The 56,841-nt window shown below is 45.1% G+C and overlaps 2 protein-coding genes across 3 annotated transcripts in view; one reads left to right on the plus strand and one right to left on the minus strand.

Moving 5' to 3' along the window:
* Positions 1-917: 917 nt before the first annotated feature.
* On the minus strand, positions 918-22,772 carry BRI3BP (BRI3 binding protein). Its single transcript, XM_077461823.1, has 3 exons — positions 22,524-22,772; positions 14,877-14,979; positions 918-4,241 (listed from the first exon to the last, which is right to left on the minus strand). Exons 1-3 carry the CDS (start codon positions 22,704-22,706, stop codon positions 3,823-3,825), a joined length of 705 nt encoding a protein of 234 aa, XP_077317949.1. The 5' UTR covers positions 22,707-22,772; the 3' UTR covers positions 918-3,822.
* Positions 22,773-42,459: 19,687 nt separating this feature from the next.
* Positions 42,460-56,841, plus strand: part of DHX37 (DEAH-box helicase 37) — a 108,121-nt gene continuing 93,739 nt past the window's right edge. Inside the window, exons 1-3 of one of the 2 annotated variants that reach the window (XM_077461824.1) lie at positions 42,460-42,605; positions 55,088-55,203; positions 55,285-55,451. In XM_077461824.1, coding sequence (XP_077317950.1) covers positions 55,098-55,203; positions 55,285-55,451 — 273 coding nt within the window. In that variant the 5' untranslated portion in view covers positions 42,460-42,605; positions 55,088-55,097. The remainder of the gene's footprint in view (positions 42,606-55,087; positions 55,204-55,284; positions 55,452-56,841) is intronic. The other variant, XM_077461825.1, reaches the window with a different exon arrangement.

A 56,841-nucleotide genomic window follows, 5' to 3' on the forward strand; every position in this document is an offset into this window, starting at 1 on the left:
CCATACAGAGTAGCAGTAATCGTGATCTTCAGACTTTATCCACAGCATTAGTCAGCTAAAACTACATAGAACTGTAGGTCAATAGGACAAGCAGCTTTTATATGGAAGCCACCACACATTTCCACAAGCTCTATAAACCAAACTTGTGAGGGGGGGGGGAAACAACTTTCCATGACATGCATGCAAGAGATTTACTAAACATGGTGCACACAGAATCTGGTGCAGCTGTGCATAGTAACCAATTGCACTTCAGCCTGTTCAGTAAAGCTGGCCATACAAAACTATGTAGTGCAGGCCTGATTACATGCAAAATTGTTTAGGTTTGACCTCATATTATATGGTTTTGATAAATCTAAAAAAGGAGAGTTAAAGGAAATGGTACAATGTATGGCCAGACTCAAACCTTGTACACACAGTACAAAAATCATAAGTGTATTGTTGTTTGACAGGCTGTTGTCCTAGAAGCATTCTTTCAATGGGACTTTAATCTTCCTTTACAACGTTTGCAAAAACACTTTGGGTAGTCAAGGAAAGAAAATTCCAAAAACCATTAGTGTACATACATAAAACGCATCTAATTTATTGCTGCTTATCAAACCCTGAGAAAGATTTAAGCAGCAACAAGTGTTGGTAACATTCAGCTGCTATTATAACCAATTTCAAATTTATAAAACTAAAACAATTCACCACTATATCCTAAACCAGTATATTAAAAAAGGAACAAATACACAGCATAATCTTTTCATAAAAAAATAACAATATTTCTACAAAATGTGGCACAAACAACTAGAGTGGCTACAGCACAGAATTGTCTGTACATGAGATGTATACACTAAATATACACTCAAAAAAAAAAAAAAAAAAAAAAAAAAAAAAAAGTCCACAGCACTGTGTACAAAGCACTTAGCACGAGCGGGAAACCAATAATAAATTTATTTAAAACAGCAAACACCTCCTAATGATTTTAAAAATATTATACCCAACACGTATACATCTAAAAAAAGCACATCAAACTCTTGAATTTACAGAAATCAGACAGATACTGACAGCAGGTTAAAGATACTCTTTAGGCAGTGAGCTGCTTTGACAGATTCACATAATAGTCACTTTTTTTTCTATATTTATCACTTTTAGGGAAATCCCATCCCAGCTGGGTTCAAATAGACTAATTTTGGTACTTAAGGTATAGTAAAACTCTTTAGAACTACTAAAAACCGAGGAGTTTTAGGCAAGAGGTACAAAATATGTTTCTCATAATCTGTTATAAATGCAATGTGTGATGATCTATCCATCTTCATCTACAATTGTTGTATTGCAAAAGAATTTCTCCAACCAAGTGGAAGAATATTCTAGTATTAAATAGAGTTAGAATGGACTGTGAGGGAAGTTTTTATAAGTGACACACTGAAGTAGCTGTATATTTATTAAAAAGGCATCTTTCCTAATGCCCATTCAGACACAAAAATAGATATGGCTGTCATTGCACACAGGTCTTCATTTTTCAATGTATGAAATGTAACAGCTTGTATTGCCTCTAGCAGCCAAATAACTCATTTCAAATGATTTGTTCCCGAGGACAACACGGGCGGCTTTGTTGCAGAATACGTAATAAATGAGGGTGACAGATTTCCAAGTATGGCAAGTAGTTTAACTATATTAATTCATGATATGTATGCAGGGCAGAGATAGAGGACAATCTACGTCACTTTGGCTTGATTAGAACTTATTCAAAAGTGGTTGACAATTTCAATCAGTGACAGATTTGCTAACATGTGAAATCATTTAATGTCAAAATGCAGCCAACACGGATACATCAATGCTGTATAAAATGGACTGCATAGTCCCCAGCATTCTTATGTTTTATAGTGACTTCAGGTCTAACATTACACACCACTGATTTGCATCTCTATTCCTTCCTAATTGGCCTTAACAGGAGGCGTCACATTGCACGGAAACCCATGACCATGAATGACAGTAAATGCTGCGCCTGCGTTACCCACAGAAAGAGGCGCATGCACCTTTTTTTTTTTTTTAGAAAAACGCGGCCCCTAGGAAAATTGCATGGTAATTTTGACCATGCGATTTCCTCACACTGCAATTTTACATGCATGGGGTCGATGCGTTTGGCTGTGGGAATTTCTGCGATTCGTGCACCCATAGGCTTGAACCTAGCCTTAAGCTGGACAATGTGAAAATTTGTTTATTCCAGTTTACACTATGGTAAACCCTTTGCAGAGCTACAACACCATCGTTTGCCTTTTTACTCCCTGCAGCAGTCAGGGGAAACTACTGGTAATCTCTCACTTTTGGAATCTTGTAGAGTTGATCAAACACCATTAAATAAAATTGAATTTAGGCTCAACACACTTCATTCACCATATTACATAATATAGTGGATGAAGTGTGTTGCGCCTGAATATAATTTTATTTAATGGTATCTGATCGATTATAATCCATGGAGCGGGAGCCTTCCACAAGTACATATGATTTATAGACTTGGTAGGATATTGTAAAGTATTTTTTATATAATCTTGTTGAGTTACAAAAAGTTCCGCAAATCCTACTTGGCGAGTCGCTGACCCAGAACATACATGTTAAGGTGTCTGGTCAAGGGATAAGCACACGCTTCTTCTAGATTGGTGACTCAAAGTCAAAAAAAGATTTGGACGACACTTAATAAAAATAAAATAAAAAAATAAATAAAAAACTCAAACCAAAGTAGCAAAGACGGGCCCCAAAAATGTATATCCTAGCAGGTTCCATTTACAATTCAATTTTGGCTGGCCTTAGCATTTAAGAAACCCTACATTAGGCCTTAATTACAGTACCAGCAAGGAGCTACAATATTGTGCGGTGTAGCAAAATGTAATGTTAAGAAATGTGCAATTTATTTGATTAATGGATGCCTGTACTAAAAGTACAGTTATCCTTTATCAACTTCAAGCTGCTAAGTACAACAACAACATGTGTACTGTACCAACATATATGTTGTACCAAGTAAAACATATGTTTTTAGCTGGGCAATTTTCTGGTTAGGGCCTCATTCACATGGGCGCTGTGACCCATACATTGCGCATTTTGTTTACGCAGCTGATGCCCATGTAACTATGGAGCAGGCAACCCATGTAACGCAACATGGATGCAGCGGCTGTATGGACACTGACATTTGACAGGTGTGCATGGGCACACAAGTGGTTACCGCATGAACAAATGGCCACAGTGCCCATGTCATTGAGGACTTTAAAGTGCATGTAAACTGCATGTTCACATGCATATTAGTTTGGCATAAATGCACGTGAACATGCATTTATGCCAAACTAATGTGAATTTACAGGCATAGAAATGCACAAACTGAAAATAATGTCAACCAAAATAGGAAAAACAAAATGATATTCTATTGTGCATCTACATGCCAAGTAAAATGTGTGTATAAAAGAAGCCTTAGTGCAGCTCATGCGATCAGGTTGGTCCGAGTGACCTTGCGCATGTCATCTGTTTGGGTGGGAAAACAATGAGCCAAATATCACTACCTCAGGACAAAAATCAGACTTACAAAAAAAGTCAGAACAAAAAACAAACTAAGGATTATGAAAATCTTGGTAAACTTTCAGCACTCAGAACCTGTAATACTAACTTTGTTTTATTTAAAGCTAAAAAGCAAAAGGTTTTTTAAAAAATATGGGCACCAAGGTTGTCACCTGGCCAATCAAGTTTACATTATGCATTTTTCTTTGCAATAAATTACTTCAAAGAATTTGTTTCTAAACAGGAGTGGTTTATGTGCTAAAAAGGAGCTGGTGTAGGCTGAGGAACTCATGGAGATCATTGGTCGTTAGCTCTATCCAGACTTTCTATGACCCTTCCAAGACGGATATTTAACAACCTTATTTGGTTGTCCAAGTGATCAATTTTTTCTTCCAGGTTGTTATTACTGTTCCTCCTCCAGTAAAGGCCGACAGGTCCAGTCATGAAATAGATGGCCACGACAAAACATAGAGGCAACATGGCATGCTCCGGTTCTCCTTCATATTTCTGCAGGATATACACACAGGACAGTCCAAAAAGGGAGACTCGAACCAGCCAGAAGAACCGTCCAAAAATCATATGCAGGATGTAGAAGAAAAATCCCAGGAACAGAGAGGCAAACCAGTAAGCCAGAAGAACAGCCACCACCAGCATAAGTGCCCTGGTGGGGTTACTGGCCACCATTGTTGGGCTAAAGTAGTGAGAAAAGTGGGATGCTGGAAAACAAAAATAAGTAAGTGTTAGGTTACATTTTTAAATACTACACACAGAGGACTAGAAATTATTGAAGCTTACATGCCCAGACCAGATTTAGTAGCTTTAGTATACATTGGGTAACTTGACATAACGATATGACCAATTTGCCTACTTAAAGGCCAAGTTTAACTTTAGTAACATGTTACCATGCAACACAGAGGTGCAGGCAGAGAGCTCTAGACAGTGTGCGCAAGAGCCCGACATTGCACCCACAATCCAGCGATTGCGGCTGTGATGCTCTGCAGAGAACCTAGAAAAAAAAAAAAAAATGCAATTTCTGCACACTTCCAGTGTGATCTCAAAGAGCCCTCCTAGTTCTTATTGCAGACTGCAGAATGATTACCCTTCATGTTGTAGAGCTCCAAGAGTGGGTGAGTAGTTTAGCAAGACAACTGGAAGGGTTGACATTCAATCCACATAAATGCTCTGAGCAGGGCTTAAAGCAGTATTAAACCCAAAATGTATTATATTGCAGCCTAGCAATCCTTGGGTGAGGTGGCTGCATCTTTTTTTAGTTTAAGGTTTCCCCCCCCCCCCCCAATCCGTTTTCATCTGGCGATCTGGCCAGTAACACACCTCCTGTATTAACCGGTTCCCGACCAGCGCACGTTGATGTAAGTCGGCAGAATGGCACGGGCAGGCATATTGGCGTACAGGTAGTCCAATCTTTAATGCTGCACTGCCATCGCGCTGCCGGCGTGCTGGTCGGGACCCCCCGTAAGTCCAGTCGCGGGTCCCACGGACTCTATTGCCACGGGCATACCCACGATTGTCTCACGGGGCGGCTGAACGAGGAAATGCCGTTGTAAATAGCATTTCCCCGTTCTGCCTAGCAACTAGTGATGCTGATCTCTGCTCCATTTGATTGGAGAAGAGATCAATGTTCACTAAATTAAAGCCCAGCCCCCAACAGTTAGTAACACACCCCTAGGAACACTTAACCCCTTCACTGCCAGTGTCATTTACACAGCAGCGATTGACAATGGACCCAAAAATGTGTCAAAAATGTCTGATGTGTCCGCAATAATGTCGCAGTCACAAAAAATAAAATAAAAATAAAAATAAAAAAAAAACCTGATCGCCATTACTAATAAAATTTTTTTTAAAAATAATAGCCATAAAACTATCCCCTATTTTGTAAACGCTATAACTTTTGCGCAAACCAATCACTTGAGATTTTTACCAAAAATATGTAGAATACGTATCAGCCTAAATTGAAGGGGGAAAAAAAAAAATGTTATATATTTTTTGGGGGATATTTATTATAACAAAGTAAAAAATGTGTTTTCAAAATTGTCGCTCTATTGTTATTTATAGCGCAAAAAAATAAATAAAACACAGATGTGATCAAATACCACCAAAAGAAAGCTCCATTTGTGGGGGGGAAAAAAATAAATAAATAAAACATTGTTTGGGAGCCATGTCGCACGACCGCGCAATTGTCAGTTAAAGCGACGCAGTGCCGAATCTCAAAAAAGTGGTCTGGTCTTTGACCAGCAAAATGGTCCGGGGCTGAAGTGGTTAAAGTACCCTCACTCTTGCTCAAGGAGCACAGGGGGCAGACATACTGGCTGGATTACTAGATAAAGATATAAGAAAGCCTAAAAGTTTTTTATTTATTTTTTGCCTTGACATACACTAAGATTTGTGCTTAGTGTCACCAAAATGAAATAGGTAATTTAAAGGCTTCAAGAAAGCTACTTAGGGTTTGGTGAAAGCTTTTCAAATGTTTTATAAAAGCTTGTTGTATACTGTGCTCTCTTAACCACTTGCAGACCGGACCATTTTGCTGGTCAAAGACCAGACCACTTTTTGCGATTCGGCACTGCGTCGCTTTAACTGACAATTGTGCGGTCGTGCGACGTGGCTCCCAAACAAAATTGACATCCTTTTTTTCCCACAAATAGAGCTTTCTTTTGGTGGTGTTTGATCACCCCTGCCGTTTTTATTTTTTGCGCTATAAACAATAGAGCGACAATTTTGAAAAAAAAAAAAAACAAATTTTTTACTTTTTGTTATAATAAATATCCCCCAAAAATATATAAAAAAACATTTTTTCCCCTCAGTTTAGGCCGATACGCATTCTTCTACATTTTTTTTTTTACCAAAAATATCGCAATAAGCGATTGATTGGTTTGCGCAAAAGTTATAGCGTTTACAAAATAGGGATAGTTTTATAGCATTTTTATTATTTTTTTTTTTACTAGTAATGGCGGCGATCAGCGATTTTTATTGTGACTGACATTGTGGGGGACCCATCGGACATTTTTGGGACCATTGTCATTTATACAGTAATCACTGCTATATAAATGCAGTGATTCCTGTGTAAATGACACTGGCAGTGAAAGGGTTAACCAGTGGGTGGCAGTGTAGGGTTTAAGTGTTCCTAGGGGTGTGTTACTAACTGGGGGGGGGGGGGGGGGGGGTGGGTTGGGCTTTCATTTAGTGAACACTGATCTCTGCTCCAATCACATGGAGCAGAGATCAGCGTCACTAGTTGCTAGGCAGAATGGAGAAATGTTGTTTACACAGCATTTCCTCCATTCGGCCGCTCCGTGAGACGACCGGACTCACGGGGGTCCCGACCAGCGCGGGAGCGCGCCGCCGCGCTCCCGATGGCAGGGCGGCATTGAATATTGGACGTACCTGTACGCCAATATGCCTGCCCGTGCCATTCTGTTGACTTACATCGTCGTGCGCTGGTCGGGAAGTGGTTAAAGGCTGAAGTCCAATTGTACATGTTCTTCAGATGCCCATACAGTAGAGCTGCACAATTAATCGTCAAGAATCATTAATCGCGATCTTAACTAATGTGTTTCACAATTATTTCTATGCAAAGAATTCTCTCTGCTCTTCTGCAGCCACAGCCTTCAAAAGAAAGAAAAACTGGGCAGTCTGCCAAGAATCAAAACATTCTTTATCAGTTGAACTTAAGTAGAAACATTGTAACAATTTGTCAATGGAATAGACTAAGTGAAAAAAGTTTAACCACTTAAACACCTTTTTCTGACATTTGTTGGGTTTCAAATTAATCTTTGTTTTTGCTAGAAAATTACTTAGAAACCCAAAACATTATATATATATTTTATTTTAGTAGACACCCTAAAGCAGCCTCTCAACCTTTTCAACACAGAGGAACCTTTGAAAATAGTTCTCCGTTCTAGGGGAACCCCTGCTAAAAATTTTAAAACTACAACTCGTGATACAATAGTGTGATGGTCAGTGGGAAGAATGGGCCTTGTAAGGAGGCAATTCTTCCCAGATAGCTAAAAATATCAATGGTGTCAGTGGGAACGTATCAGAGACAGAAATAGCCCAATGCTGAAGGAAACCCTAGCAACTTTTGGAGGAAACTTGGTTGAGAATCACTGACGTAGAGAATAAAATAGTGGTTGTTGCAGTTATTTTATGTTGCACTGTATTTACGCAGCAGTCTTTCAAATGCAATTTTTTTCTGAAAAAATTACTTTAACTACTTTAGCTCCAGAAGAAATTTACCCCCTTCCTGACCAGAGCACTTTCTGCGATTCGGCATTGCGTCGCTTTAACTGACAATTGTGCAGTTGTGCGACGTGGCTCCCAAACAAAACTGACAACCTTTTTTTCCCCCCACAAATACAGCTTTCTTATGGTGATAATTGATCACCTCTGTGGTTTTTATTATTTGCGCTATAAACAACACACAACAATTTTGAAAAATATTATAAACTGAGGAGTACACACACACACACACACACTCCTCAGTTTAGGCCTATGCGTATTCTACATATTTTTTTGTGGGGGGACCCATTTGCAATAAGCGATTGATTGGTTTGCGCTAAAAATGTAGTTTTTAAATGGTGGCGATCAGCAATTTTTTTTTATCGTGACTGCGACATTATGGCAGACACATTGGATATTTTTTTTTTTTTAACACGTTTTTGGGACCATTGTCATTTATACAGCAATCAATGCACGGATTCCTGTGTGAATGACACTGGCAGCAAAGGGGTTAACCACTAGGTGGCAGTGTAGGGGTTAAGTGTGTCCTGGGGCGTGTTTCTAACTGTGGGGGGGCGTGGCTGTGTGTGACAAGTCACAGATCTCTGCTCTAATCACACCATCTCCCCGTTCTTCCTCCCCGTGAGGCGGTCGCAATAGAGTCTGTGGGACCCGCAACCCAACTCACGCACGCGCTGGCCGCCTCTTAAAAAGGGCAACATACAGGTACGCGATTCTGCCTGTACGAGCCCTTCTGCCGATGTATAGCACTGTGAGGCGGCAAGTGGTTTCTGAATTTTAAAAAAATAAAACTAACCAGTAAAGTTAGCCTTTGTATAATGAGAAAGATTTTACACTGCGAGAATTGCAATCTTTCTTCTAACCAAAAATTCTCATTTTTGGCTAGAATTGTACAACTCTACCATACAGTAACTAATCCTTATCAATTGGAATCTTACTTGATACTACTACTTGCTTCAAGGAATTCACTCACAGGCAGTAATTTTAAGCACTTCAGACCCTTTGAAGGTGCCCATGAGGTAGATTCACCCTCTCCATTTATCTTGGTGACTGATTGCAGAGAGTGAAAGTAAATCCCAGATGAGCTGTCCCAGGAACAGGAGTAGCGCCCTCCCCCCCCGATTGAGCACTAGCTCTGGTGACAACCAGGTACTTCCCTCAATTTAAAGGGATTTCATCTGACTTCCTGTTGAGGCTATAAAAGGGGAAAAAAAAAAAAAATAAATAAAAAAAAAAAAAAGAAGGAGAAAACCCCCCCTATGGAACAAAGATGACAAAAAAGTTTTGGCTTTAGCTCTACTTTAAAGGTCAGGCAGATATTTCACATTCAATCAATTCCGAGGAGACATCTGTCTATGACCAGCCACACTACACTTTTCTGCACATAATGGCCATAATATTAAAGTGGAACTTAACATCAGTCACTGAATTTTACCTATTAGGTAAGCCTATAAGTAGTATAAATATCTCCTAAAACATGCACCATTTAGGAGATATTTACGGTACACGCAGCCAGTGACATCAGTGGCGCATGCGCTCTAAAGGAACGTCCACCCGTGCTGTTCCCTCAGAGCCCAGTGACCAGCGGGAATGACATCATTGTGGCTCCTGCTAGTCACAGAGCTTGAGTCCTCGAATCCGGAAGCAAGATGGGTTAAGATGGAAGCGGCCTCCAGCTGACATTTTGGCATGGGAAGGCTTTGTTTTAAGGCAAGTTTAACATAATGTGTTAGTATGTGAAGCATACTAGCACATTATGGCTTTACTTTGCGGTGAAAAAAAAAAAAAAAAAAAAAAAAGTCCAGCGGTGTACAACTGCTTTAAACCTTCAGGCTGGTATAATAAAGAAACATTGTAATACAACAAATAATTTCCTTTAAATGTACAAAAACCACAAATTTAAAAATGACATCCTGGGACAGTAATTTCCCTCATTGTGGAGGGACTCAGTTCCTGCTGTGGCTATGGGACAGAAAGGAAATCTAGCCAATGGGACACAGGTGGCAAAGGGCCATAAATGCAGATGTCTTGCCTCCCAGCTCTGCTCAGAAAGATGGATGGGTAAGATGCAATTCACCTGAAAAAAAATAGGATTTTTTGTACTCACCGTAAAATCCTTTTCTCTGTAATTCATTGACCGACACAGCTCCTCTTAGCCATTGGGTTTTTAGCCATACAACTAATGCCTAGTATTCTACTAGTGATAACACAACACTCAGAACTTAGTTCCGCCCAGGGGGTGGTCCCTTGGGCTACAACCCTCCACCCTGCCATGCAGTCATCAGTACGTCAATCAGTATAACGTAAAGAAAAAAAAAAAAAAATAAAAAAATAAAAAAAAGGGAAGGAGGGGCAGGTGATGTGTCGGTCAGTGAATTACAGAGAAAAGGATTTTAAGGCAAGTACAAAAAAAAAAAAAAAAAAAAAAAACTAATTTTCCCTTACATTCACCGACTGACACAGCTCCTCTCTTATCCATTGGAACGTCCCCAAGCAGTGCCAAACGAGGGGGGGGGGGGGGGAACCCCAGCATAAAAAACGTCAACCACCATGGCAAGTGGGAACTAGTGAATTTTTTTTTTTTTTGGTGGGTAAAGAGCGTGGAAAAAAAAAAAAAAAAAAAAAAAAAAAAAAAACACACCACAAAAACCAGGGCATCCTCAACAGGAGTTCTTACCCAAAACTGCAGAAGTAATGCAACAGTGCATTAACTTAACAGTACTGTGTTTTTAACGAAAAAACAGGAAATCTATATTGCAACTATACAGTCGCCTGCAAAACTTTGCGGCCAAAAACAGGCATCAGCTGATGCACCGGCGTCTACTTTGTAGAACTTGGTAAACGCGTGGACAGATGACCAAGTCGCCGCTTTACACACCCGAGAAACAGACATCGGCCAAGGCTGAAATTTGCCCCTTGATGGTGCTTAATGCCAATTTCTGTTCTACTCCTTGCTTAAGAAACAGCAGGATCCTGGATATAGAAAAGGAGTGTTGATGCCATCCTTTCTCCTCACACAGACATAGGCCTTCCAGGTACGATGGTATATCTTCCGGGAACACTTTTGTGCTCTCAACATAGTTGGGATCACCGAGTCTGACAGACCCCGGTTCCTCAACACCTGGCTCTTAATAGCCATGCCGTTAAAGCAGGACGGAGTATCGGACCGTGAGACAGAAGGTCCTCTCGCAACAGCAGTCGCCAGGGAGCATCTGCCAGAGGCACCAGGCCTGCGTACCAAGGACGCTGAGGCCAATCTGGGGCAACCAGTATCACTGGTATCCCCTCGGCTTCCACTCTGCGAAGCAGATGAGGTAACAGTTTCAGTGGCGGAAAGGCGTAGATCAGCTGGTACTGTTCCCACGGAGCCACCAGCGCGTCCGACGCGTCTGCCCACAGATCTCTTGTCCTAGACACAAATCTTGGCACCTTCTGATTGAGACGGGAGGCCAGCAGATACATGTCTGGTGTGCCCCACCTCAGGTACAGTAACCTGAATATCTCTGGATGCAACGCCCATTCTCCTGGGTCCAGCATCTGGCGACTCAGATAGTCCGCCTGCCAGTTCTCCACTCCCGGGATGCAAATGGCCGACAGGGCCGGTACATGTCGCTCTGCCCACTGAAGTATGTGAGCAACCTCCTGTGCAGTGGCTGAGCTTCTTGTGCCCCCTTGGTGATTGACATAGGCCACCGCAGTGGCGTTGTCCAACTGGATCCTGATCGGATGCCCTTGCAGTCTCATCGACCGTGTGGAGAGGCACAGCCTGATCGAGCAGATTGATCATCAACTTGGATTCTTTCGGCAACCAGAGGCTGAATCACCGGGGACCTCAACCACCATATCAGTGAGTCTGACTGACTGGCTCACCTGGATCCGTCGATCCAGGGACAACTGAGATTTGTCCCATTTTGTCAAATTCTCCTGATGCAGGACTCGTGTGGAACTGGGCATACGGCACTGCCTCGAAGGAGGCTACCATGGGGCCAAGTACTCCCATGCAAAAGCGCAGCGACGACCACTTGCGGTTCATCTGCAGTTTTACCGCGGATCTGAGAGTCTGCAGTTTGTCTGGAGGGAGAAAAACTCTTGCTTCCCTGGAGTCCAGCAGCAAGCCTAGGTACTCCAGACACTGGGTCAGTACCATCACCGACTTTTAGGTTCAACAGCCACCCAAATTCTTGCAGGGTCCGCATGGCGATTGCCACATCCTCCTCTAATTCTGAGGCGAAAGATGCCCTCAGGAGGAGATAGTCTAGGTATCCTTCGATCGCGATCCCACTGTGCCGTAGCAAACGCCAAAACTGGAGCCAATACTTGGTAAAGACCCAGACCAAAAAAGGGAAGAGCAACAAACTGGTATTGGGTTTCCCTGATTGCAAACCGCAGAAATTTGATGCAGAAGGCATATGGGTTTGTGCAAGTACGCATCCTGGATATCTAAGGACACCAGGGAGTCCCCGTGATAGAGTGCAGCGACTACTGAGTGAACCGATTCCATTCTGAACCTAAAGGCATGGGTACTCTTACCGCCAGTGGCATTTTTAATAATGTCATCCAAAGAGACGGTCACCAAGGAAGGGAAGATCTGTCAGGGCTTTTTTGGATGCCTGGTCAGCAGACCAGCATTTTAGCCAAATCAGGTGCCTCAGCACCACAGCTGACACTGAACCCTGGACAACAGAGGAAGAGTATCCAGGGCCGCGTCACAAAACGTACCCAAGGCCTTGCACTAGTTGGTCTGCCAGTTCCACACAGACTGTTTTTCCCACTCAGTCAGTGTCTGCGACACAAGTGCGGATGCCAGTACTGGTCGCACGGCTGACCCCACAAGCGTAAACAGGGACTGAGCCACTGCCTCAGCCTTGCTGTCTGTGGGATCTTTGAATGCAGGAGTCCCTTCAACTGGGATCGTGGTTACTTTATTTAACCTGGATACTGGGGGGTCCATGACCGGAGGAGCCGACCACTTCTTGAGAAGGTTCTCCTCAAAAGGGTAACGCACCGCCATGTATTTGGGGACCGAAAAGGTCGACCCCATTCCTTGTAAATGAACTTGTCAAAATAAGTCAGATATGGGAACACCTTTGGCTTGCAGGACCCAAAAGGGACCGGTACATCAGCAGAGGGATCCCCTGGCTCCTGAATCTTCAGTGTATAACGCACAGCTGTGATAAGTGCTCTAACAAGAGCTTTGTCGCATCCGGACAGGGACTCATCCTCACTGTCCGAACGGTCCTGGTCAGCGTCGTCAGACAAGACAGAGCAAGGGTCACCAGCCTCAGCAGGAGCCGAGTCTGCGTCAGAGCTCTCCCCAGAGGACAGGGGGGGCACCGAGGCCACTTTAGTGCACCTTTCTTCCCATGCACCGCTTCCATCTTGGCAACGAACGAATTGAGGACCGCCATCAGGGTGTCCATGGGCACTGCGCAGTACGCAGGTGACCCAGTTGCAATTGCCTGGATTTCGGGAGAAGAAACACCAGTTTCTGAAGCCATACTGACCCTACCCTGTCTGCCACCTGAAGGGGACTTAGGACAGCGACAGTCCCACCCTCCTTGCTGCCGCTGGCTGAGGGGCTTTTTCTCGCCGGACTCACCACCCTGAGGAGTTCTGCGCTGTCCCACAAGTAGTGCCTGTAGTCCGAGTGCTCCCAAGTGCAGAGGAAACCAAAGCTGTGTCGGTGGCAGCCCACAGAAATAGCGCCAAACCGCTCTAGAAAATGTGCTCGAGCTTCAAGAAAAATGGCCACCCAGCGACCAGTATAAAGACAGAAAACACAGGGAAAATGTCAGAGCACATGAGTCATGCTGCTGCAAGAGAACACTGAAAATGTGTTCAGGCTTCCAGAAAATGGCTGCCAGTGTCCTGAAAAGGAGATCACTGGGAAAATGGTCGCTGAAGCCCAGGAAGGCACGCTGCCCTTGCCCACACCTAAAATGGCTGCCAGCAGCTCCATGAGGTACCGGAACAAAGTGATGAAAGAGAACACAGCGCCACACCAAACAGCCGAACCTCACAGGCACCTTCCAGGGGCATAACACACAGGACACCACTAGAGCCAGCCCCCCCATGCCAGGTGACAGCCCACCAGATAGCCCCTGTATATGCACACATACACCGCTCAGCAGTCACATGCAGCATCCCCCCAGTGGAAGGGGGGGGGGGGGGAAGGAAGATAGGGACAGGAAGAGAAGAGAGGGAGGTGAGGGACCCCCAGAATCGACCTCCCAGGGAATGCCCAGCTGCTCAACCCCACTGAGGCAGGGAGAGCTGTACTTACTAGTCCTGAGGAGCTGGGAGACATTCCATTGCAGAACCACTCACTTATCAGTACAGGGTGGCTGCTGGCCTCGGTCCACTGACGCAGACATCAGTAGCCCGGTCATATGTGGACCCCAGGGCATAAAAGCTCACCAACCACCTCTGAAGCTGAGGTTTTGTTGTGGCCTGCCGAGCGCGTAGCTGCGGCCTGCACATGCTCGATGCCCGGACTGGGGAGACTACAAGGATAAGGGTATCCAGCCTGTCACCCAGCCGGCTGTTGATAGCAGATCACAGGATCATCTTGCGCAAAAAGACAAGCTTCTGCATAAAAAAAAAAAAAAAAAAAAAAAAAAAAAGCACGGACCGATGGGCCCGCAGGGTTCCTAGGTCCTTCTTCACTAGGCAAAATAAAACTGATGACTGCGTGGCAGGGTGGAGGGTTGTAGCCCAAGGGACGACCCCCTGGGCGGAACTAAGAGTTCTGAGTGTTGTGTTACAACTAATGCCTAGTATTCTCCTAGTGATAAGGCTAACAACCTAATGGCTAAGAGAGGAGCTGTGTCGGTCGGTGAATATAAGAGAAAGCACCTAGCATGCGAAATGCATGAGGGTTGCCCTCTTTAAAGCCTGATCGAAGGGAAGAGTGCTTGAACACAACCTTTCCTGATAATGTCAACTACGCCGTTTCTACAGCAGTAGATTTACTTTTAGGCAGCAGTAATGGAACGCTTTCAGTCCATCAGGGCAGGACAAAATGTTGCAATAATATTTGACACCTTATCTACAGAATGTTAATGATGCTTACAGGCATGCATCACATAACTCACCATCAATTCCCAGTACATCAAGTAAGTCTGTCCATATTCTCCATAACGTGTCCACCAAAACATCTACTCCATACACAAATCTCTCGGTTAATCGCGAAAAGAACTATTAGAAGAAAAGAGAAAGTAGTTAGTAGCTTGACCAAGGCATAAAAGATCTAATGACCCATGAGTGTATGGCCCATAACCGACGTAAGGCTGAATTTGTTGCATAGATCAAATGGTATGGTTCCTGAACAATTAAAGTATCATGCTCCTCATATTGCTAAATCAGGATGGTCAGATTTAAAGGCATTGTAAAGGCAAAAGTTTTTTTTTTTTTATCTAATTGCAGATAAAAAAAAAAAGTGTGCAGCAGCCTCCCCAGCACCCCCCAATCATATACCTGAGCCCCTTCTCTTGGCAGCAATGTCCACACGTGTCTTAGCCAATCAGGAGGTGTGTCTGGGACAGCTGAGACACAGTAGCGGTGCCATTTGCTCCCATAGCTGTCAATCAAAATCAGTCAGCCAATCAGGGGAGAGAGGGGGAGGGACTGGGTATAGGCTCCATGTCTGAATGGATACATGGAGCTGACTCGGCTTGGGCGACCCTGTCGCAAGGTGCACTCACCTGGGGGGGTTGGGGGAAGAGCCAGGAGAGCAGAAGAGGGGCCTGAGAAGGGGAGGATCTTGATTGCCCTGTGCAAATCCACTGCACAGAGGTGGCAAGTATAATGTGTTTTTTTTGGGGGTTTTTTTAAATAACAAAGGGAAGACGACTTTACAAACACTTTAGTGTCCTTAGTCTAGGCACAGGTTCACTTTAAAGTGCAATTCCAATCAAAACCTAAGGGTAAACCTACTCCCAAACCCAATGGGATTCAGAAGTATAGGCATCTTTTCTTTTACAGAATAGATAATATATTCTTAGAATGAGGGTGGGAGTAGGTTTAGGATTGGTTAGGGTATGCCTGGAATTCAACTTTAATTTTTTTTAACTATTCCTAACAAGCAGCAAAACATTAGTCATCACTGACCTTTCTAGCTGTGACTAAAGCCAGTTTCAAGTACCTGATGTTTGACTGATGGGCTGCCAAGTTTCTGTTTCTACTAAAAATTAAGGGGAAATCTGTGATTGTAGTGCCTGTTATAAGGAAATTAATCTTCAACACTTCATAACACCTGCAGCTACAGATATGTGCACATGCCCAAGTAACATTTTAACACGGCCATCTAGTTAGAAACATGGGCTTCACCAATATGGTGGCATCAGCTCAGGCTCCACAAGGATAGCTTTGGGAGTGTAGTGCAGCCGCAGTATTACACCATCAAGCGTAACATTTCCAACACCTTATGGGCAATGCCAAATACCTGTGTCGACATTCTGAAGGCTAAATGTCATGAAGTTAGACTTATGACCTATATGTGCCAGGAATTTGAGTTGAAAGCCTGGTCAAAATGGTCTGAATAAAAACTTAATGCAGTATTTTTTACTTTACTTTAAAGTGGGAGTAAACTTCAATCTAGGGCTGAAAGAAATAATCGATTAATCGACAACTAATCGATTATGAAATTAATGGATTACTATTTTCATAATCGATTAATCGGCCAGTAACAAAATGGGGTTAAAGTTAATGAGTCTGATGATAATTTACCAGATTGCCCCTTTAAAAGTATATCTCCCCTCTAATGGTCTATACAGTACATCTCCCCTCTAATAGTCTATACAGTACATCTCTCCACTAATATATACAGTATTTCTCTTCTGTCTGTTATTCTCAGAGTGGATTAGATATTTTGCTCCCTAACCATATAGTTATTTATATTTACCACTGCATATAGAGATAAAGAATAAATTGCCTTTTTTTAAAACTTTACATATTAACTAAATTATACACCAGGGCTTGACAAATTTGCTTGGAATCTAGGAGCCAGCTTAAAAAGTTAGGAGCCAGGTCGGTAACGGCGATCCGGACCTGTCCCTGGCCTGACATGGAGACGAGTGAGGGGAAGATAGCGCCGCAGCCCCCCCCTTTTTTTTCCTCAATTAATAATATATATATATATATATATATGGCAAAAGGCGCCAGATGACGCCCGCAATCACTTCCTTCTCTTCACTTTGGGAAGGAAATGGGCGGGCAGTGAAAAACAGGCAGGGGAGCTTCACTCAATTAGGAATTAGCATTATTGGAATAGGGTGTAATTTCTACATCCACCACAAGATGACGCCAGACTACCGAAAGATTTTAGAAGGCCGCAAAGCCGCGGCCTCAAATACTGGCCGGCGCGGCCCGATGCAATTGTGCGGCGGAGTTCGGGGTCCAAATGGAGACGGGATACCCCAGCAGCGTTGCCCCAGTCGCCAGGACACGAATTCTAGGCGCAAATGCGACCAGGCGCCCGGGGTTTGTCGAGCCCTGTTATACACCACACTTTTTTTAAGGTTATTAACCGATTAATCGAAACAATAATCGGTCAACTAATCGATTAGGAAAATAATCGTTAGTTGCAGCCCTACTTCAATCCCTGACTTAAATATAGGTAGTGTAAATATCTCCTAAACGTGCACCATTTAGGAGATTTTTACTATACATGCAGCCAGGGACATCGTGTATTCTGAAGGAATGGCCACCCAGGTGGGTTTAGGAGATATTTAGTTAGTACAGGCAAGTCATTATCGGCTTACCTGTAGGTATAAATAAAAAGGAAGACTTAACTTCCTCTTTAAGCAAATGAATTAGAAAAAAAAAGTTCATGTGGATACAAGGCTATATGGCACAATATGAACTGTGAAGACAAATACAATTATAAATAACGGTCAATAAAACATTAAAAGGTTTCCGAAAAGGTGTCATTTGCTGAAGTCTGATGGTCTGAATTATGAGAACATTGGGTGGTTAGAGATCTACCTATATTTGTTTATTACTCTGGACAACTGATTGCGCAATTTGACGGAGCCACCAAATCACACACATGCATGTTTATTTTCTTTACAAAAATTTAAGAGGTAATGATCACCATTTCCTTAAAATGGATTGTAAACCCCATTGATGAAATGGGCACATATCTGCAGTGTTATCTCTCTTCAACGCCCATGTCCCATAGCTGTCTCTTGCTCCATTCTTCTGTTATCAGCCTGATAACTCCTGTCAAGTTCTCCATCACATATGATAAAAGCAGCAGGAGTTTTGTGTTGGGGAGGATGCTATAAATAGATTAGCAGAGCCCTGAATATTTAACAAACAGAGCTCTAAGTCTACCTATGAGGAAAGGTGGTGTGTGCCTTTCCTCCAAACGGCTGTCTTGGCTGCATGCCCAGGCTTCACTGCAGTGTTAAAGCGGTTGTAAACCCTTACAAACCACTTTGACCTACAGGTAAGCCTAGATTATGGCTTACCTGTAGGTCCAAGAAATATCTCCTAAACCTACACAGTTTAGGAGATATTTGCCGAAAGACAGGCACCGCTGTCTAAGGCGCATGCGCTGTAGATAGCAGCACGCATGGGCACTGAGTGTGCCGCAGTTAACGGCGATATGCCGCGAGTGCCGACTCCCGTGGACATAAGCGACATCATTGCGGCTCTGACGAATGACAGCGCCGGAGCAGCGAGACCCACCAAGAAGATGATGGAGGCTCCGGACTACAGGGGACAGCGGTGACTTCGCTGTCTCCTGTGTCAGGTAAGTGACACATAATGGACTACTATGCGATGCATAGTAGTCCATTATGCTTTACCTTTGCAGGGAATCAAAGAGGAAGTAAACTCATCAGGGTTTACTTCCTCTTTAACCAGGAAGAGAAAATCTCCTAAACACAATGTGCACTTTCTAAACAGTATATAAATATGAAGACAGAAGATATACATGTAGGGAGATCTGTTTCATCTCAGTATCATCTGAATCTGTTTACTCCACTGGGTATATGTGAGGGTTTACATCCACTTTAAGAGAAATTCTCAGACATGTCTGAATGTGTTTGACACACACACACACACACACACGTTTTAGTCCTGGTTCACATTGATGCGATTTCACATGTCAAATTGTATGCCAAATTTCCAAAAGCAGTACTGTACTACTTTTGGCGATTTTGGGTGAGATTTCCATTGACATCTGCGTAGACACCCACACAGATGTCTCTGAAATCGCCCACAAATTTGGGGTTGACATGTGGAAATTAAATCCTGCAAGTTCAGATGAACTCGCACAATCTCATTCCTGCTGTCAGTGTGAACCTGGGCTTAATGATGTAAAATTTGGTCATCTTGGATCAGATTAAGAAATTTCTGCATATTTCTATTCTTTTCTACTTCTGACCACAAGAGGGAGAGATGTATAACTGAAACGCCAAGCTGATTTTTCTGTAACAAAGATAAAAATAACCCCAAAAACCACACACGTTTTAAGAGAATTTTTTTTAGCAAGATTTTGATTAGATATTCAACTACAATATATGCGAGTCATCAGAAAACGAAACAGAATAATTTAGAAGGTACAGATTGAAATAAGAAAAAATGTACAGATCTTCTGTTACACCACTGCATAACTGTTTCAAAGTATGTTCTTTTAATCAGCACATAAAAAGAGCAGAGTAAACAAGAGATGTCCATTGAATGGTGTGATGTGTTTAGGTAAAGTGGCAAGGTCTAGGGGGTCATCTGTAGGACTGAAGAAAAGAGAAGAACCAAGAGCTAGAGTACAGAAAGGAAATTGCTGAAAGCGCGAGGCAAGGGGAAGTACAGGAGGAAGGAAGAACGGACTTTTACTTGGGGGTGGAGAGAGCATTGCTGGCCTGCAATAGACAAGATAAAAATGAATTGTCACCATCTACAGTATGTCTAAAGGCCACAGTATTTCTGTTATGAATTCAGGCGCTCCATGGATCCTCATATGATAGATAAAAAGGGCAGTCTCCAGGGACAAAGATAATAAGACTGACTTGTTGGTAAATCTTCTAGAAAGAAGACCAAAATAGGTTGATGAGCCTACAAGACCACCAGATATACAACACGGCCCTCACCTCCTGCATTGGTCAGACACAGAAGGGTTGATTTACTAAAATTGGAGAACACTTTTTCAGTTAAAAGCTGAACTCCATCTTTGGATACACTTTAGGCCCCTTTCACATGGACACCTCTGCCAAGCAGAATGCACTTACTCAGCGGGGGATCTCTCTGCTGATCCCGACTGAGTAGGCAGATGACAGGTCCGTGTCCACTCCACTATGCAGAGCCAGCACGGACACAGTCCCGCTCTCGTCTATGGGGCAATCAGATGGAGACAGACTGCCTGTTTCCATCCGATCCATCGCACAGCTGGGGAATAGGACAACCATCAGTCTGTGGTGGACAGGATCAGATCAGATTGCTGCGTGGGTCACTGGACATGTGTCCGCTGTCATCTGCTGCTCCATAAAAGTGACTGGAGGTCCGATCAGATCCACCTATAAAACCGACAGGTGGGCCTGATCAAACAGCCCATGTGAAAGAGGCCTTACATAGTTTGTTAGGGTTAAGCTGGCCCAGATGAACCAAGTCCCTTGCAAACATGTGAGGCCACTGGACGTCCAGTATAAAAATGCATATAGTTCACCACATACAGCATATCGCACTGTGTTTGAGCCAAGACTTGCATTCTCATACTCAAAACACTATCACAGCGGCGCCGAGTCAGAGAGGTGGGCTGATAGTGTCACAAATCTCTGACTGAGCCAATCAGAAGGAGCTTTGTATTTTTAAAACACATTGCTTTCTCTGAAATTGAAACCGATTAGATAGACTATTGTGTTCTGGGTAGTATCATCTTGAACCGAGAGCACTGGGCGGTAATGCTGTATGTAGCCTCAGCTACATACAATTTGAACCGCACATCCAGCAGCCTCACATGTTTTTGAGGGACAACGTTTGTTTGGGCCAAGCTGGCTTTAGCCACTCCAAAACTCTACAAAGCCTACATGCTCCAGCTGAGTTTGTATTAATATTCTGAGAAACCAAAACATTTTTCTCTAAACTAAGTGTAGGCAAGCACCCAGTGCATACAACAAAGATATTTATGCCTAGAACTACAGGTAATAAAAAGGGAGAAATATTTAGATAACCACAGCAAGTCTCCTTGGTTTGGCCTGTATTGTTTATTTGCAATTGGAAAAAAAAAAAAAAAAAAAAAAAAAAAAATAGTATTTGAAAACTTGATTTGACCCAAATTAATATCCCTTTTAAATGGCATAAAGATAGAGTGAGAATAGGAAGAAAGGAGTTGCAAAGTTGAGAATGATTTGCCACAAACCATTTTCTTCTAATCCTAGCTTAGTTTAAGCTTTAAGCTAATTTTGTTTTTATTATATTAAAAGAACAGTATAACATTTTCAGCCAGACTGGGCACAAATTACCTTATTGCAATATATATATATATATATATATTTCTCATATGCAATTGTGACAAGTCTCATTATAATTGAACGCCATTACAATATTACATTTCCTTCTCAATCCGCATTGCTTTAATTTTTCTGTAAAATGCAATATAGCAGCCTGTGTGGCAAAATACTCCCAGAGGGAGATAACTTCTAAAAGGAATGTAGACCCTGCCGGAACAGTGAAAAGGAATAAAGTGGCAATTTATTGAGCCAGCTGCGCGGTGGGGAAAGACCAAGCCACGAGTTTAGGAACTTTTGCCTTTTTTTCACCTAAAAACTGAACTCCATAAAATCCTGTGTATCAATGTACACAGTCTTTTACCAGAGTTTAGGAGCTGCTGCTGTAAGCGGAGCTTCAACCTCCCTGAATTAGGAAGAATCTCATTCAGGATAGAAGTGTTTTGATCGATGGCTGTGGGAAAGCTTTTGTGTTTTTCGGCAATCAACGTAGGCAGGGGGTACATGAAGCCTTAGGCTAGGCTCACGCTGCTGCTGAACGCAGCTCGCAGCAGGGGTCCGACACATCCATGAATCAGGGCCAAATTTTTGCCTGAATTTGGCCCTGAAACTGAGCCACAGACGCACAAGACTCCTGTGCAAGTCGCTCAACAGCCGCAATGGACATATGTGAACCAGCCCCATAGAGAGATGGTCAAAATCTCCTATCATGCACTAGTGTAAATCCAACCTTAGGAGTTTACTCCCCAGGTCATCTTTGCTCCAGTAGTCTTTTACTACATCCCCAGTCTATCTTCTGTAGTGAGAGTCTTCCAAGCACCCCGGTTGCCGCTCTACAGTCTGATTTTTATATTTATATATATATATATATATATATACATAGATATATATATACATAGATATAGATATATATATATATACACATACACACATATACACACACACACACACACACATACATATATATATATATATACATATATATATATATACACACACACATACACATACATACACACACACACACACACACACACACACACACACACACACACACACACACACACCTGTATTGAGATCGAGCATAGTATCTATGGAAGTTGATGTAGATTGCACGGTGATTACAGCATGCACACCTCCTGTGTTACAATGTATTGCATGAAGGAGATGAGAGGAGGAAGGAAGGCCACCATAGCGATACATTGTGTAGGATCTGGGTTATGTAGGAGGGATGGGGATGATGGAGCCATGTGCAGAGCACCCCCGCCCCCCCTCCCGGTCCCATCCACCCACCTTCTGCACGGCTCTGACGTTCTCCTCCCCGAACACATTGCTCATGGTCTGGTAGAAGCCGGTGGCCGCCTTGCGGAACGAGTTGTTCTGCTTGTCGTGTCCCCGGTGGTTCCGGGTGGCCTGAGCGCTCAGAGCCCCGGATAGGAGCAGCATTAGGGTGAGGAGACAAGGTAGGCGAGCCATGTTCACCGACACAAGACGTCTTCCAGTCTGTATAAGGCTCCTCCTCCGTCACCGGAAGACCCGCCCCCTATTACCCTCCTCCTACCGGGGACATTGTCATATTGGGCTCCACAGCCATTCACTCATCGCCTTATATAATCCCCTCTCTCTGTACACGCCACATTGTGTGTATCACCGACCGTCACGCCTCAGGAGATGGAAGCATTTCTCCTTGGCCTCATTCACACAAGGTGTATTACAGTGTATGGTTCTATGAGGGTCCTATTCATCTGTGTACAGTCACAGGATAGGCGTTCCATACATCTCCATGTATACAGTCCTATTCATGTCAGTTGCGATGCAATGGCTGCATGGACACGGTCTTCTCCTAATATGACATCCAAGGGGGTGCGTGTCCATGGACTCACACAGTCTGCTCCTAATTTGACATCCATGAAGGTGCGTGTCCGTGGACTCACGCGGTCTGCTCCTAATATGACATCCAAGGGGGTGTGTGTCCGTGGACTCACACAGTCTGCTCCTAATTTGACATCCATGAGGGTGCGTGTCCGTGGACTCACGCGGTCTGCTCCTAATATGACATCCAAGGGGGTGCGTGTCCGTGGACTCACGCGGTCTGCTCCTAATATGACATCCAAGGGGGTGCGTGTCCATGGACTCACACAGTCTGCTCCTAATTTGACATCCATGAGGGTGCGTGTCCGTGGACTCACGCGGTCTGCTCCTAATATGACATCCAAGGGGGTGCGTGTCCGTGGACTCACGCGGTCTGCTCCTAATATGACATCCAAGGGGGTGCGTGTCCGTGGACTCACACAGTCTGCTCCTAATATGACATCCATGGGGGTGCGTGTCCGTGGACTCACGCGGTCTGCTCCTAATATGACATCCAAGGGGGTGCGTGTCCGTGGACTCACGCGGTCTGCTCCTAATATGACATCCAAGGGGGTGCGTGTCCGTGGACTCACGCGGTCTGCTCCTAATTTGACATCCATGGGGGTGCGTGTCCGTGGACTCATGCAGTCTGCTCCTAATATGACATCCAAGGGGGTGCGTGTCCGTGGACTCACACGGTCTGCTCCTAATATGACATCCATGGGGGTGTGTGTCCGTGGACTCACGCGGTCTGCTCCTAATATGACATCCATGGGGGTGCGTGTCCGTGGACTCACGCGGTCTGCTCCTAATATGACATCCATGGGGGTGTGTGTCCGTGGACTCACGCGGTCTGTTCCTAATATGACATCCATGGGGCGGTGCGTGTCCGTGGACTCACACAGTCTGCTCCTAATTTGACATCCATGGGGGTGCGTGTCTGTGGACTCACGTGGTCTGCTCCTAATATGACATCCAAGGGGGTGCGTGTCCGTGGACTCACGCGGTCTGCTCCTAATATGACATCCATGGGGGTGCGTGTCCGTGGACTCACGCGGTCTGCTCCTAATATGACATCCATGGGGGTGCGTGTCTGTGGACTCACGCGGTCTGCTCCTAATATGACATCCATGGGGGTGCGTGTCCGTGGACTCACACAGTCTGCTCCTAATTTGACATCCATGGGGGTGCGTGTCCGTGGACTCACGCGGTCTGCTCCTAATATGACATCCAAGGGGGTGCGTGTCCGTGGACTCACGCGGTCTGCTCCTAATATGACATCCATGGGGGTGTGTGTCCGTGGACTCACGCGGTCTGCTCCTAATATGACATCCATGGGGGTGCGTGTCCGTGGACTCACGCGGTCTGCTCCTAATATGACATCCATGGGGGTGTGTGTCCTTGGACTCACGCGGTCTGCTCCTAATATGACATCCATGGGGCGGTGCGTGTCCGTGGACTCACACAGTCTGCTCCTAATTTGACATCCATGGGGGTGCGTGTCCATGGACTCACGCGGTCTGCTCCTAATATGACATCCATGTGGGTGTGTGTCCGTGGACTCACGCAGTCTGCTCCTAATATGACATCCATGGGGGTGTGCGTCCGTGGACTCACGCAGTCTGCTCCTAATATGACATCCATGGGGGGTGCATGTCCGTGGAACCACACGGTCTTCTCCTAATATGACATCCATGGGGGTGCGTGTCCGTGGACTCGCGCAGTCTGCTCCTAATATGACATCCATGGGGGTGCGTGTCCGTGGACTCACGTGGTCTGCTCCTAATATGACATCCAAGGGGGTGCGTGTCCGTGGACTCACGCGGTCTGCTCCTTGCACCGCATCTTTGCCCCCTCATCCCACAACCCCCCATCACCCATCTCAAATCCCCTCACTCCGCATATGCTCTTAGCACAATTCCGTGCACCAAAAAAAAATCCCCCTTCCAAGCACAAATCCTCACCCCTCAAATTTCCCCTCCAAGCACAAATCTTCACCCGTCAAATTTCCCCTCCGAGCACAAATCCTCACCCCTCAAATTTCCCCACTGAGCACAAATCTTAACCCCCCAAATTTCCCCTCTGAGCACAAATCCTCACCCCTCAAATTTCCCCTCTGAGCACAAATCCTCACCCCTCAAATTTCCCCACCGAGCACAAATCCTCACCCCTCAAATTTCCCCACTGAGCACAAATCCTCACCCCTCAAGTTTCCCCACCGAGCACAAATCTTCTCCCCTCAAATTTTCTCTCCGAGCACAAATCCTCACCCATCAAATTTCCCCTCCGAACACAAATCCTCACCCCTCAAATTTCCCCTCCAAGCACAAATCTTCACCCCTCAAATTTCTCCTCCGAGCACAAACCCTCACCCATCAAATTTCCCCTCCGAACACAAATCCTCACCCCTCAAATTTCCCCTCCAAGCACAAATCTTCACCCCTCAAATTTCCCCTCCGAGCACAAACCCTCACCCATCAAATTTCCCCTCCGAGCACAAATCCTCACCCATCAAATTTCCCCTCCGAATACAAATCCTCACCCCTCAAATTTCCCCTCCAAGCACAAATCATCACCCCTCAAATTTCTCCTCAGAGCACAAACCCTCACCCAGCAAATTTCCCCTCCAAGCACAAATCCTCACCCATCAAATTTCCCCTCCGAGCACAAATCTTCACCCCTCAAATTTCACCTCCGAGCACAAACCCTCAACCATCAAATTTCCCCTCCGAGCACAAATCCTCACCCATCAAATTTCCCCCCGAGCACAAATCCTCACCCATAAAATTTCCCCTCCGAGCACAAATCCTCACCCCTCAAATTTCCCCTCCAAATAAAGTGGCCGGTGAGTGTACATTACACTTTTGTTTTTGGGTCTATTACCACCACCCTTAACACCAGCCATTTGGATATACTGTACATCTTTCTTACATAGGTTAGTCAGCATAGGTGTTAGGAGAGGGAGGGGACAATTTTAAGATTAGTTAGGTTTAGCCTGGAATTCCACTTTAACCGATTCCACCCCGGAAGATTTGGCTGTTCAATGACAGGTCATTTTTTGCAATATGGCACTGTGTCGCTTTAACTGACAATTGCGCGGTTGTGCGACGCTGTACCCAAACAAAATTGACGTCCTTTTTTCTCACAAATAAAGCTGTCTTTTGGTGGTATTTGATCGCCTCTGCAGTTTTTATTTTTTGCGCTATAAACAAAAGAAGAGCGACACAATCTCTTTTACTTTTTGCTATAGTAAATATCCAACATTTTTTATCAAAAAAACAAATGTTTTGCTCGGTTTAGGCCGATATGTATTCCTCTACATATTTTTGGTAAAAAAATCACAATAGGTGTATATTGATTGGTTTATATAGCGTCTACAAAATAGGGGATAGATTTATGGAATTTTTATTATTATTTTTTTTACTAGCAATGGCGGCGATCTGTCATTTTTATAGGGACTGCGACGTTATGGCGGACAGATCGAACACTTTTGAAAACATTGACAATTATACAGTGATCAGTGCTATAAAAATGCACTGATTATTGTGAAAATGTCACTAGGAGGGAAGGGGTTAACACTAGGGGCGATCAAGTGAATAACTGTGTGTTCTAAAGGTGTGTCCTAACTGTAGGGGGATGGGACTGACTAGGAGGAGAGAGAGATCGGTGTTCATACATAGTATCAACACACGATCTGTCTCCTCTCCCCTGAAAGAACCGGGATCTGTGTGTTTACACACACAGATCCCAGTTCTCGCTGTGTCAAGAGCGATCTCGGGAGTCCGCTGGTCATCATGCCCACCAGGCACTCACATTGGGGTCGGGCACACGCTGCGGGCAAGCGCAACTAGTGGCCAAAAGGCCAAGCGACATAAGATAACATAGTTTTGCCCAACCGTGCCATTCTGTCGCAGTAAAACTGCGGCAGCTGGTCGGCAAGCAGTTAAAGTGTCAGCTTGCCCATGATTTTAAATGCAAGAAAAACATATGTAGCAGTGCTAAAAATAAATAAATAAATAAATATAAAGTGCAAATTGATAAATTCGCACATCGTGATTGGACACGGCTGATCACGTGGTAAAGAGCCTCCATCAGAGGCTCTTTACCGAGATTGGTGTAGCGGTGTGTCTGACAGACACACCGCTGATTGCGGCCATGCGTGCGTGCCGCCTGGCCATCATCTGGCAGGCGAGAGAGGTTAAAGTGGAATATCACTGTAATGTAATCCCCGTCACGCTCTCCACCTTATCTAATCAAAGAATGCTTTCCATTCATGCATAGCATTCTCTGAAAGGCATCCATGCCAAGTGGCTGACCTCCTGTGTTCACAATGCAGCAGGCCAATTGCTCAGCACAGGACTTAGGTGTCCATTTATGAAGCAGTGATCAGTGGAGATCCAGAGGATCGCCGCTGATCACAGCCCATAAACAGTTTATAAACCAGAGATAATCAGGGGGAAAAGTGTTTGAACTTGTTCTCCCGCCGATTATCTCCACACACTGAGAATCCTCATAGACTGACACAGTAACGGCCAGTTTATGAAGCTGGGATCTCAACGCTTCACTGGCGATCTGTGTCAGAATTCACACTCCCCGATTCAGCAGCTCAGAGGTGGAGAATTGGGGCATGAAGAGAGAATATGGGGGGATCTGAGGAGGAAAGAGGAAGATAATTAACTTCCTTATGCCTCGTTCAGACCCCCCCAACACTGTAACCATATCCCCCTGTCATATTTATGTGTATACACATATTATATATATATATATATATATATATAATGTGTATATGTGTATATATATATATATATATATTGTAAGGGATCTTCCCGGGGTAGGGTGAGTTTGGACACAGTTCACATCAGACTTGGAATTTATAAAGCAGACCTTGGCGTTTATTCGTGGAACAAACAGTCCAACAAACAAAATATACAGCAACACCGTGCTTCTTGTGTATAACAGGAACAAAATAATAACAAAACAAAACAACCTAGCCCGGCTGGGCGCTTACTAACAGGTTCTTCTCACCTATCTGACACTTATTAACACAGCGTCTTTCGCCTGGATATCGCAGGGTGGGTTTTAGCTCCAGCAGTGGCTGTGCTTGCAGCTTCCTCCAACACACAGACTGTTCGTTTCCCTGGCTGAGAGCAATCACCTACAGGCCCAACAGAGCCTTTACCTTCCCAGGCTAATTAGGATCAAAGCTCACCTGATCCAAAACCCAGAACTGGATCGGGGGGTGTGGAATGACAGGTCCCTCTACCAAACCTACCTGCCATTCCATATAAACCCAGGCCCGGCAAGATTAAATAACAACTCAGCAGCATATCGCTGCTGAGAAACTGATCCATCCTGGACTTACCATCTCACACTGTGTAGCAACCTAAATGAGATGTACACCCCCTCGATCACTTCTCCCGTGACATGTCTACATATCCCCCCCCTCTTTTTCAGACCGGAGGGCTGAGCCTTTTGTCCCCACAGACAACTTACCCTCGACAATGCATCAGCATTTGCCTGTAATTTCCCTGGCCTGTGTTCCACAGTGAAATTAAAGTTTTGTAGGGACAGAAACCATCTAGTCACTCTTGCATTTCTCTCCTTGTTTAACTTCATCCATGTTAGGGGGGCATGGTCTGTCACCAACTTGAATGTCCTGCCTAGCAAGTAATACTTTAAAGATTCTAGGGCCCACTTCACTGCCAAACATTCTCGCTCCACAATGGCATAATTTTTCTCGGCCGGGGTTAGTTTTCTACTCAAGTACGTCACCGGATGCTCCTCACCATTCACTACTTGTGAGAGTACTGCACCTAAGCCTGTGTTAGAGGCATCTGTCTGGACCAGAAATTCTCGCCTGAAATCGGGGGTGACTAACACAGGTGGTTGGCACAAGGCAGACTTAAGGCTTTGGAAAGCCTTCTCGGCCTCTGGGGTCCACGTGACCATTGCTGTCTTTCCGCCCTTTGTCAAGTCAGTTAGTGGAGCAGCAACTGAGGCAAAGTTCGGCACAAATCTACGGTAATAACCCGTAATACCCAGGAAAGCTCTAACCTGTTTCCTTGTCAGGGGTCTAGGCCAATTCTGTATTGCCTCAATTTTATTTAGCTGTGGCCTAACCAATCCTCTTCCAACAATGTAGCCCAGATATTTGGCCTCTTCTAGGGCTAGAGCACACTTCTCGGCATTTATGGTCAACCCTGCATCACTTATGGCATCCAACACGGCCTGTACCTTACAGAGGTGACTTTCCCAATCAGGGCTAAAAATGACCACATCATCGAGGTAGGCGGCTGAGTAATCACGATGTGGTCGCAGAATCAAGTCCATCAACCTCTGGAAAGTTGCAGGCGCCCCATGTAACCCGAATGGCATCACTACATACTGGAATAGCCCATCAGGGGTGGAGAATGCAGTTTTCTCTTTAGCCTCACCAGAAAGTGGAATCTGCCAGTAGCCCTTTGTGAGATCGAGGGTGGTTATGTACCTGGCGTTACCCAACTTCTCAATCAACTCATCTACCCTGGGCATAGGATAAGCATCGAACTTGGAGACCTCATTCAACTTTCTGAAATCGTTACAGAACCTCCAAGTTCCATTGGGCTTTGGGATTAGCACAATCGGGCTGGACCATTCACTCTGTGACACCTCAATTACCCCCAGATCAAGCATACGTTTTACCTCGGCAGACACGGCTTTCCTACGTGCCTCCGGTATCCTATAGGGCTTAAGGTTTACTCTGCTTCTAGGCTCAGTTTCAATGTGATGATGGATGAGGTGTGTACGCCCTGGGAGGTCAGAGAATTTGTTTTTGTTTTTCTGTAAAAATTCCTGAGCCTCCTGTTTCTGTGACACTGATAGAGTATCACTTACCTTGACTGGAGGGATTGGTTGTGACAAATTATTAACAGTATTTGTCGCCACCAAGGATTCCCTGTCTTTCCAGGGCTTGATCAAGTTTATGTGATAAACTTGGAAAGGCTTCCTTCTACCTGGTTGGTGCACCTTGTAGTTCACCTCACTGATCTTTTCAACAATTTCATAGGGACCTTGCCACTTCGCCAAGAATTTACTCTCAACAGTGGGGACTAGTATAAGGACCCTATCGCCTGGGTTAAATGTCCTGATTCTTGCGGACCGGTTGTAAATTCTACTTTGGGCCTCTTGAGCTCTCTGGAGGTGTTCCCTTACCAGGGGCATTACAGTGGCTATACGGTCCTGCATTTGTGCTACATGCTCAATAACACTCTTGTATGGGGTGGACTCATTCTCCCATGTCTCTTTTGCAATGTCCAGTAGACCCCTAGGGTGACGGCCATAGACCAACTCGAATGGTGAGAACCCTGTGGACGCTTGGGGCACTTCCCTAATAGCAAACATGAGGTAGGGTAATAAATGATCCCAGTCACGACCATCTTTTGCCACCACTTTCTTCAACATATGTTTCAAAGTTTTATTAAATCTCTCCACCAATCCGTCCGTCTGGGGGTGGTATACAGAGGTACGGATGTGTGAGACTTTAAATAGTTTACATAATTCCTTCATCAGTTTTGACATAAATGGCGTGCCTTGGTCAGTTAGGATTTCTTTGGGGATCCCAGTCCTAGAGAACATATAAAACAACTCACGTGCAATTGTTTTAGATGCAGTGTTTCTTAAGGGTACAGCCTCAGGATAGCGGGTCGCATAATCCAGGACTACCAAAATATACTGGTGTCCTCTAGCTGACTTTACCACGGGACCCACTAAATCCATGGCAATACGCTCAAAAGGCACCTCTATAATAGGGAGCGAAACCAAAGGACTGCGAAAATGTGACACTGGGGCACTAACCTGACATGTGGGGCACGACTCGCAGTATTTTTTAATGTCATCATATATCGCCGGCCAAAAAAACCTCTGGAGAACCCTCTCTCGCGTTTTGTCAGTCCCCAAGTGTCCCCCAAGAACATGGTTATGTGCCATGTCAAGCACCTGACGCCGGTACGGCTTAGGTACCAGAAGCTGTTCCACAATCTCATCCTTAATCTTATTGACTCTATAGAAAAGATCATTAGTCACCGAAAAATGTGGAAATCTTTTTTCAGCATCTGGTTCCTGAGGTACCCCATTCATAACAGCAACCTGCTCTCTCGCATTTTTGAGAGTGGGGTCCTGTAATTGTGCAGCCCCAAAATTATCCCTAGACACCTCTAAGTCTAGTATATTTTGCTCAGTGGGAGGAGCCTCCTCCTCCCCAGCCAGGACCTGCAAAGGAAAACAATCATTTTCATCCTGCATACTTTTATCATTCACAGTGGAAAGGCAACCCCCTTAGAGGTATCCTCACTCCTTTTGGGGATTTTTCTTTTTTCCCAGAGAGCCCAGAATAATGGAAAATCGCGCCCCAATATTACATTATGCATGAGGTTTTTAACCACACCCACTTCATATTGTACGGTGCCTTGTTCAGTCCCGACTTTAGCCAGCACTATAGGGTACACTTTTGTATCACCATGTATGCACACAACACTCATATGCTTTTTAGACTCTAAGTCCCCAGCCACCAGGCTAGCATGCACCAAGGTTACGAGGCTTCCCGAATCCATTAACGCCTCAACGGGAAGGTCATTGATGGTAATATTGCAGATTTGCGGTTCAGTCTCTAGTCCAGGAACTGCAGCACAAGATGGTTCCGCAAACAGCGACTGACGCCGGCTAGCGTCACACTCCATGGGTTCAGTGGTAAGAGGGCAATGGGCAGACACGTGTCCCGCCTCATGGCATCTCCAACACTGGATAGGGCCTGGTCTCTTTGGCAAGGAGTCCTTTTCAGAGCCCCTTAGCCACCCGGGACCATCACCAGTCTTTTGTCCCTGAGACACCACTTGAGCCCTTTTCCCTCCATCAGCACCCCTCCACACTCCCCCAATAGATGGAAGTCTCTTACCAGCTGACGGCACAGATCTGGTGCTCCGGGGAGGTGAAGATGCTGCAGGAACATCACGGAGGTAGTCCTCAGTCGCCTGGAACCTCTCCACAAGGTTGACAAGTTCGTTTGCATTCTTAGGATCACCTTGTCCCACCCAGCGTTGCAGGTCAGTAGGAAGCGCTCGGAGGTAGCGATCCATCACGACCTTCTCTAGGATTTGTGCAGGAGTAGAAGTGTCTGGCTCCAACCACTTTCTTGCCAAATGGATTAGGTCATACATCTGGGACCTCGCTGATTTGTCCAGACTGTAGCTCCAGTTGCGTACCCTCCGGGCACGGACTGCAGTAGTAACTCCTAGTCGGGCAAGTATCTCCTCTTTTAGCCGAGTATAGTCCTTAACCTCTTGCTCACTGAGGTCATAGTAGGCCTTTTGAGGTTCACCTGTTAAATAGGGCGCAATTACCTCTGCCCACTCAGCGGCTGGTAACTTCTCTCGCTCAGCCACGCGCTCAAATACTGTTAGATAGGCCTCAACATCGTCCTCAGCAGTCATCTTTTGCAGCGCTTTCTGCACAGTCCTTCTCCCAAAAAAAATCTCTGGAGCGGCTCCCATCACTGTGGGTGGATTAGCAACCATAGGTGCCTCTCGATTTACTATCAGGTGCTCGATAAGTTGTTGTTGGCTTTGGCGCAAAGCTTGCAACTCTTCCTTATGCATCTGCTGTTGTGCCGCCATGAACTGTTCATGTCGTCTATTGGCCTCTGTCTGAGCCTGCTGTTGTTGCAAACTCACTTGCATAAACTGCTTCAGCATCTCCTCCATGTTGCTGGACTGTTCTTGGAGTGTAGTTGCAGCTTTCACCCAAGACATAAGCAGCTGTAGCCAAGTCTGTCCACACCGTTGCCCCTAGCAACCGACTTGCCCGCATTCGAACACCAACTGTAAGGGATCTTCCCGGGGTAGGGTGAGTTTGGACACAGTTCACATCAGACTTGGAATTTATAAAGCAGACCTTGGCGTTTATTCGTGGAACAAACAGTCCAACAAACAAAATATACAGCAACACCGTGCTTCTTGTGTATAACAGGAACAAAATAATAACAAAACAAAACAACCTAGCCCGGCTGGGCGCTTACTAACAGGTTCTTCTCACCTATCTGACACTTATAAACACAGCGTCTTTCGCCTGGATATCGCAGGGTGGGTTTTAGCTCCAGCAGTGGCTGTGCTTGCAGCTTCCTCCAACACACAGACTGTTCATTTCCCTGGCTGAGAGCAATCACCTACAGGCCCAACAGAGCCTTTACCTTCCCAGGCTAATTAGGATCAAAGCTCACCTGATCCAAAACCCAGAACTGGATCGGGGGGTGTGGAATGACAGGTCCCTCTACCAAACCTACCTGCCATTCCATATAAACCCAGGCCCGGCAAGATTAAATAACAACTCAGCAGCATATCGCTGCTGAGAAACTGATCCATCCTGGACTTACCATCTCACACTGTGTAGCAACCTAAGTGAGATGTACACCCCCTCGATCACTTCTCCCGTGACATGTCTACAATATATATATATATATATATATATATATATATATATATATATATATATATATATATATATATATATATATATATATATATATATATATAATGTGTGTGTATATACATGTATATATAATGTCTGTGTGTTTATACATGTATATATTATGTAGGGGGATTCTTTATTTTACTAACATTACTCGCACCGTGTGTCAGTGTATTGAGCTGTGATAATTTATCACTGCTTAATAAATTGACATCTCTGTGTATCGGTGAATTTCTAGTACTGTAATCTCGTAAAGTCTCACGAGATTCCAGTATTAGAGGCCGTTCTCCAGTGTTAGAAGCGTTTGTAGATCACTTCACTCCTCCAAGGGTGAAGCGATCTACTCCGCTTTATAAACTGACATACAAATGAGAAAGATCTCCTCTGTGAATGCCGGAGAATGAAGCAGTGAATAGATTTCACTGCTTCATAAAAGGACACCTAATGCCGCATAAACACGATCAAACAATCGGGTGGAAAAGTCAGGCAAACTCAAGTCCGCCGGACAATCCCCCCCGTGTGTAGCCTCCGAAGGACTTTTTTTACCCGAAAGTACGGCGGACTTAGAAAGTAGTTTTACACTCCAATCTTCCCGCCGGACTTGCATTTCGGCCGTGCGTATGCTAGTCCGCCGTACTTTTGAAATGAACGGACTTTTCCTGCCCGGAGAAAAGTCAGCTCATTTTGACCACGTCTCCAGGCAGGCGGGGCCCGCGAAGGATGCGTCGCTGGCCCCGCCACCTGGTATGGACTTAAAGGGGAACCCCAACGCCGAAAAAAATCGGCGTGGGGGTCCCCCCCAGGTCCACAACAGACCCTTGTCCGAGCACGCTACCCGGCCGGCCAGGAAAGGGGGGGACGAGCGAGCGCCCTCCCCCCTCCTGAGCTGTACCAGGCCACGTGCCCTCAACATGGGGGGGTGCCTTGGGGAAGGGGGGGCTGCTCAGCCCCCCCACCCCAAAGCACCTTGTCCCCATGTTGATGAGGACAAGGGCCTCTTCCCGACAACCCTGGCCGTTGGTTGTCGGGGTCTGCGGGCGGGGGGCTTATCGGAATCCGGGAGCCCCCTTTAATACCGGCGTTGGGGTTCCCCTTTAAGTCCATACCAGGGCCAGCGACGCATCCTTCGCGGGCCCCGCCTACCTGGAGACGCGCTCAAAATGAGCGGACTTTCCTCCGCGTGTGTGGGCGAGTCCGTTCATTTCAAAAGTATGGCGGATAGTCCGGCGGACTTAGTACGCCGTATTAGTCCGCTGAAAAAGTGCCGTGTGTGGACAAGTAGCCCGTTCGGAAAGTCCGGCGGGAAGTCCGCTGGACTAAGTCCGCCGGATAGTCCGCTACGTGTGTACGCGCCATTAGAAACATGTGGAGATCACTGGAGTAGTGGTGATTACTGCAGTGATTTTCAGCTTCCAGGGGCATTGGCCTTGAATGGTAAATGCATAGGTACATCGGTCCAAGCTGGATCAATGTAACTATGTATAATACAGCTATACCTGCAATTCTTCTTTTAAAATACATCTGCAGTGCCAAGTGCTGTAAAACGATATATAATAGACAATAAGACAAGACGTACCTTCAAAATAAATACAGTATATTCTGGATGCAATAGGCTGGGTTCACACTGCTGCGATGCGGGAACGCTGTGAATCCACTGCGGGTTCCCGCATCGCATGTCTCTCGGCGGCAGTTCACACTGCCCTATGCGAACTGCTGGGAGTGTCAGTTAAAAGTTAATGACACCTCCAAATCAGTTTGCATATCGCAATTCGATCTGCAAACTCGGACAGGAATCGGATCGCATGGTGTGAACACCCATGCAATCCGATTCTGCTGCGGACCAAAAAAAGGGTCCTGTACAAGTTTGGGCCGGATGCGATGCGAATCCAGCCATACTATCTGTATGGCTGAAATCGCATCGCACAGAGATCTCATGTGATTTGCACTGCAGTGCGGTGCGAATCACATCCGATCTTGGACATCGCAGCAGTGTGAACCTAGCCTTAATCATAACACAATCCCTCCTCAGCCCCAGGATCTGTATGATGATAGACAAGCAGCATATCCCCAAAATGTCCCGGATTCTGCAAGACTGTCCCAGGGTCCCTCAGATCTCAGTGAAATCCCACACTCTGCTGCCTGTTACATCCGGGTCCGGGAGGTAGAGGCACTGACAGTGTAGCAGTAATATTGGTATCCCATGAAAATCAGTATCCCTTACCGCTACTGCGCATGCGTCGGTTTCAGACACAAGAAACCGAGTGCAGAGCTACTGACGAACAACACCTCTGACTTCTATTAACTCCTCACACACCGATGCATCGGCTGCATTATTATATTAACTCCTCACACGCCGATGCATCGGCTGCATGATGAACACACGTCTGACTTTTATTAACTCCTCACACGCCATTAGCTCCTCACACGCCGATGCATCGGCTACATGATGAACACACATCTGACTTTTATTAATTCCTCACTAGGGATGATCTCAGGTGTGTTCGCATGGAACACATGCAGAGCCCGCCAGGAAGTGGGCGCAGCACCGCGCTAATCACAGGCAGTGAGACATTGCCCCGATGTGCGGCTGCAGAGATCGGGCAATGGCTCACTGCCTGTGGCTCACTAGCTGCATTATTAAGAAACACAGGGGATCGGCTGCATTATGAAGACACACGGGGGGGTCGGCTGCATTATGAAGACACACGGGGGGTTGGCTGCATTATGAAGACACACGGGGGGTTGGCTGCATTATGAAGACACACGGGTGATCGGCTGCATTATGAAGACACACAGGGGGTAGGCTGCATTATGAAGACACATGGGGGGTCGGCTGCATTATGAAGACACATGGGGGGTCGGCTGCATTATGAAGACACGCGGGGGATCAGCTGCATTATGAAGACACACGTGGGGTCGGCTGCATTATGAAGACACACAGGGGGTCGGCTGCATTATGAAGACACACGGAGGATCGGCTGCATTATGAAGACACACGGGGGGTCGGCTGCATTATGAAGACACACGGGGGTCGGCTGCATTATGAAGACACACGGGGGGTCGGCTGCATTATGAAGACACACGGGGGGTCGGTTGCATTATGAAGACACACAGCGGGGAATACGACGAGGGGTATCATCATGGAGGCAGGGGCAATCTGCATATCACGGGGGGGAGGGGCACACGATGGTTGCCACAGGCTGGCTGGATATCAAAGGGGGCCCCAGGCAGGCACAGGCTTTGCTTGCTGGATGTCACGTGGGGGGCACAGGCTGGATGTCACCGGGGGCACACAATGGTTGCATGGCACAGGGGCAACACGATGGTTAACACAGGCTGCCTGGATGTCACAGGGAGGCACAGGCAGTCTGCATTATTAGAGGGGGGGTGGGGTACTGATTTTCATGGCTTGCATTACTAGAGTGGGATACCAATTTTCATGACTTGCATTACTAGAATGGGATACCGATTTTCATGGCCTGCATTACTAGAGTGGGGTACCGATTTTCATGGGCAGCATTACTAGAGTGGGGTACCGATTTTCATGGGCAGCATTACTAGAGTGGGATACCGATTTTCATGGCTTGCATTACTAGAGTGGGGTACCGATTTTCATGGCTTGCATTACTAGAGTTGGATACCGATTTTCATGGCTTGCATTACTAGAGTGGGGTACCGATTTTCATGGCTTGCATTACTAGAGTGGGATACCGATTTTCATGGCTTGCATTACTAGAGTTGGATACCGATTTTCATGGCTTGCATTACTAGAGTGGGATACCGATTTTCATGGCTTGCATTACTAGAGTTGGATACCGATTTTCATGGCTTGCATTACTAGAGTGGGGTACCGATTTTCATGGCTTGCATTACTAGAGAGGGATACCGATTTTCATGGGCAGCATTACTAGAGTGGGGTACCGATTTTCATGGCTTGCATTACTAGAGAGGGATACCGATTTTCATGGGCAGCATTACTAGAGTGGGGTACCGATTTTCATGGGCAGAATTACTAGAGTGGGGTACCGATTTTCATGGGCAGCATTACTAGAGTGGGGTACCGATTTTCATGGGCAGCATTACTAGAGTGGGTTACCGATTTTGATGGGCAGCATTACTAGAGTGGGGTACCGATTTTCATGGCTTGCATTACTAGAATGGGATACCGATTTTCATGGCTTGCATTACTAGAGTGGGGTACCGATTTTCATGGCAGCATTACTAGAGTGGGATACCGATTTTCATGGGCAGCATTACTAGAGTGGGGTACCGATTTTCATGGGCAGAATTACTAGAGTGGGGTACCGATTTTCATGGGCAGCATTACTAGAGTGGGGTACCGATTTTCATGGGCAGCATTACTAGAGTGGGGTACCGATTTTCATGGGCAGCATTACTAGAGTGGGGTACCGATTTTCATGGCTTGCATTACTAGAGTGGGATACCGATTTTCATGGCTTGCATTACTAGAGTGGGGTACCGATTTTCATGGGCAGCATTACTAGAGTGGGATACTGATTTTCATGGCCTGCATTACTAGAGTGGGGTACCGATTTTCATGGGCAGCATTACTAGAGTGGGATACCGATTTTCATGGCCTGCATTACTAGAGTGGGGTACCGATTTTCATGGGCAGCATTACTAGAGTGGGATACCGATTTTCATGGCTTGCATTACTAGAGTGGGGTATCGATTTTCATGGGCAACCTTACTAGAGTGGGATACCGATTTTAATGGCCTGCATTACTAGAGTGGGATACCGATTTTCATGGCTTGCATTACTAGAGTTGGATACCGATTTTCATGGCTTGCATTACTAGAGTGGGGTACCGATTTTCATGGCTTGCATTACTAGAGTGGGATACCGATTTTCATGGCTTGCATTACTAGAGTTGGATACCGATTTTCATGGCTTGCATTACTAGAGTTGGATACCGATTTTCATGGCTTGCATTACTAGAGTGGGGTACCGATTTTCATGGCTTGCATTACTAGAGAGGGATACCGATTTTCATGGGCAGCATTACTAGAGTGGGGTACCGATTTTCATGGCTTGCATTACTAGAGAGGGATACCGATTTTCATGGGCAGCATTACTAGAGTGGGGTACCGATTTTCATGGGCAGAATTACTAGAGTGGGGTACCGATTTTCATGGGCAGCATTACTAGAGTGGGGTACCGATTTTCATGGCCTGCATTACTAGAGTGGGTTACCGATTTTCATGGGCAGCATTACTAGAGTGGGGTACCGATTTTCATGGCTTGCATTACTAGAATGGGATACCGATTTTCATGGCTTGCATTACTAGAGTGGGGTACCGATTTTCATGGCAGCATTACTAGAGTGGGATACCGATTTTCATGGGCAGCATTACTAGAGTGGGGTACCGATTTTCATGGGCAGAATTACTAGAGTGGGGTACCGATTTTCATGGGCAGCATTACTAGAGTGGGGTACCGATTTTCATGGGCAGCATTACTAGAGTGGGGTACCGATTTTCATGGGCAGCATTACTAGAGTGGGGTACCGATTTTCATGGCTTGCATTACTAGAGTGGGATACCGATTTTCATGGCTTGCATTACTAGAGTGGGATACCGATTTTCATGGCTTGCATTACTAGAGTGGGATACCGATTTTCATGGCTTGCATTACTAGAGTGGGGTACCGATTTTCATGGGCAGCATTACTAGAGTGGGATACCGATTTTCATGGCCTGTATTACTAGAGTGGGGTACCGATTTTCATGGGCAGCATTACTAGAGTGGGATACCAATTTTCATGGCTTGCATTACTAGAGTGGGGTATCGATTTTCATGGGCAACCTTACTAGAGTGGGATACCGATTTTAATGGCCTGCATTACTAGAGTGGGATACCGATTTTCATGGCTTGCATTACTAGAGTGGGGTATCGATTTTCATGGGCAACCTTACTAGAGTGGGATACCGATTTTAATGGCCTGCATTACTAGAGTGGGATACCGATTTTCATGGCTTGCATTACTAGAGTTGGATACCGATTTTCATGGCTTGCATTACTAGAGTGGGGTACCGATTTTCATGGTTTGCATTACTAGAGTGGGGTACCGATTTTCATGTCCTGCATTACTAGAGTGGGGTACCGATTTTCATGTCCTGCATTACTAGAGTGGTGTACCGATTTTCATGGCTTGCATTACTAGAGTAGGGTACCGATTTTCATGGGCAGCATTACTAGAGTGGGGTACCGATTTTCATGGCAGCATTACTAGAGTGGGATACCGATTTTCATGGGCAGCATTACTAGAGTGAGGTACCGATTTTCAAGGGCAGCATTACTAGAGTGGGATACGGATTTTCATGGGCAGCATTACTAAAGTGGGATACGGATTTTCATTGGCAGCATTACTAGAGTGGGATACCGATTTTTATGGCTTGCATTACTAGAGTGAGGTACCGATTTTCAAGGGCAGCATTACTAGAGTGGGGAACCGATTTTCATGGCTTGCATTACTAGAGTGAGGTACCGATTTTCAAGGGCAGCATTACTAGAGTGGGATACGGATTTTCATGGGCAGCATTACTAAAGTGGGATACGGATTTTCATGGGCAGCATTACTAGAGTGGGATACCGATTTTCATGGGCAGCATTACTAGAGTGGGATACCGGTTTTCATGGCCTGTATTACTAAAGTGGGATACCGATTTTCATGGCCTGCATTACTAGAGTGGGGTACCGATTTTCATGGGCAGAATTACTAGAGTGGAGTACCGATTTTCATGGGCAGCATTACTAGAGTGGGGTACCGATTTTCATGGCCTGCATTACTAGAGTGGGATACCGATTTTCTTGGGCAGCATTACTAGATTGATGTATAGGCGTCATTTGTCATTATGCAGTGTTGGGGTCTGGCTTATTTATGATTTAATTAATGTTCTTTGCTGTTATCAGATTATGCTTTTTATTAGATAGACCATGGTAGTGGATTAAGGAAGATACCCGCGTGTCTTCATAATGCAGCCGACCCCCCATGTGTCTTCACAATGCAGCAGACCCCCGTGCGTCTTCATAATGCAGCCAACCCCCCGTGTGTCCTCATAATGCAGCCGACCCACCGTGTGTCTTCATAATTCAGCCGACCCACCGTGTGTCTTCATGATGCAGCCGACCCCCCGTGTGTCTTCATAATGCAGCCGACCCCCCGTGTGTCTTCATAATGCAGCCAACCCCCTCCCGTGTGTCTTCATAATGCAGCCAACCCCCCCCCGTGTGTCTTTATAATGCAGCCGACCCCATGTGTCTTCATAATGCAGCCGACCCCCCGTGTGTCTTCATAATGCAGCCAACCCCCCCCCCCACGACAATACTCATATCCCTCGCTGTCATCCAGATGGAGGCAGATGTGTGTTCATCATGCTGCTGATACATCGAAGTGTGAGGAGTAGGGAAGAGCTCAGGCCTGTTCACGTGGACCAAGTGCAGAGCATGCCAGGAAGTCGGCGCAGCGCTGCGCTAATCACAGGCAGTGAGCCATTGCCCGATCTCTGCAGCCGCACATCGGGGCAATGTCTCACTGATTAGCGCAGCGCTCTCTTCCTGGCGGGCTCTGCATGTGTTCCATGCAAACACACCTGAGCTCATCCCTAGTGAGGAGTTAAAGAGGAAGTAAACCCTGATGAGTTTACTTCCTCTTTCATTCCCTGCAAAGGCAAAGCATAATGGACTACTATGCATCGCATAGTAGCCCATTATGTGTCACTTACCTGACACAGGAGCCAGCGAAGTCGCCGCTGTCCCCTGTAGTCCGCCGCATCCATCTTGTTGGTGGAGTCTTGCAGCTCCGCCGCTGTCATTCGGCGAAGCCGCGATGACGTCACTCCCGCGCATGCGCACGGGAGCCGACACGCACGGCAGCTCCGTCGCTGAGAATGCCGCGATCAGTGCGCCGCTGTCTACGGCGCATGCGCCGTAGACAGCGGTGCCCATTTTCGGGCAAATATCTCCTAAACCACGGGAGCCGACACGCACGGCAGCTCCGTCGCTGAGAATGCCGCGCTCAGTGCGCCGCTGTCTACGGCGCATGCGCCGTAGACAGCGATGCCCGTTTTCGGGCAAATATCTCCTAAACCATATAGGTTTAGGAGATATTGCTTGGACCTACAGGTAAGCCTTAATCTTGGCTTACCTGTAGGTCAAAGTGGTTTGTAAGGGTTTACAACCACTTTAATAAAAGTCAGATGTGTGTTCATCATGCAGCCGATACATCGGTGTGTGAGGAGTTAATAAAAGTCAGACGTGTATTCATCATGCAGCTGATGCATCGGTGTGTGAGGAGTTAATATAATAATGCAGCCGATGCATTGGCGTGTGAGGAGTTAATATAATAATGCAGCCGATCTATCGGCGTATAAGGAGTTAATAGAAGTCAGAGGTGTTGTTCAATAGCTCTGCGCTCGGTTTCTTGGGTCTGAAACCGACGTATGCGCAGTAGCGATAAGGGATACTGCTTTTCATGGGATGCCAATATTACTGCTATACCGGAGACAAGCCAGCTATGTCACACAATTCAATGTGCCCCCTTCCTGTATCACTATACCCTGCAGCGTATCCCTCATCAGATTTCAACTTCCTGCTGACCTTTTTTTCAAAAGACAAGTCCTGATTGGTTAGGATTCCTCCCTTTGCTGTTGTCCTATTATAGGGGGTTTCTACTATCACTCCCCTCTCTGTTGGCTCCATGCAGACTGACAGAGGTTGCCCTGCCCCTACCAGCAGATCTCGGTGTCCCTGACCCAGTACCCCCACTACTACTTACACACCTACACCCTCTCCCTATCCCTATCATTGTGCTACCCCCGCCCGCACACCTACACCGCACACACACGGACAAGCACCGTGCATAGCACACTTGCTGCTCTACACAGTGTAGCGGTGCCATTACATTGTACGTCACTTCCGCTTCCGGTCTAGCGGAAGCAGCATGTGTCTTCCCTGCACATACATACACACGTTGGGAATTGTGGTGAATGGTCGGTAGAAGTAATAGTAAGTGTCGCTTCTTTTTGTGGTATGACCGTGCTGAGCTGTACATGTGCAACCTGCCAATACCAAGGCAGATGACACCGAGCATGCTGGAATACAGCCTCTGCTGGCTGGGGCTTTCACACACTATAGTAGTACATTTCAATGATAACCCTCACACAAGGATGCCATATCATGTTGATCTATGTAGGTAGCATTAGATTACATAGACTAAGTGTACTTTTTTCTAGTTTTTGGGTAGAATAGTGAGGGGTTAGAACCTCATTCAGCTTTTCCTTGCTGTGTCCTCACTGGTTAGATTCGCCCTCTCTCGTTCTGGTGACTACAAACTCGGGAACAAAGTGAGTGACAGTCCCATGTTTGGATTTGTCACCAGATCAGGGGTAGAATGGAACTCTTCCATGGGGGATCCATGTTTTAGGGATTTACATCACTTCTCCCTAACATATGCAGGAAAATCCTTTAAATCAGACACTGATGGTAAAATATCCTGACTGGGATTTAACCATTTTCTGCACTATCCTAAATGGGGGAAAAATAAAGTACAGTACTTTCATTGTACAGTACAGAACAACAGGCAGATACTGGGTTATAGGGTGCTATGTGCAGGGTCTATGATCGTCTGGCCTGTGTCCTGTACTCCAAGGTCTGACATCTACGTTTAGCCCTAGTTCATACTAGAACATGGTGTGGGAAACCTGTGATCTGTGTGTGTCTCCTGAACCACATTCAAAACGCACTGACCTGGCGATCTGCAGCAGGTGTCAGTGCCATAAATAAAAAAATATGTAGCGCTACCCTCTTTTTAAATAAATAAAACACCTCTCAAGTGTAAATCAATAAACTAACTATAATCAATACATATATTGCTGTGCAAATATACATGCAAAACACAATTATGTGTAAGAAAGTGCAAAAACGCCTATATCTAGCGTGATACATACAAATAGCGTAGAATGTGCAAATAACGCAAAACGCTATGTGACTAAATCACAAAAAATCCAAAAAATAAGAAATAACTAGAGTGATAAAAATAATAAAAAAAAAGTCCATAAAGAAATGCAGAGATTCAAACGAATATTCCAGTGCTATTCAGTAGCTCAGCATTCAGATGTGATAGTGTGTGTAAAAGTCATGCCGTGTAAACACCAATGCAAACGTGCTTTACAAAATTGAAAAAGGGCAATCCACCTTCAGTGCTACTCCAGTGCACCCCCCGTTTCCCCCAGCCTCTCACCTCAATATCAGACCCCCTCAGGGTCAAACACACTTGTGGGGGAAAATGCAGATGTGGCTCCTTTTGGTAATTCATACAGCTTCACACATATGCTCCAATATCACCGGTCATAGGGAAAAGAAAGGGGACTCTCATGTGCAGTAACGTAATTTATTCAAAAACGACATAAAATATCCACTTACATTAAAATTTGAATCTCGCGCTTGAAAACAGATAGAACTTCCGGTCTCGGCCGCGACTTGAAGTAACGAACGTGACACCTGGCTCCTCCCTGATGAAAAAGTCACGTGTCTGTGACACAACGAGTCAGGGAGGAGCCAGGTGTGTCACGTTCGTTACTTCCGGTCGCGGCCGAGACCGGAAGTTCTATCTGTTTTCAAGCGCAAAATTCAAATTTTAATGTAAGTGGATATTTTATGTCGTTTTTGAATAAATTACGTTACTGCACATGAGAGTCCCCTTTCTTTTCCCTATGACTGGTGATATTGGAGCATATGTGTGAAGCTGTATGAATTACCAAAAGGAGCCACATCTGCATTTTCCCCCACAAGTGTGTTTGACCCTGAGGGGGTCTGATATTGAGGTGAGAGGCTGGGGGAAACGGGGGGTGCACTGGAGTAGCACTGAAGGTGGATTGCCCTTTTTCAATTTTGTAAAGCACGTTTGCATTGGTGTTTACATGGCATGACTTTTACACACACTATCACATCTGAATGCTGAGCTACTGAATAGCACTGGAATATTCGTTTGAATCTCTGCATTTCTTTATGGACTTTTTTTTAATTATTTTTATCACTCTAGTTATTTCTTATTTTTTTGATTTTTTGTGATTTAGTCATATAGTGTTTTGCGTTATTTGCACATTCTACGCTATTTGTATGTATCACGCTAGATATAGGCGTTTTTGCACTTTCTTACACATAATTGTGTTTTGCATGTATATTTGCTATATTTGCACAGCAATATATGTATTTATTATAGTTAGTTTATTGATTTACACTTGAGAGGTGTTTTATTTATTTAAAAAGAGGGTAGCGCTACATATTTTTTTATTTATTTGATCAGATAGTGTGGAGAGCATTATTTTATGTTAGCAGCTTCCTTCAATATTTGTTTTAGTATTAGGGTAGGGAGTTTTTTTAGCTTTAGGGTTGTGCGCACTAGCACTTTATTTTGAGGTGTCAGTGCCATGGTTACTACTCCTCAAATGCAGTGTGTTCTATCGATATGTGCATGCAGGACGGAGCCGCACTCACACACATTTTTCAGCGGGAGAGAGAATGTCACGGACACTATTAAAAGCTATTCACAGAGCGGAGGGACACCATAGTTCTCATTTTGTGCCTCACTGGGGCAGGGTTTCAGCTTTAGTGTCTTGGTCAGTGCCTGTGTCTAAAGGCGGGTTGCAACACAGACAAAACCTGCACTTCAACACAGCCACAAGCCACCCTGCAACAGTAAGGCATAATGTAACGACACTACAGTGTCCCCCTCCACTCTGTGAATAGCTTTCAATTGTGTCCATGAAATTCCTTGGTCCCATCATTCCAGCTGATCGGGAAAATCGGCTAGAGTGTGGCTCCATCCTGCGCATGCACGGGCACTCTTCGACGGAGGGCATATATCGATAGAACACCTGCACCAAATCGCATTGTTCAAAAGTAGTGTATGGACTTCTTTGGTACAATGAGATGTGATTTGAAAAATGAATAGGTTCAAATCGCACCGCACTGAATCGTATGTGAGTGCACAGTGCATTCCTGTGTGATTCATAGTGTAAACGTAGCCTTAAGGTGGTTGTAAACCCTCAGATATACCCAGTGAAGTGACTGGCCTCAGGTGATACATAGAAATGAAACAAATCCCCCTACAAAAGTTCTATCTGTCTATCTGCAGTCTTCTCTCCTCTACATCTGTTTCAAAGTGCTGAGTTATAAAGCTTCTCTGAAAATTCAGAAAAAAGGGAGCAGAGAGCTGAAGTTACACACTGCAGACCTCAGTGAGGAGAGGTCTGAGAGCCGATTGGAGGAAAGAGACTCGCCCCCTTCACACAGGAACAGAGCCAAGGCTGTCAAACAGCTGAAATCCTTCCCCTGTCACCGGTTTTATCTTGGTGTCAGGAAAACTTGTCTGTAGTTATTCATGTTGATAGTAGAGGAATGAAGCAGCAGACAGAAATAACACTTAGTGCTCTTAATTAAGACAAGTACACACAATAGAAGGATATGCTTTGTCCATATTTAATGTCTGAGGTTTACAACCACTTTAAAGCAGAACAAATTCAACGATGTAACTCTTACATCCATAGCATGCCATGAATGATAACTGCTACAGTTACTAGTGGGCTTATGTTAGCGCTCAGTTGAACTGTCAAGCCATCAAATAGCTGATTAAATGTGCAGCACCATGGCAGACCAAACAGAGGATAGGATGGCAGCATCCCTGACTATAGAGAATAGAAGGGTTTAGTTACACTTCAACGAATCGCCTTTTACTATAAAATAATAAATGCACATTTTTTTGAAAGTAAAAAAATGTCTATGTATTTTATTTTTTTCTGGAATCTCTACACACGAGCAGAATTTCCGTCGGAAAAATCTTGAATGTTTTTTCCAACTGAATTCCGCTCAAGCTTGGCTTGCTTATACACAGTCACACAAGAGTTTGCTGAACTTTCGACCGTCGAGAACGCGGTGACGTACAACACTACGATGAGCCGAGAAAATTAAGTTAAATGGTTGCGAGCATGCATAGGAATTTTGCATGTCGGAATTGGTACAGACGATCGTAATTTTTTCTGACTGAAAAATTGAGAGTATGGTCTCAATCTTTTGCTGGTGGGAATTCAGCCAGCAGAAGTCCCATGGAGCCTACACACGGTCGCATTTTCCGACCAAAACCTCTCATCTGTCTTTTGCTGGCTGAATTTCTGATTGTGTGTACAGGTCTTTAAGCATTGCACCAGCAATCAGCAGATCACTGGTGGTGCCATGCAGGACTCCTGAAGATCTGTCAGTGTATCTGTGTCCATACATTGTACAGGCAAGCGGATACAATCTGTCAGGAAGAGTCAATGAACTGCCACAGCACCGTGGTAGTTAATTATAAGCCAACAGCAGCAAAGGTTGTTGGGAACTGTAGTTTTTCATTCACAAAGGACTGTGAAAATATTTTTTTCTAAATTGTGACAGCCAGCAGTGGGAGAAGTTTCCCTACTAGCTTTCGTAGCAGGGGGGGGGGGGGCAGGGGTTGCGGGGAGCAGTTTGTTTGTTACATGTTACACCCTAAATATGGGTGTAATATGTTACAAAAGAAGAACTTATCCTTTAAAGTGTTTTTAAAGGTTTTTTTTTGTTTTACCTGCTTTTGTGCAAGGGTTTTGCACAAAGCAGTCCAGATTCTCCTTTTTCTGGGGTGCCTCGCTGGTGCTTCTGGCTCCTCCCCTTCATCGGGTGCCCCGAAGGAAAGCCACTTTCCAAGAGGGCAACCATGCAGGCTCGCTCCCGAGTCCCAATGCTACGTCCATTGACACAGACTGTGGGACACGGCCCCTCCCCTTTGTGTCACGCTGCTATCAATCTTTCCAATGAGGAGAGAGAGACTGCATTAAGGTGAAAAACCTTGAGACTTTACAACCGCTTTAAAGCGGGATTCCACTGTCTTGATCGTTTTTTTTTTTTTTTTTTGCACACTGACAATCATTATTATAATTAAATCTAACACTTACTTTTTCGTTTTTTCCATCCAGCAGCATGCTTTTTTGTCATTAAAAAAGATTTTATAAAACCGTCTCCTGACGGTTGTCATTTTGCCTGTGGGCATGTGAAGCCCACAGGCATCCTCTTCCGGGAGAGTGCGCTGATAAAAGACCAGCATGCACCACCCGTTCGATTAGATCTCACGCATGCGCAGTCAGCGCTATATCGAGCGCCGTTGTAGTGTCATATTTTGCTGCCTGTTGGAACGCACGGCGCGAGTGTTTGGAACGCATCGCGCATGCGCAGTACGCAATTTCTGGCGGCAACGTCACTTCCGCAGCATCCTGGGAAATGGTGACATACTTCTCCCAGGAGCCTTAGCGAGCCGGGCTGCCGAGGGAAGTGACGTTTTTAGCCCGGGCAATGGAAGAGGCAGATTTCGTGGGACCACCTAGCAACCGCAAGAAATAGGTACCGTATATACTCGAGTATAGGCCGACCCGAATATAAGCCGAGGCCCCCAATTTACCCCCAAAAAACTGGAAAACTTATTGACTCGTGTATAAGCCGAGGGTGAGACAATGCTGTCCATCCCTGTGTGTGTGTCCGTCCATCCCTGTGTGTCCATCCATCCCTGTGTGTGTATCCATCCATCCATCCATCCATCCATCCCTGTGTGTGTGTGTGTGTGTGTGTGTGTGTGTGTGTATTCATCCATCCATCCATCCCTGTGTGTGTGTGTGTGTGTGTGTATCCATCCATCCATCCATCCCTGTGTGTGTGTGTGTATCCATCCATCCATCCATCCCTGTGTGTGTGTGTGTGTGTGTGTGTGTCCGTGCAGCCGTGTGTGTGTGTGTGTGTGTGTGTGTGTGTCCGTGCAGCCTTGTGTGTGTGTCCAGCCTACCTGTGTCCCAAGCCTCCGTCCCGAGCCGCCGTCGTCCCGAGCCTCCTCCGACCCGTGCCGTGCCTCCTCCGTCCCGTGCCTCCTCCGTCCCGTGCCGTGCCTCCTCCGTCCCGTGCCGTGCCGATGGATCGCCGCTCTTCTCGGCGGCCATTCTACAATTCAAAATTCCGCCTCCGCCTGTGATAGGCGGAACACTCAATTTCCCAGCAGCCTGTGTTCCGCCTATCACGGACATCCTCTCATACTCGTCCGTAGTATGAGAATGAGCGGATGTCCGTGATAGGTGGAACACTGACTGCTGGGAAATTCAGTGTTCCGCCTATCACAGGCGGAGGCGGAGAAGGAGGCGCGGCTTTTAAATTTTAATGTCCGCCGTCTGTCTGCTCGATACGCTGATCGAGCAGTCAGACAGCGGTGACTCGAGTATAAGCCGAGGGGGCACTTTCAGCCTCAAAAAAGAGGCTGAAAATCTCGGCTTATACTCGAGTATATACGGTAAGTAAAAATTTTTTTATTATCCAATTAATTTTATTAAGACCCTTTGCTGCACATACAAGTTAGGTTATATTTTTGGTGGCAACACCCCTTTAAGTCAAAAGTAATTTTTTTATCTTTACATTTATCTTAAAGAATAAGTTCACGTTTGGGAATATGTTACATGCTACACCCATTTTTAAGATGGATCATGTAACCTCTTCCCAATGCTGCAGCTGCTGCCCGATTTTCTTTGTTTTTTCTCTTGCACAACAATGGAAATCGCGTTATTCTCTATGTTTTCCTTATCCCTGTTTATATCACTGCAACATGGTGCAGTGCGATTTTTGAAAAAGCGCAGGTGCTTATTTTAATCCATAGACCTCAATGGGAAGCATGGATAGCTCGCATAAAATTCATGCACAGTGCTCAGCATAAATAAGAACACCCCAATAGGTTTGTCAGACAGCCTTCACTTCTCTTCAGAATCATCATTTTCTATGGGACACTATGCTATAAAATGCTCCCACAAATGTGGGCCATTGATTGCAACCAAGATTTGTTAAAGCGGAGCTCCACCCTAAAGTGGAGCTTCCGCTCATTGGAACCCTCTCCCCCTCCGGCGCCACAATTAGCACCTTTCAGGGGGGTGGGGGGTGCAGGTACTTGTACAGTACAGGTATCTGCACCCACTTCCGGCATAGATATCTGCAGAATCTACGCCCCTTTCTGCAGGTCCCCCGCTGTCTGCTGGGAAACACACGGATCCCAGAGACAGCGGGGACCATCCTTGTTGCGCAGCGCGACTCGCGCATGCGCAGTAGGGAACTGGGAAATGAAGCCGCAAGGCTCCATTTCCTGATTCCCATAGCCAAGATGGCGGCGGCAGCACCCGAGAGACGATCGAGAGATCGGCTTCGGGTGCCGACATCACGGGCGCGCTGGGCGGGTAAGTGTCCTTATTTTAAAAGTCAGCAGCTGCAGTATTTGTAGCTGCTGGCTTTAAAAAAAAAAAACGGCGGAACTCCCGCTTTAACCACTTGCCAAACGGTGCACGCCGATGTACACCGGCAGAATGGCACGGACAGACAAATGGGATACAGGTACATCCCTTTAAATTTGCGCCGGGCCATCACGTGCGCCCCACCGGTGCACGTGTCGGTCGGAACCTCCGTGAGTCTGAATGGGTCCTGCGGACTTGATCGCCGCTGGGATATCTGCGATCGCCAAACAGGGAGATGCTAATGTAAACAAGCATCTCCCCGTTCTGCCTAGTGACAGTGTCACTGATCTCTGCTCTGTGTGATCAGAGCAGAGATCAGTGACATGTCATACACAGCCACGCCCCCCACAGTTAGAACCACGCCCCTAGAACACACTTAACCCCTACACTGCCACCTAGTGGTTAACCCATTCACTGCCAGTGTCATTTACACAGGAATCAGAAAAAAAAAATTTTATATATATTTTTGGGTGATATTTATTACAGAAAAATGTAAAACATAATGCGTTTTTTTCAAAATTGGCGCTCTTTTTTTTTTTGTTTATAGCGAAAAAAGAAAAACCGCAGGGGTGATCAAATACCACCAAAAAAAAAGCTCTATTTGTGGGGAAAAAAAGGACGTCAATTTTGTTTGGGAGCAACATCGCACGACTGCGCAATTGTCAGTTAAATTGACAGTGCCGAATTGCAAAAAGTGCTCTGGTCTTTGGCCTGCAAAATGGTCCGGGGCTTAAGTGGTTAATTTGCACACACAAAGTATTTTTCCTAACAAATTAATTCAAGACCATGTTGCAAAAATGAATGCACCCCAATGAATGTCTTAGGTGCAAAGCTACATTTTAGACAACAAAATCCCAAATGACAAGAATAAAATGACATGTGATTGTAATTATTCATTAACCACTTCCTGACCGGCGCACGCCAATGTGCGTTGTCAGAATGGCACGGGCAGGCATATTGGCATACAGGTACGTCCATTTTTAAATGCCGCCCTGCCATCACGTGCCAGTCGGGACCCCCGTGAGTCCAGTCGCAGGTCCCGCAGACTCGATCGCCGCAGGGATACCCGCAATCGTCTCACGGGGCGGCTTGAACGAGGAAATGCCATTGTAAACCGCATCTCCCCATTCTACCTAGCAACAAGTGACGCTGATCTCTGCTCCATGTGATTGGAACAGAGATCAGTGTTCAGTAAAACAAAGCCCAGCCCCCCACTGTTTAGTAACACGCCCCTAGGAACACTTAACCCCTACACTGCCACCCCCTGGTTAACCTCTTCACTGCCAGTGTCATTTACACAGGAATCACTGCATTTGTATAGCAGTGATTGCTGTATAAATGACAGTGGTCCCAAAAATGTGTCAAAAAATGTCTGATGTGTCCGCCATAATGTCGCAGTCACAATAAAAATCGCTGATCGCCGCCATTACTAGTAAAAAAAAAATATTAATAAAAATGCCATAAAACTATCCCCTATATTGTAAACGCTATAACTTTTGCGCAAACCAATCAATAATTGCTTATTGCGATATTTTACCAAAAATATGTAGATGAATACGTATCGGCCTAAACTGAGGGAAAAAAAAAGTTTTTTTATATATTTTTGGGGGATATTTATTACAATAAAAGTAAAAAATAATGCGTTTTTTTCAAAATTGTCGCTCTATTTTTGTTCATAGTGCAAAAAATAAAAACCGCAGAGGTGATCAAATACCACCAAAAGAAAGCTCTATTTGTGGTAAAAAATAGGATGTCAATTTTGTTTGGGAGCCACGTCGCACGACCGCGCAATTGTCAGTTAAAGCGACGCAGTGCCGAATCGCAAAAAGTGGTCTGGTCTTAAGCCAGCAAAATGGTCCGGTCTGTAAGTGGTTAAAGTGTCCAGCAGACAGTTGATTAAAAGAAAACCCTTTCCCATTTTATGCTGTCAACAATGGCACCACATGGAAGAGAAATGCCAAAAGGCCTGGGAAAAGAAATGGGTTCTTTACACAAGAAAAGTGAAGGCTACAAGAAGATTAGCAAAGCTTTACTTATTAGTCTGAATACTGTAGCAAAGGTGATCCGAAAATATTACTAAGATAGAAAACCACAGCCATCTGACAGAGATGTCCAGGCTATCCGTGGAAATTAACACCTCAACAGGAGTGTCTTCTGATGAGAAGGGTTGAAGAAACTCTCCATGCAAGTTCACTGTATTTAGCTAAAGAAGTAAAAAGCCAAACTCAAGTGATTGTTTGCCATGACACAATATGGCGTACACTGCAGAGGAATGACATGCATGGGTGTCATCCACGAAGGAAGTCTCTCCTAAAGCCCATGCACAAAAAAGCCTGCCTAGAATTTGCCAGGGCCAATGCTGAACAAGAAGACTACTGGGACTATGTACTCTGGAGTGAAGAAACCAAGATAAATGCGAAGCAGTATGCAAAGATGAAGCGATCAAACCACAATGAATAAAGGGTACCACATCCCAATATTGAGTATAACAAAGAATGAGGGAAGAGAAAGGGAAAAGGGGCTGGAGGGTTACCAAGCCCCGGGACTTTTAAACGGCACCCAAATAAAAAAAATAAAAAATAATACCCACAAAAATAATACAATCGTTTTATTTAATATTTAGTGAAAATTTAAAAATGAAATTCACAGATCAATAAATAATCAGTCTTCAAGAGAACAAACTCATGGAAATGTAATGTAAAGGTAATGTTCTTGGATACATTTCCATGAGTTTGTTCTCTTGAAGACTGATTATTTATTGATCTGTGAATTTCATTTTTAAATTTTCACTAAATATTTAATAAAATGATTGTATTTTTGATTTTTTTCTATTTGGGTGCAGTTTAAAAGTCCCGGGGGTTGGTTACCCTCCAGCCCCTTTTCCCTTTCTCTTCCCTCATTCTTTGTTAAACCAAGATAAATGTTTTTAGAACTGATGGCTTCAAAACTGTATGGTGTTGCAAAGATGAGGAGTACAAAGAAAAATGCATGGTGCCTACAGTGAAACATGGTGGTGGCCGTGTCCTTCTGTTAGGCTGCATGAGTGTTGCTGGTATCAGTGAGCTACATTTCATTGATGGTATCATGAACTCATAGATGTACTGCTCTATATTGAAAGAGAAGATGCTACCATAACTCTGTGCCCTTGGTCGTCATGCCCTTTTTCCAACATGACAATGATCCAAAACACACATCTAAGGCCACTGTTGCATTTTTAAAGAAGAACAGGGTGAAAGTGTTTCAGTGGCCAAGTATGTCTCCTGATCTGAAGCCAATCAAACACCTATGAGGGATTCTGAAGAGACAAATTGAGTATCACTCTCCATCCAACATCCAGACTCTAAAAGAGGTAGTTCTTGAAGAATGGAAAAAGATAGAAGTTACAATTTGTCACCAACTTATTTCATTCCATGCCTAGAAGACTTTGTGCTGTCCTTACAAGTCATGGAGGTCATACAAAATACTAGATGTAGTATTTTTTTTTTTTTTTGTGGGTATATTCATTTTTACATCAATTTAATTTGAGTAAAACTTAAGATTTTGTGATCTAAGTTATATACTTTCATGTAATGAGCTAAAGAAATGTTTTATAAAACTCTGTTTTGTCTTGAAAATTGTTCTTGTGTTCACTGAGATATTGATTAAAATCTTACTTTTCAAAAGGGGTGTACTCATTCATGCTGAGCACTGTACATGCATTTTAGTGTATTTTTGGCTGAGTTTTGTGTATAAAATTCAGTCTGGTCCTGCTACAAAAAAAAGCTTAAAAATGCATCAGAAATGTGTAAAAACACATTACACAAATTCACTGAAAACAAATGATTATGTAGCAGAACTGCTCCCTCCTATCCTTACAGCAAAGGAAACGACCATCTTAGTCGAATCTGCCTTTGCCATGATGCTGCACGTGTGATCCATTATAACCCCAGCCATTTGATGCCTTGACAGTGTAGAACACAAGCAACTGTGACCGTTATTATTCACGGCATTCTTTTAATGTAGGCATAGTTTTGGTAAACTGTTAAATTGATGGGTTTAGTTCCACTTAAAGAAGAAGTAAACTTCCTCTGCTAACATTTACCTATAGATAAGCCTATAAGAAGACTTAGCATTTAGCGGATATTTATATTACATGCAGTGACATCACTGGCGCATGCGCTCTGAAGGAACAGACACAGGTGCCGTTCCTTCCAAGCCCCGTGCCAAAAGAAAAAAAAAAAACTAGACATGCACTACTTTGTTTTTCAGCACTGCGTGTTGTGATGCAGTATGCTGCACCACAACCCACTGTGGTAAATAGGCATGAAATGTCACTTTGTTTTTCAATAAAGTTGAGAAAAAAAAACAAACCATGCCATGCAACGTTTAATAAGAGTTAGTCAAGCACAAAGAATTGCTCTGATATAAGTGTAGAAAAAGGAGGTATATCTAGACATGGAGGTGACCTCAACCCTGGTGGGGGAAAAAAACGACTCAAATAGTGTAAGGGAGAAGCAACCATGACCGTATAGAATGTGTCCAGCTTTAAATAGCCAGGGAGGGGAAGGATCATGACTGTATCTATTTTATCAGGTGTAAAAATGAGCCATCACAATTGAGGAAGGTACTGTTTAACTCGGGGGTGACTGTGTTGGAATATGTAAAGTGGTAGTAAAGTTTGCCCCCCAAAAAAGTAAAAATGGTCCCCCTGCAGTATTATACCATAATGTGCTAGTATGTACCACAAACTAGCATATTACGGCAGACTTAGGCCCCTTTCACACATGCGGACAGTATGTCCGTATTTCAGCCATCCATTTGCGGGTGAAATACGGAAATACATGCATTCCTATGGGATAGCGGGTGTCCGCAGACACCCAATATCATCCGCCTCCGCTTTTGTCCCATTCTGCAGACGGAGGAAAATCCTATTTTTCTATCCGTCTACAGAGCGGACCGGATGAACACGGACACAGCAGGTGTTGTAAATGTGATCTGCGCTGTGCATGTGCAGCTCAGATCTCCACAGACAGCCAGGGAGAAACACTTATGACAGAAGAGACCAGTAGTCATAAATGCAACATTTTCGTTATCTTTTATCTTTACCTATAACCCTAACCCTTATTTAACCATGTAGCCTCTTGTGAAAAATCATGTTAAGGACCGCAAAAATATGGTTATTTGCAGGACTCTCACCATGGGTAAAATGAGAAAGAAGCATAACTGGAAGGCGAGGCAACAAGTAATGTCCACAGAAGATAACCCCTCAGATCCCAAGCAACATGTGCAAGTGGAGATTGAAGGTGAGACCCCTGTGTAAGGTATAATATAAAAATGCTTTAGAATTAGTTAGAAATTTTACCTTATGTGGTTATCTATTTTAGGAGCTGAGCAGATTAAAGGACTGGATAAGAGCAATGCACTAGTCTTACCTTCCAAAAAAGGCAAAAAGAAAACGATTCATGAGAATGTTTCTACAAAAAAGCCTTTAAGCCGAAAACAGAAGAAGGCACTGCAGAAGGTTCTGGAGCAGAAAGAAAAGAAGAGTCAGGTTAGTGTATTCAGAAATATGTGCTGTCACTTAGAACAGAACCATATACATATATGGGGAGATTAACAAAAATTGGTGCACACAGAATCTGGTGCAGCTGTGTATAGTAGCCAGCTTCTAACTTTAGCTTGTTCAATTAAGCTTTGACAATACAACCGGGGTGTTGATTGGTTAGTATGCACTAGGGATGCACCGAAATTTCGGCCGCCGAAAATGCCCTTTTCAGCAATTTGCCTAAAGGAAAAAAGTCAGATAATTGAGCCGAAAATGGGGTGGGGGCGGAGCCTTGGTGCCGGCCTTCATGTGGGGTGTATAGCGCAGGAGAGCCGCCTCCACCGCCTGGTTGAATAGAGCGCCGGGAACATCGACATACTATGTCGCCAGTCTCCGACCAACTCCTGTACCATGTCGCCAGTCTCTGAGCATCTCCTGTACCTGTCGCCAGTCTCTGAGCATCTCCTGTACCTGTCGCCAGTCTCTGAGCATCTCCTGTACCTGTCGCCAGTCTCTGAGCATCTCCTGTACCTGTCGCCAGTCTCTGACCATCTCCTGTACCTGTCGCCAGTCTCTGAGCATCTCCTGTACCTGTCGCCAGTCTCTGACCATCTCCTGTACCTGTCGCCAGAGTCTGACCACCTCCTGTACTATGCCGCCTGTCTCTGACCATCTCCTGTACCATGCCGCCTGTCTCTGACCACCTCCTGTACCATGCCGCCTGTTTCTGATGTGTGTGTGTGTGTGTGTGTGTGTGTGTGTGTGTGTGTGTGTGTGTGTGTGTGTGTGTTGAAAAAGATTTATAATTTTGTTCAAGCAGGTCTTGAGAACGGGGCCTCTGGAACACAGAACACCTCCAGAGCTCACCCCTAGCCCACTCATTGGTCAGTAATGGAGCAGTAAGAGATGTATCAGTCATCACTTTGATCTCTGATCCCTGTAAGCACGTGCAGGGTCTTCTTGGAACAATTTATTTTACTATTTGGAGCAGCACGGGCACTCCCTATCTGCTACCGAAACAAAATCAAGTTAGGCTGAGTGCTTCTCAACCATTCACAAGAAGCCTTGTATGGTATCATTGAATATAAGGCTGAAGCTACATACAGTTTATATGGTGCTGACAGTAGCCACAGCAATTAGTAAAGGCAGTAATTGTCTCTGGCTAAAGCTACATACAGTTTATATGGTGCTGACAGTAGCCACAGCAATTAGTAAAGGCAGTAATTGGTTTGGGCAAGCTTGGCCCAAACAGATTATTTGAAGTTGAAATAATCATAGAGTTGGTCTGTAATAATAGAGCAGGATTCTCTGGCTAACAAAGGTAATACCAAGCCATTGTAACTTAAGCTGATCTTATTTAAACAGCCAGTGTCAAATGGATAGAATAACGTAGCTG

The sequence above is a fragment of the Lithobates pipiens genome, unplaced genomic scaffold (assembly GCF_037356315.1).
Source record: "Lithobates pipiens isolate NorthernLeopardFrog02 unplaced genomic scaffold, aLitPip1_a1.2 Scaffold_3, whole genome shotgun sequence".
In the NCBI taxonomy this organism is placed as follows: domain Eukaryota; kingdom Metazoa; phylum Chordata; class Amphibia; order Anura; family Ranidae; genus Lithobates; species Lithobates pipiens.

What these genes read in the sequence shown, in the direction of transcription:
- BRI3BP (XM_077461823.1), bottom strand. Translation starts at nt 22,706, where the DNA reads ATGGCTCGCCTACCTTGTCTCCTCACCCTAATGCTGCTCCTATCCGGG. An exon ending in ACGTCAGAGCCGTGCAGAAG is followed by an intron (nt 14,980 to 22,523) that starts GTGGGTGGATGG and finishes TTCTTCTAATAG; the next exon opens with TTCTTTTCGCGATTAACCGA. An exon ending in TGATGTACTGGGAATTGATG is followed by an intron (nt 4,242 to 14,876) that starts GTGAGTTATGTG and finishes TTTGTTTTCCAG; the next exon opens with CATCCCACTTTTCTCACTAC.